The sequence below is a fragment of the Rhinoraja longicauda genome, chromosome 3 (assembly GCF_053455715.1).
Source record: "Rhinoraja longicauda isolate Sanriku21f chromosome 3, sRhiLon1.1, whole genome shotgun sequence".
NCBI classification, from domain to species: domain Eukaryota; kingdom Metazoa; phylum Chordata; class Chondrichthyes; order Rajiformes; family Arhynchobatidae; genus Rhinoraja; species Rhinoraja longicauda.
This window is the reverse complement of record NC_135955.1, coordinates 722666-794754: the sequence shown is the minus strand read 5'-3', so window position 1 is coordinate 794754 and position 72089 is coordinate 722666. Positions and strand designations below refer to the sequence as shown.

Genomic DNA, 72089 nt, shown 5'->3' with positions numbered 1-72089 from the left:
GCAGCATTTGAGGAGATAGTCAAGAGAGTCAAGAGTATTTTATCGTCATATATGTCCCAGATAGAACTATTAAATTCTTACTTGCTGCAGATTATGTAAACATAGTACACTGTAAACAATATAATAAACAAGGAAAAAGTTCAGTGCGTACACATTAAAAACAAAAAATAATAGTGCAATAACAATAATAGTATATGTAGTTCAGAGCTTATTTGAGGGTGTAGTATTTAATAGTCTAATGGCTGTTGGGAAGAAGCTATTCCTGAATCCTGACCTTACAGTTTGCAGACTCCTTTCTGTACCTTCTTCCCGATGGCAGGGATGAAATTAGTGTGTGGCCAGGGTGGTGTGGGTCAGTGAGTATGTGGCCAGGATGGTGTGGGTCAGTGAAAGTGTGGCCAGGGTGGTGTGGGTGAGATGAGTGTGTGGCCAGGGTGGTTTGGGTGAGATGAGAGTGTGGCCAGGGGGGTGTGGGTCAGTGAGTGTGTGGCCAGGGGGGTGTGGGTCAGTGAATGTGTGGTCAGGGTGGTGTGGGTCAGTGAGTGTGTGGCCAGGGTGGTGTGGGTCTCTAATGATGCTGGCTGCCTTTTTTGGGCAGCGACTCCGGTAAATCCCTTCGATGGTGGGGAGGTCAGAACCCGTGATGTACTGGGCAGTGTTCACTTTTTGCAGTAATTTTCGCTCCTGGGCATTCAAGTTGCCGAACCAGGCCGAGATGCAACCAGTTAATATGCTGTACACCTGTAGAAGTTCAAGAGAATTCTCTCTGACATACCGAATCTACGTAATCTTCTCAGGAAGTAGAGGCGTTGATGTACTTTCTTTATAATTACATCAGTGTGCTAGGTCCAGGAAAGATCTTCGGAAATATGCATGCTCAGGAATTTTAAGCTTTTGACTCTCCACCATCGTCCCGTCGATATAGACAGGTTTATGGGTCCTCATCCTTCCTCTTCCAAAGTCCACAATCAGTAAATGGACAGTGAACCTTACAGGTCATGTTCCTTCATCTGAACTAAAAATGAACCGTAATCCCTTCATTGCTACCCCTAAACCCTAGAACCTACCACACAACACAGTGAAGCAGCAACACCAAAAGGACTGCAGTGATACAAAACAGCAGCTGATCACCAACATTAAGGCCAATTGGGAACATATAAAAATTGCTGGCCATGCCAGCAATACTAAAGTTGCAAAGAATATGTGACAACCAGCGTGAGATTGTTAAAGGCAAAAATTTCAATCCCCCATAGACAGAGCTACTGCCAAATGACAATAAAATGGCAAACATGATATCACTGTGCAAGAAGAGGCAATGACATGCTGAAGATTACAGGCAATGAATTTAACATTTGCAATGGAGATGCTTAATCAAGGGAAATAAATTATCCAAAGTTTGAGCTAACAAAGGAACTAGTTCCAATTTGATAACGGCAAACAGTGCCTTTCATAACCACGCTGATTTTTTTTTGTTGCAATTAAGTATTGGCGAAAGATAAAGGAGTCACATTGGACAAGAAAAAAGAATTAGGCTGCCTGGCCCAACATGCAATATGATCATGGTTGATCTACTCCATGCCTCATCATCTCTCTGTGCCAGTTCACATAGCCAGAAATTATCAGATACTTCTAATACTTATCTACCTCAATATTCTTCTGATGATCGGGGCTCCACAACCTTCTGATATGGAGAATTTCAGAGGTTCACCGCAGAAGAATCCAAATGGATTTTCAAAAGATATTGGTCCCACATAAAAGCCTGGTTGGCAAAATGAGCTCCATAGAATAAAGAGGTCAGCAATCGCATGGGTGAAGATTGGCTCAAGGACAAAGCTGAGAATCATATTAATCTGTTGCTCACATCGAAGACAGTAAAATAGCGTTGCCGCTCAGATGTCAGTGCTAAGACCATGTTATTTATAAATTATAATATATACATAAATAAAAATATTACGCTCTGACATCTGAGTGACTATATAACTGCAAAAGACCGAGAATGTGCAAACAACTGGCAGATGAAATTTAATACAGAGCAATACAGTGATGCAATAAAGAACAAAGTAATATAATAGACTAGATCTACAAAGGGTCCGAGTATGGAGCTACAGAGGGACCTGGCGTAAAAGTTCATAAATCTTCAAAGGTGGCAGGATATGTTGGAAACCGATAAAGCATATGGCTTCTTAGATATAACGCATTAAGTGCTTGTGATCCACTGACTTACTATCCACAGATCCCCATACTCACACGGTCAGCATTACTGGATGGTAATCATTGTGCGTTCCCCCAGAGCTGTCCCCTGCAGTGTCTAGGAATTCAGTTTGCCATTAGACAGATTGCATTTAATATCATTTCCCAGGAACGAAGCATGGGTCAGCTATGCAGCTGAAGCCAAGAAGCACAGATGTGTTTCTGCATATTTTGACTGTTATTAGTTATTGTAGCCTTTGTCATTGCCAACTGCCTTAGTGGTATTTGCAAGATATCTGTGTACCTAACACTCACAGTTAACAAGGGCTTGGTGTAATTAGAGGATAAAGTACAAATGTAGTGGATTATTATGACACATTGATTAGGCCACAATTGGAATCACATCCAATTCTTTCTGTACACTTTAAGAAGAATGTAAAAGTGCAGGAGTAGGTGCAGAACAAATCTGCTAGAATGAGTTTGGAGATAAAGTATTCCATCTCCAAGGTTAGGCCAAAGTTAGCAGGTAGATTTAGATGATTAAGGACAGGAGGTGGCCTTGAATGGAGCATAATGCACAGACTGGCTGGGCTCAATCACCTTTTTCCATTCATCTTCTCTAAGCATACAAAATTATGTATGGTTAACAACGGCAAATATTTTGCCAACCGACATGCACACCATAAGTTCCAGCAAGTGACTAGTGGCATCAAGGGAGCAGCTATAAATGTCTCCCTTTGACATTCCCAGGACCCCCATCATCAACAAGCACACACCATTAGCCAAAATTTAAACCGGACTAATCACACAAATGTTATGACTACACGAGCACGTTAGAGACTGGGAATCCAACAGAACGTTGGCAGATGAAATTCAATCCCTATAAATACATGGTGATGCATTCTGGGAAAGCAAATAATGGTTGGATATATATCCAGCAAGGGAACTGCTAAGGAATACTGATTACCCGAGACTTAGGGATCCAAGAGCATAGTTCGCTGAAGTTGGAATAAAGGTATATATAGACGTAAAGGAGGCACGTGACATTCATAGGTCAGGGCATAGAATAGCAATGTTGAGACATCACATTGCAACTTGGTTAGGCCGCACTTGCAGTATTGTGTGCACTTCTGGTTGCTGCATGATGGGAAGGATGGGATTGCACTGAAGAGTGCAGAGGATATTCACCAAGATGTTGCCATGATTAGAAGACTTTGGTTGTGGAGAACGATTGGACAGGCCGTGTTTGTTTTTCCTGGAGTTGATGCTGAAGAATGTCCTGGTAGAAGCACATAATTTAAAAAGAGGCATAGATAGGACAAATAGTTGAAATCTTGTTCCAGTGGTGAATATCAAAAACAAGTGGCCATGGGGTTAAGGTGAGTGGAAGAAGTTTGAAAAATGAGGGTGGAGTACTTTTTGCACAGGAATGCACAACCAAATGGTGAGATCAGACACAATTACCACATTAAAGATCACTTAAAAATGCAAGATGTAGAAGATTATGGCCCTAATGTTCTCTGTTCTAATGCTGACAAATGAGATGTATGTAGATAGGCAAAAAAGTTGTATTGAGGTGCTAGGCTGAAGGCCTCATGTCTATGCTCTATGACGATAATCACTCAGAACTAAATCAATACTCCTCCTTCGTCGCAAGATAAAATTCTGGAAAGCCCAATAGCTCGAAGGGTTACAGCCGTTCAAATCAGCAGCAAAATAAATGCGTTACAAATGCTGGGACTGCCAGCAAGTGTAGTAATTTTTAAAAATCAGATAGCTCAGGGACCAGGGGTCACAAATTCAATGTGATGGCAGAAGATGCAAAAAAGATGAGAGGAAAACAAACAGCTTTTTATTTTTAATAAGAGCAATTCCCATCTGGAGCTTACCAAGTCTTCCAAGATGGCAGACGCAGTCTTACATCATGCAACATCAAAGTGTATTTTCAGTCTATACCCTGCCATCTAGAAACATAGAAAATAGGTGCAGGAGGAGGCCTTTCGGCCCTTCGAGCCAGCACCGCCATTCATTGTGATATGGCTGTATAAGAAAATAACTGCAGATGCTGGTACAAATCGAAGGTATTTATTCACAAAATGCTGGAGTAACTCACCAGGTCAGGCAGCATCTCGGGAGAGTAGGAATGGGTGACGTCTCTGATATGGCTGATCAGCCACAATCAATAACCCGTGCCTGACTTCTCCCCATATCCCTTGATTCCACTAGCCCCTAGAGCTCTATCTAACCCTCTCTTAAATCCATCCAGTGATTTGGCCTCCACTGCCCTCTGTGGCAAAGAACTCCACAAATTCACAACTCTCTGGGTGAAAAAGTTCCTTCGCACCTCAGTTAAATGGCCTCCCCTTTATTCCAAGACTGTGACCCCTGGTTCTGGACTCGCCCAACATTGGGAACAGTTTTCCTGCATCTAGCTTGTCCAGTCCTTTTATAATATTATGTGTCTCTATAAGATCCCCTCTAATGCTTCTAAACTCCAGTGAATACTCGAAGGATTACAGTATTGTATGGGGGAATAACCCAATTTGCCCCTTTTCCCCTCTATTTCCCTGAACCACTGCAACTTAGAACAGTACTGCACACGAACAAGCCCTTCGGCCCAACATGTCTGCACTATGTTGTCAATTTAATGAATCCTTTATTACAGACATGGTCTGTATCCCTCGATCCCTTACCTATTTGGTTCTATCTAATTCCTCTGAAAATGGTACTGGTATAGGTTTATTAGTGTCACGTGAACGAAGATGCAGTGAAAAACATTCCAGGCAAATAATTTCATACACGAGTATCACAAGTACTGAAAAAGAGAAAATAGGGTGCAAAATATATTGTTACATCTACAGAGAAAGTGCAGATAAAAGAAAATGCACAAGCCATAACAAAGTTGATCGAGAATTTATCCCTAGCATAAGATAGGTCAATTCAAGAGTCTGACAATAGCGGGGAAGATACTGTCCAGAATCTGGTGGAACACGCTTTCAAGCTTTTGTTATCTTCTGCCAAACGAGAGGGAGAAGGTTGCCTAACCAAGCTGTGATACAAATCAATAGGACACTTTCAAAAGTGCTACTGTAAAAACTGACAACATGCTAAATTTCCTTAGCCTATTGATGAAGTAGAGGTATTGCTGTACTTTCTTGGTCGTAGCACCAATGTGGTTGAACCAGAATAAATTTTAGGTGCTATTCACACCTAAGAATTTCTAAGCTCTCAACCATCTCTACTGCAGCATCACTGATACAAACTGGGTCTTCCATCCTGACTCACTCCTTCGGTTTGCAGACATTGAGAAATAGATTGAGGTCATGACATGCTACTAAGCTCTCCATCTCCTTTCCATACTCGGCCTCACACACTGTTTGAGATTCGCACCCAATGGTATAATCTGCAAACTTGTAAATGGCATTAGAGCTGAAATTAGCCAGTCATGAGTGTACAGGGAGCATAGTGAGGGGCTAAGAATGAAGCCTTGTAGTACACCGTTGTCGAGTGTTATTCTGGAGGATGTTTTGCCGCCTGTCCTTACAGATTGTGGGCTATAGGCCAGGATCTAGTTGGGGGGGGACGAGGACGAGGACGGGGGGGGGGGGGGACGGACGCATGTTGTGGAGTTTGATCAGAATTATGGTGCTGAAGATGTATCGATACTTAACAAATAAGGAATTTGACATTAGTGGCTTCGTTATCCAAATGTTCTTGAATTAAGTATAGTACCAGGGAGATGGCAGCTGCTCGGTTGCAACATACGTATGTCGTCTTTATATCTGCTTCTATCGCTTCCTCTGGCAGCATGTTCTAGGTACCTACTACCCTGTATCTGAAAGAAACCTGCCATGCAAACCTTCTGAAGCTGGAGCCGAGGCAGCAGCACTACCTCCTGATTCACCATGCCACTCAAACTTAATACACCTCAACTGACACTTTTGTGAGTATAACTAAAGAAGGAGCAAGGGGAGGAAAACAGGAAGTAGCCTCTGCACCATAATAATTCAAAGCATTTGCTGGAAATCTCAGGTCATTTTGTAATAGACTGATAACCATAAGATGTGTAATACAATGAAGGTTCTGATTGATTCAGGCTGTTCCCTCTCACATATGCTAATCCAAGTTTCCACCTTCTTGTTTTTACTTTAGCATGCTGGGAAAAACACTTGCACTCCTTAACAGCACAGAAACTGAGATTTAATGTTTTTACATAAGAATGTAGACGTGTGTAAACTGGCGAATCCTCAAATCATGCCTGTGTACTCCAATTACAAATAATACATGTTCTTCTCTTTAAGGCTGAAATGTAATAAAACTTTTAAAATCATTTGAAGGCTTTCATGTCAGAGACCAACACACGATTGGACACTACAAGTGTAAGAGGACAGATTTTTTTAAATGAAACACTAGTTTAAAAAATACATTTCTCAGAGTTAACCCTAGAATATGTCTTTTGACAATATTTCTCAGCCAGTATAAATTTTGTAAATATTTATAGAATGCATGATTACAGTCAGGAAATGCTGCAGCACAAGTATTGTAGAGAGATCAAATACAATTTCTGGACAAGTCAAGTTTCAATCAATTCCTTCAAAAGTTACAAGTACGAGAAATAAGATTCGTCCAGTTGATTTCTGGGTATTTATAGTGACGATATCCCGTCCAGATTGCAACGTGCGACAGGAGATATATTCCTGTTCAAATTTATTAACTGGTCCACGCATTTGAAGTTGCTAACATCATGCCGAATAGATACCATACAACAAGATGAAGCTTTAGTGTTTACAAACAATGAACCTCGGCACCCGTTTACACTGCAGTGTACCGAGTCAAATATTGATACAATAGTTTCGCCCACACAAGTACAGCAATGACGCACTAGCGTCCGGCCACTGAGATGTACACCAACAAGGTATACACCCATCAACAGATGTAAATACTTCCACACTAAAATTTCAGGAATGCATATTTACGTTGTATGTCTGAATCTCTCTCTCTGCCGGAGTGTACACTTTAGTGAACGTAGACAACACACTATCTTTCAACTACTAACCTTTCTATTCTCAGACAAGTGAAACAACTATAAGCAACATTTTACTTTCACTTCACCAGCCGAGTTGTCCTTTCAAAAATTAATCACATTAGCAGCTGCAACAGCTGTTCTGCATTTACCGGCTGATCTTTTCAGACACCGACAGACAATGCCAACGGCTTTCGTCGGCGGTGTCGAGCCGGGGAACGTAGCTGAATCAGTCCTAATCGCCCGGAGTCGGTTGCGTGCAATTAATTATGGCCACCCAGGTGTCCACAGCCTGGCCAACAGCTAGATCTTGTCCTACTCTCTCAGAGATGAATGGACCACGGACAACCCACCCGCCAGTCCGGACCAAGGTTGTACCCGACTTACAGGCCTCGCCAGCCGCAGGCCGACCTCCTCGGAGCAGAGCCGCCGCCATCGCGACACTCCCGCTCCCTCCAGCTCGGCCCAGAGTACGCGAGCTCGGGGCTTGATGCTGGCCTGCGGTTAAACACCCCCCCCCGCGGGCCGAGCGAGGGAGGCCCGCCCACGGCGGCGTCCAGCAGCGGCCAGCAGCGGCCCCGGGCCTGCGCTCCCCGCCCACTCCCCCCGCCGCCGGGCCGGGCCGCGCCGCACTTCCTCCTGCGGCCTAAAACCAGCGCCCGGCCGCAGGTCTCAGACTCTGCCCGGACAGCCGCCATCATCGCCGGCTCGGCGAGAGCGGAAGGGCCCGAAGGCGGACGAGAGGAGCGACTAGGCCCGAGGTCCGGGGCCTGGCCCGCTCGTTGCCGCCCGCTGCCGCCTAGCAGGAAGCGGCGGGGCCCCCCGCGCTCGGCGCTTTACTTTACCTGAGCTAGAAGCCGCTGTGGCCCGGCGGCCGGGGCGAGCCGTTTCCTCCGCTCTCCGCGGCGATCAACAGGGCGGCGGGCAGAACAACAACACTCGGCGGACATGAAGGAGTGAACCCGCGGCGCGCTCCCCGCCCCCGGTGCGGCCCCGGCCCCGCGGCCTGCGCCCCCGGCCCTCGCGGCTGCTCACGCTGTGTGGCGGCGGCGCTGTGCGGGGCTGTGCGGCGGCGGCGGCGGCGATGGTCGCGGCTCCCCTCTCTCGCAGACAAAATGCCGACCGGAAGTGAACGAACAAGCACGAGCGGAGCGGGGGGGAGGAGGAAGAAGGCGCCAAACGCAACACTTCCGGCTGCAGCGCCCCCGCGTGCCCGCGTCGCCACTACTCGGCTCTGGCGGCGGCGGACAAGGCAGCGCGCACGCGCAGTCAGTCCGCCCGCCCGCCCATCGACGCGCACGCGCACTGACTCCCGCCCGCCAGCCCGCCCGTCGACGCGCACGCGCAGTGAAGCCTCCCGTCCGCCCCGCGACAGCAGGCCGGCCGGAGACGGCGGCGCGCGTGCACGGTCAGGCCGGCCGGAGACGGCGGCGCGCAGGCGCAGGTTTTGGCGGGAGGGTGATTGTCCGCGCCGCTGTCGATGGAGATCAGCGCCTCGCCTCATCGTCGAAACATCAGGCTCCAATCCCTGCACTCAACCCCAACTCTCCTCACAATTCGAAGTATCGTGTTTCTACGAGTGAGGTGTTCACTCCTTTCTACGAGGGAGGTCGAATGTGAGGGGGAAAATTGCAATTAATGGGCTTGACCCTCAACAACATTATTGATGTACAGTCAGAGGGATCTTGGGGTCCATGTCATAACTCCCTGAAAGTGGTAACACAAGTACATAGAGTGGTGAAAAAGGGACATGGGATGCTTTCTTTCATAGTTGAGGGCATTGATCAATTCAGTTTAGTTTATTGTCAAGTGTACAGAGGTACAGTGAAAAGATCGATACAAAATGTTGGAGTAACTCAGTGGGACAGGCAACACATCTGGATAGAAGGAATGGGTGACTTTTCTGGTGAAAAGCTTAGTACTTAGTGCTAATCAGTCAACAGACAAAACATGTAGGGAAAAAAACAGATGCTGGTTTAAATTGAAGGTGAAACTCAAAATTCAGTAAACACACAAAATGGTGGAGTAATTCAACGGGACAGGCAGCATCTCGGGAAAAGGAATGGGTGAAGTTTCGGGTCGAGACCCTTCTTCAAACTGATGGGAGACAAAGCTGGAGTAACTCAGTGGGTCAGGCAGCATCTCGGGAGAGAAGGAATGGGTGATGTTTCAGGTCGAGACCCTTCTTCAGACTGAAGAAGGGTTGTGACCCGAAACATCACCCATTTCGTCTCTCTGTATTGAGTGCAGTTCTGGTCACCCATTACAGGAAGGATGTGCAGGCTTTGGAGAGGGAGTAGAGGAGGTTTACCAGAATGCCTCCTGGATTAGAGGGTAATAGTTACAGAAAGTAGCTGGACAGACTTGGAATATTTTCTGTGCATGTCAGAGGCTAAGAGGAGACCTGATAGCGGTTTATCAAATTATGAGAAGCATGGATAAGGGAGATCACAGGATAAAGGTGGGGGAAAAGTGTAATGGAGATGTGGGTGCAAGTGGTGGGTGCCTGAAATGTGCTGCAGGGTGTGGTGGTCAGGACTTTAATGGTTCTGGATTGGGTGATTTTCTGTATTATTGAATTTTGCTATTCACATTTTTCACTGCAAATTGTTAACTTCAGAGACTGAGAAAAAGAGAGTGGTGATTGTGGATGGTGATGGTTGGAACAAAGGGATGTTTCTTGATATGTTCTGACAGTATGACCTAATGTGGCAATTGAGGGGCAGTTAAAATCAAATTGAGCTATTTGTGTGATATTTTGTTAATAAATCATAGCACAAATTTGTGTTTGGTAGATTATTTCTTTGTTGTAACAATGCTTCTTGGCAATAAATCTTGTACCGTTGAAAAGCCTGTTTATTTCCCTTTTAAATGGTGCCACATTTGTAAGGAACATGCATTTGTGGGATGAGCAGCACAGCTGAGTATATGGGTTGCGCCCATGAAAAATTTGCCAAATCTTCTCTGCCAATGCCAAACAGCTTATTCTGCTGTTGCTATTGACTCTTGTTTTGAGCTTCTGGTACCCCCAGGTGCTGACAATCAGGTGCCTGATTGGCACCTGATTGGCAGCATCTGTGAGCATGGGCCCAGCTACAGTGGTCAGTAGGTGTCTGCTCCAAGAATCGGCATGCCACATTTGACTGATCTGGATAGGGCCCGTGCGATAGGGCAACTTCAAGCTGGTGTTCCGCAAAACCAAGTTGCGGCATTATTTGGAGTGAGCCCTAGTACCATCTCCAAAGTGAAGGCCAAGTTCCATATAACGGGGGATGTCAGAGACAGGCCGCGAAGTGGGTGTCCCAAGAAGACGACACCCGAAGAAGACCGTTTCCTCACCCGTCAGCACTTAGGAACCATAGGCTGTCTTCTACAGATTTGCAGTCAAGGTTTGCAGAACGATATGGCCGACAGCTCTCTGCCCAGACAATTCGGAACAGACTGCACGCAGTCGATCTCCGGTCTCATAGGGCTGCCAGGAGGCCTGCCATGACTGCCCTTCACCGTCAGGCCTGTTTGCGCTGGTGTCGGCAACACGTGCACTGGAACCTGAACATGTGGAGGAACGTTATGTTCAGCGATGAGTCCAGATTCTGCCTACGGCAGTTGGATCATAGGGTCAAAGTGTGGAGAAGACGCGGAGAACGCTATGCTGATTGCTGCACCGATAGAGTAACATCTTTTGGTGGAGGCAGTGTGATGGTGTGGGGCGGTATCTCCCTCACTGGAAAAACGAGGCTTGTCATCATTGGAGGCAATCTCAATGCAGAGAGATATCGAGATGAGATTCTGCAACCAGTGGCAATCCCATATCTCCACAGTCTGGGACCGAACTCTATCCTCCAAGATGACAATGCTCGCCCCCACAGAGCAGGGTTTCTCAGAGACTACCTCCAGAATTTGGGTGTGGAGAGGATGGAATGGCCTGCCAGCAGTCCTGACCTCAACCCCATTGAACACTTATGGGATCAGCTTGGGCGTGCTGTTCGTGCCAGAGTGACCAACACAACCACGTTGGCTGACTTGCGACAAATGCTGGTTGAAGAATGGGATGCCATCCCACAACAGTGTGTGACCAGGCTGGTGACCAGCATGAGGAGGAGGTGCCAGGCTGTTGTGGCTGTGTATGGTTCTTCCACACGCTACTGAGGCTCCTGTTTATTAAATGAATAAATTGTTAAATTGCCAATATGTCTTGTTTCTTCAGACTTCAATCAACCAATCCACCAAACAACACCGAACAAGAGTCAATGGCAGAATAAGCTGTTTGGCATTGGCAGAGAAGATTTGGCAGATTTTTCATGGGTGCAACCCACATACTCAGCTCTGCTGCTCATCCCACAAATGCATGTTCCTTACAAATGTGGCACCATTTAAAAGGGAAATAAACAGGCTTTCCAACGGTATAAGATTTATTGCCAAGAAGCATTGTTACAACAAAGAAATAATCTACCAAACACAAATTTCCTTACTTTTTGTGCTGTGTTTAGTAAGGTTGTGGGACGTGCCCCAAAACAAAAACCTGAGCCAAAACAATGTCAGGCAAAATGCTGGTTCTCGTACAGAGAGGAAGGGTGAGTGAGTTGCCTGAAGTTGGAGAAATGTATGAAGCTGCAGTGTTCTCAGAGGGAAGATGAGTCCCTTGCCAAGCTTGCACTGGTCCTTACTATCAGTGCTGAGGCCACAGACACTTAAAGTGGAAGTGACAGCCAATTAAAGATCGGAGTCACTGCTGAGGACTGAGCACAGGGTTCCACAAAGCAATCACCCAAACTATTTGGTTTCTCTACCGTAGAGGAACCATCAGTGAGCACTCGCGTGAAGAAATGCAAGTGGATCTGTGCCTCAGTGGATGTACTGTTCAGATCCTAGGCTGGTGAAAGGGTAGAGGTGAAATGACTACTAATGTATCCCTTGCAGTTGCATGGAAAAGTGTCACAATATGGGGTGTGGTAGGTGGGGATGAGAGAGACAACTGCAGTGGGAGTAATTGAAAGCAATGGATAGGATCATGTGCCTGCCAGTGGAATCTTTAAGGACCTGGCGGAAAATGCAAACATTATATTAGTTAGATAGAGCTCTCGGGGCTAGCGGAATCAAGGGATATGGGGAGAAGGCAGGCACGGGTTACTGATTGTGGATGATCAGCCATGATCACAATGAATGGTGGTGCTGGCTCGAAGGGCCAAATGGCCTCCTCCTGCACCTATTTTCTATGTTTATATGCAGAGATGGGTGGGTGAAGGTAAAAATAGTACCCGCCACTACCACTTCCTCTGGCAGCACGTTCTATGTATCCACCATCCTCTGTGTGGAAAAAGTAGCCCCTGGTCATCCTTCGACTAATGCAGCAGGGGAAAAGGCTCCAGTGTATCTACCTACCCCTTGTATCCAGTCTGAAGAAGGGTCTCGACCTGAAACGTCACCCATTCCTTCTCTCCCGAGATGCTGCCTGTCCTGCTAAGTTACTTCAGCATTTTGTGTCTATCTTCGGTGTAAACCAGCATCTGCAGTTCCTGCCTATATCCAACCCTCCAATCCTAGTAATATCCTCTTAAATCTTTTTTGCAGTTTTCCAATTTAATGACATCCTGCAGAAGGAAGACAAAATTGTACACAGTAATCCAAACAGCCTTACCAATTCCTTGTTCAGCTGTAACATTCAACCCAACTCCTGTACTCAGCACCCTCACTGATGAAAGCTAGCATGCCAGAGGTCAATTACCTCTCTGTCAATGAATGATCAAACATCCAAAGCTATTGGAACTATTAATGAAAAATGGTATTTTCATAATCATTGATTGCAATAATTTAATGATTCGTTAATAGCCTGGCTTGAGCTTTGAATTGTGTTTCTGTGGGAATGTCTGCTAAAACTCCTTTTCCTCACCAACAGCTAAGTGTTGCCCCAGTAACAGTGTAGTTTGGGAGCAGAATGTTTGCCACTGAATGTTCCTGCAGTTCCTTTCTTCACCCTGCTCCCACCATTCCCACTCCCTCTACCGTCCAACTCGAGCCTCAGCATGTCCCTTTTTGTCAGCCCATTACAACTTGTTTTAACTGTGCTTTGTTTTATTCTTTGTTTTATTACGGAGAGCGAGACCAGGGCATGTACTGTTCATCGGCATGCAACCATTTTTGTTTCACTTCTGTATAGGAATAAACTGCAGATGCTGGTTTACACCGAAGATCGACACAAAATGCTGGAGTAACTCAGCGGAACAGGCAGCATCTCTGAGTAGAAGGAATGGGTGACGTTTCTGATCGAGACCCTTCTTATCTCAGTCGGGGGAGAGAGAGAGACACAGAGATAAGGAAGGGTAAAAGAGATGTGGATCAAAGAACATGTAGAACAGATCATTGTGAGCTATGAGAAGGTGGCAACAAAGTAAACAGATAAAATGTAATCGGGGACAGTCAGAATGATCGGAGAACTGGGAAGGGAGAGGGATGGAGAGAGAGAGAGAGAGGCAAAGCAAGAGTTACTTGAATTTAGAGTTTCTCTTCTTCCAGACTCGCCCTGCCGGTAAACTCCAGTGTGTTAGCCCTACGCCAACCCAAGGCAGACAAATACTACGAACTCCGTACACCTCGCAAATCCCCCTTTAATTGTTAGAATAACATCTCACTGACGATCAGCACGTACACCCCAAGACTGTGTGCTTACATCCTACTCTACTCTCTTTGTAACCATGACTGTGGCTAAGTACAGTTCCAATGCCATCTAGAGATTTGCTGCTGACACCACTAGTTGGCCAAATCACGGGTGGTGATGTGTGAGCATAGAGGGGAGAGATAGAATACTTATCTGAGTGGTGGTGCACAACAACCTCCCACTCTTTGTCAACAAGACCAAGAAACTAATTGTTGACTTCAGAAAGGTGAGGTCTGGAGACAAGATGCCAGTGTTCATTGATGGGTCAGTGGTGGAGAGAGTGAGCAGCTTGACATTCCTGGGTATTGACATCTCACATGACCTGTCCTCAGCCCAGCACCGCTACAATCTCAGAAGTTTAAAGAGATTCGGTACCTCTCCAAAATTCTAACAAACTTATGCAGATGTAATGTGGAAAGTTTAGTTTATTATTGCCATAAATACCAAGGTACAGTGAAAAGCTTTTGATTGTGTGCTATCCAATCAAAGAAAAGATCATACGTGATTACAATCAAGCTGTCCACATTGCACAGATACATAGAAATATAGAAAATAGGTGCAGGAGTAGGCCATCCTGCTCTTGGAGCCAGCACCGCCATTCAATCTGATCATCCATGATCAGTATCCCGTTCCTGCCTTCTCCCCATATCCCTTGATTCTGCTCATCCTAAGAGCTATACATTCAGAAAGTATTCAGACCCCTTCACTTTTTCCACATTTTGTTACAGCCTTATTTTTAAATGGATTATATTCTTTTTTTTTAATCATCAATCTACACATAATACCCCAGAATGAAGAAGCGATAATAGGTGTTTACAAAGTAATTAAAAAGAAATAACTGAAATATCACATTTACATAAGTATTCAGACCCTTTGCTATGACACTCAAAATTGAGCTTGGGTTCATCCTGTTTCCATTGATTATCCTTGAGATGTTTCTTCAACTTGATTGGAGTCGACCAGTGGTAAATTAAATTGATTGAACATGATTTGGAAAGGCACACACTTGTCTATATAAGGTCCCACAGTTGACAGAGCATGTCAGAGCAAAATCCAAGCCATGAAGACGAAGGAATTGTGGACCTCCGAAACAGGATTGTGTCGAGACACAGATCTGGGGAAGGGTATAAAACAATTTCTGCAGCATTGCAGGTCCTGAAGAGCACAGTGACCTCCGTCATTCTTAAATGGAAGTACTTTAGAACCACCAAAACTCTTCATAGAGCTGCTCGCCTGGCCAAACTGAGCAATCGGGGCAGAAGGGCCTTGGTCAGAGAGGTGACCAAGAACCTGATGGTCAATAGACAATAAACAATAGGTGCAGGAGTAGGCCATTCAGCCCTTCGAGCCAGCACCGCCATTCAATGCGATCATGGCTGATCACTCTCAATCAGTACCCCGTTCCTGCCTTCTCCCCATACCCCCTCACTCCGCTATCCTTAAGAGCTCTATCCAGCTCTCTCTTGAAAGCATCCAACGAACTGGCCTCCACTGCCTTCTGAGGCAGAGAATTCCACACCTTCACCACTCTCTGACTGAAAAAGTTCTTCCTCATCTCCGTTCTAAATGGCCTACCCCTTATTCTTAAACTGTGGCCCCTTGTTCTGGACTCCCCCAACATTGGGAACATATTTCCTGCCTCTAATGTGTCCAATCCCCCAATTATCTTATATGTTTCAATAAGATCCCCCCTCATCCTTCTAAATTCCAGTGTATACAAGCCCAATCGCTCCAGCCTTTCAACATATGACAGTCCCGCCATTCCGGGAATCAACCTAGTGAACCTACGCTGCACGCCCTCCATAGCAAGAATATCCTTCCTCAAATTTGGAGACCAAAACTGCACACAGTACTCCAGGTGCGGTCTCACCAGGGCCCGGTACAACTGTAGAAGGACCTCTTTGCTCCTATACTCAACTCCTCTTGTTACGAAGGCCAACATTCCATTGGCTTTCTTCACTGCCTGCTGTACCTGCATGCTTCCTTTCATTGACTGATGCACTAGGACACCCAGATCTCGTTGAACTCCCCCTCCTCCTAACTTGACAGAGCTCCAGAGTTCCTCTGTGAAGATGGGAGAACCTTCCAGGAGGACTACTATATCTGCAGCATTCCACCAATCAGGCCTTTATGGTAGAGTGGCCAGACACAAGCCACTCCTCAGTAAAAGGCACATGACAGCCCACTTGGAGTCTGCCAAAAGACTCACAGACTATGAGAAACAAGATTCTATGGTATGATGAAAGCAAGATTGAACTCTTTGGCCTGAATGCCAAGTGTCACGTCTGGAGGACACCAGGCACTGCTCATCACCTGGCCAATACCATACCTACAGTGAAGCATGGTGGTGGCAGCATCATGCTGTGGTGATGTTTTTTAGCGGCAGGAACTGGGAGACTAGTCAGGATCGAGGGAAAGGTGAACAGAGCAAACAAAGTACAGAGAGGTCCTTGATGAAAACCTGCTCCAGAGCGTTTTGGACCTCAGACGGTGGCGAGGTTCACTTTCCAACAGGACAATGACCCTAAGCACGCAGCCAACACAACGCAGGAGTGGCTTCGTGACAAGTCTGAATGTCCTGAGTGGCCCAGCGGACTTGAACCCAATCGAACATCTCTGGAGGGGCCTGAAAATAGCTGTGCGTCGATGCTCCCCATCCACCCTGACACAGCTTGAGAGGATCTGCAGAGAAGAATGGGAGAACTTACCCAAATACTGGTGTGCCAAGCTTGTAGCATCATACCCAAGAAGACCTGAGGCTGTAATCGCTGCCAAAGGTGCCTCAATAAAGCACTGAGTAAAGGGTCTGAATACTTATGTCAAGTCAAGTCAATTTTATTTGTATAGCACATTTAAAAACAACCCACGTTGACCAAAGTGCTGCACATCTGATTAGGGGAAAAAAAAGAAACATACGGGGACTTATGTAAATGTCATATTTCAGTTCTTTCTAATTACTTTGCAAAATTTTCTAAACACCCGGTTTCGCTTTTTTATTATGGGGTATTGTGTGTAGATTGATGATTTTTTTTTTTAATGTAATCCATTTTAAAATAAGGCTGTAACATAACAAAATGTGGAAAAAGTAAAGGGGTCTGAATACTTTCTGAATGCACTGTATCTAACTCTCTCTTTGAATGCATCCAGTGAATTTGCATTCACTGCCTTGTGAGTCAGAGAATTCCACAAATTCACAACTCTGGGTGAAAACATTTTTTCTCATCTCAGATACAGGATAAATAAAGGGTATAACATTTAGTGCAAGTCCAATTAAAGATAGTTCAAAGGTCTCCAATAAGGTAGATGGGAGGTCAGGACTGCACTCTAGCTGATGAGAGGACCATTCAGTTGCCTGATAACAGCTGGGAAGGAACTCCCTGAACCTGGAGGTGTGCGTTTTAAAACTTTTGTACCTCTGGCTCGATGGGAGAGGGGAGAAGACTGAGGTACGACTGGTCCTTGATTATGCTGGTGGCCAGTGTAGGGGGAGTCAATGGAAGGGTTACTTTGCATGATGGTCTGGGCTATGTCCACAACTCTGCACCCTGTAGTATCCTGACTGGTTGCATCATGGCCTGGTCCGACAATTCCAATGCACAGGACTGCAAGAGGTCGCAGAGAGTGGTGGACTCAGTCTGATCCATCGCACGCACAACCCTCCCCTTGATCAATAGCATCTACACCTTGTGATGCCTTGAGAAGATAAAACATAGACAATTCGGCCTTTTGAGCCAGTACCGCCATTCAATCTGATCATGGCTGATCATCCACAATCAGTAACCTGTGCCTAACCTCTCCCCATATCCCTTCGTTCCACTAGCCCCGAGAGCTCTATCTAACTCTCTTAAATTCATCCAGTGATTTGGCCTCCACTGCCCTCTGTGGCAGAGAATTCCACAAATTCACAACTCTTTGAGTGAAAAAGTTCCTTCTCACCTCAGTTTTAAATAGCCTCCCCTTTATTCTAAGACTGTGTCCCCTGGTTCTGGACTCGCCCAACATTGGGAACATTTTTCCTGCATCTAGCTTGTCCAGTCCTTTTATAATTTTATATGTCTCTAAGATCCCCTCTCATCCTTCTAAACTCCAGTGAATACAAGCCTAGTCTTTTAAATCTTTCCTCGTATGACTGTCCCGCCATCCCAGGGATCAATCGCGTGAACCTACGCTGCACTGCCTCAATTACAAGGATGTCCTTCCTCAAATTAGGAGACCAAAACTGTACACACTACTCCAGATGTGGTCTTACCAGGGCCCCGTACAACTGCAGAAAAACCTCTTTACTTCTATACTGAAATCCTCTCGTTATGAAGGCCAACATGCCATTAGCTTTCTTCACTGCCTGCTGTACCTGCACGCCAACTTTCAGTGACTGGTGTAGAAGGACACCCAGGTCTCGCTGCACTTCACCCTTACCTAACCTGACACCATTGAGATAATAATCTGCCTCCTTGTTTTTGCTGCCAAAGTGGATAACCTCACATTTATCTATATTATACTGCATCTGCCACGCATTAGACCACTCACTCAACCTGTCCAGGTAACCCTGCAACCTCCTAACATCCTCTTCCCAGTTCACACTGCCACCCATCTTTGTGTCGTCTGCAGACTTGCTAGTGTTACTTCTAATTCCTTCATCCAAATCATTAATATATATGGTAAACAGTTGCGGCCCCAACACTGAGCCTTGCGGCACTCTACTCGCCACTGCCTGCCATTCTGAAAAGGACCCGTTTACTCCTACTCTTTGCTTCCTGTCTGCCAACCAATTCTCTATCCATGTCAACACCCTACCCCCAATAACTGGTCTGTAATTCCCCGTTTTCTCTCTCGCTCCTTTCTTGAAAAGTGGGATAACATTAGCTATCCTCCAATCCACAGGAACTGATCCTGAATCTATTGAACATTGGAAAATGATCACCAATGCGTCCACTATTTCTAGAGCCACCTCCCTGAGGACCTTGGGATACAGATCATCAGGCCCAGGGGATCTATCAACCTTCAGTCCCATTAGTCTACCCAATACTATTTCTCGTCTAATGCAAATTTCTCTCAGTTCCTCTATCCCCTAGATTCTCTGTCCACTAGTACATCGGGGAGATTGTTTGTGTCTTCCTTAGTGAAGACAGATCCGAAGTACCTGTTCAACTCTTCTGCCATTTCCTTGTTACCCATAATAATTTCACAAGATGGCATCTATCATCAAAGATCCCCACCATGGCCTCTTCTGGCTACTACTGTAGAGCAGGAGGAACAATCGCGCATTACAATTGTTCCACACCATCAGATTTAGGAAGTTACTTTCCTGCAACCATCGGGTTCTTGAACTGACCTACAAAATCCTACTCCAAATGGAACACTCGACTCCAATTACAGGGAAGGGGGAATCACAGAGGAGGAGTTGAGTGAAGGGGGAATCATAGGAGGGGAGGAGGGAAGGAGGAATCACAGAGGGGAGAAAGGAAGGAGGAATCACAGAGGGGAAGGGGGAATCACAGGGGGAGAGAAGGGATGGGGAAATCACGGAGGGGGAGGAGGGAAGGGGGAATCACGGGGGGAGAAGGGAAAGGAATCACAGGGGGGAAGGAGGGAAAGGAATCACAGAGGGGGAGGATGGAAGGAGGAATCAGAGGGGGAGGAGGGAAGGGGGAATCACAGAGGGGGAGAAGGAGGAATCACAGAGGCCCTGAAATCAGTCTGAAGAAGGGTCTCGACCCAAAACGTCACCCTTCCTTCCCTCCCAAGATGCTGCCTGACCCACTGTTAAACCAGCATTTTGTGTCTACCTGAGCCTAATGCTGTCTATGCTTATCTCGAAATTGAGTCAACGTTGTATCTTCTTTAGCCCCACAGTCCCCGATGTCACACCGATCTCAATCACCAAGGCTGACGACAGGAGATCCTTTATCTGGGCAGTACTGGCCACCTTATGCTGAGCAGTCATTGGCTGGGGGTATGATTCTTAAGTTTGCAGACAACGTGAACATTGATGGAGCTGTAAACTGTTGGAGATGGTTGTCTAAGTCTAGAGCAGATGTAGATGAGCTGGAGAATTGGGCACAGTCAGAGTTGGCAGATAGAATTTAATCCAATTAATCATGAAACATTGAACTTTGGACGGCCAACTTCAGGTTCTCATTCCAGTCATATCGCAAACGATGCAGGTCCCAGCGCCGATCCCTGCGGCATATACTATTACAGATTTCCAGTCAGAGAAACATCCATCCAACGCCTACTATCACCCCGCCACTTTTTGATTTGCCAACACATCTTGGATTCCTTGTACCTTCCACGGTATGCATGTTCCTGTTCAAGTGATGGCCAAGGCAGGTCGGGTCAAGGAACTTTGGGTGACAAGAGATATTGAGGCTCTGGTCATGAAAAAAGGAGGCATGGGTCAGGTACAAGCAGGTGGGCTCAAATGTATTACTGGAGGAGTTCGTGGACTAAGGAACATGAAGGAAATCAGGTGGGCAAAAAGGGAGCATGAGATAGCTTTGACATCCTATGATTAATCCTAAAATTAAGGAGAATCCAGAAAAATAGTATAATTATAACAAGGGAAAAAAGGTTATGAATGGGAATAGGGCCCCTCAGAAACCAATGTGGAAACTGTGGAGCTGCAGGAGACGCGCAAAATCCTCAATGAGTATTTCTTCTCTTTTTATTGTGAGTGAAGACTCGGGAACCTGGGACAGTCAACACTGCTTTCTTGGGGTAGTCCAACCCCATTACGGTTGAGGAGGTATGGATGTCCTAAAGAGTACAAAGGTAGATAAATCTCGTGGGTCCGATCAGATATATTCAAGGACACTTGTGGACTCTAGAGAAGAAATTGCAGGAGCCCTGGCTAAGATATATGAAGTATCATTAGACACGGGTGAGGGGTCGGAAGACTCGAGGGTAGCTAATATTGTTCCTCTATTTAAGTAGGGCTGAAAAGAAAATCGTGGAATTATAGACCAGATAGCCTAATATCTGTGGTTACCGGAGAGGATATGATTTCCATGGATTTGGAAAGACCAGTTGAATTAAGGATTGTCAGCATTGTTTAATGCATGGGACATTGTTCTCACAAACGTGAGTGGGTGTTTTTTGAGAAGTAACCAAGAAGGTTGAGCAGGGCACGACATTAGACACAGTCAACATCGACTTCAGCAAGGCTTTTCGAACGGTTCTGCATGGTAGGTTACTCTGCAAGGACAAATCACATGGATTGATCATAACCGGATACAGAATTAGTGGTAGGAAGCAGAGGGTCATAGTGGAAGGTTGTTTTGAGGACTGGAGTCCAGTACCTAGTGGAGTACCTCAGGAGTTGGTGCTTGGTCCATTGCTGTTTGGATTTGGATGAGAAGTACAAGGCATGATTTGTAAGTTTGCAGATGACACCAAAATAGGTTCTATCGTAGTCATTGAAGAAGATTGTCAAGAATATATAAGCAAGGGTGTAATGCTGAAGCTTTATAAGGTGCTGGTGAGACAACAGTTGGGATATTGTGAGCAGTTTTGTGTCCCATATTTGAGGAAGGATGTACTGGAATTGGAGAGGGTCCAGAGGAGATTTACGAGAAAGATCCCAGGGATGTATGAGGAGTATTTGCTGGCTCTATGCCTGTACCCGCTGGAGTCAAAATTTCATTGCAACCTACTGGATAATGAAAGGCCTAGATAGAGTGGACGTGAAAAGGATATTTCCAGTAATGGGAGATTCTAGACCAAAAGGGCACAGCTTCAGAATAATGGGGCGTACCTTTAAAATGGAGATGAGGAGGAATTTCTTTAGCCAGAGGGTGGTAAATTTGTAGAATCCATTGCCACAGATAGCTATGGAGGCAAAGACATTGGGTATTTTTTAAAAGGAGAGTGATAGGTTCTTGATTAGTGAGGGCTTCAAAGGTTACGGGGGGAAGGCAGGATAATGGGGTTGAGAGAAAAATAAATTAGCCTTGAGTGAATGGTAGACTCAATGGGCCGAATAGCCAAATTCTGCTCCTATATCTTATGGTCTAATTACAACAGGACCTTGATCAGCAAGTGGGCTGAGGAATGGCAAATGGAGTTTAATTCAGATAAGTGTAAGTGAATCTGTGGAAATCATTGCCACACAAGGCTGTGGAGGCCAAGTCATTGATAATTTCAAGGTGACGATTCATTGGTTCTTGATTAGTAAAGGGCCTGTCCCACTTGGGCAATTTTTTAGGCGACTGCCGGCGACTGTCAAAGTCGTAGCAGATCGACAAAATTTTCTTTTACCCTACGACAATGACTACGACAATGCCAAGTCAGGTCGAGATTACATCGTCTTCAGAAACATTGCGAAAATTCCCACGCTGTCAATGCTTCTCTGGCGTTGATATCACTGACAAGTCGGTAAGTACTTGAGAGTTTTGAAATATAACATCTTGTCCGGCTTTCTTGAAAACCAAGCTTCACAATAACAAGGCATAAACTGGATTGACTTCCAGTTTACTAATAGCAGTATTAAGAAATTTAATCTTAAAAGTGGTTGAATGGATTTTTGTGCGGAGCGTGGGCATTCTTTGAAAATGTACGGGAGATGCATATCTGCTTTCTGGGTTGCATATCTGGGTTGGGAGCTTACTTTAAATGTAATCGCTGATGGCCATAAACATCGCAAAAATTCCCACGCTTACCTGACCGTCAAACTGTCGCCTCCAATCTACCTGTCAAATGTCCTGACGGTAAATAAATCGGTTAAACACAAGTATTTTATGGTATCTTCAAATGACTTTCCTTATTTTAATATTATGTGGTCCTAAATGCATCTAAGAGAACCTAGCAAACCTGGCAAGCATGCGACTGCGCCCGCAATAAGCAACGATACCTGGCGACAAGCCAGCTGTCGCCGAAAAATTTCACTCCGGTTGATTTCTCAGCGACGCGCTGAGATCCACTATGATTCTTGGAAGACTCCTCACGATCATGCCCAGTAACCCGTTCCTGCCTTCTCCCCATATCCCTTGATTCCACTAGCCCCAAGAGCTCTATCTAACTCTCTCTTAAATTCATCCAGTGATTTCGCCTCCACTGCCCTCTGTGGCAGAGAATTCCACAAATTCACAACTCTCTGGGTGAAAAAGTTCATTCTCACCTCAGTTTTAAATGGCCTCCCCTTTTTACTAAGACTGTGGCCCCTGGTTCTGGACTCGCCCAACATTGGGAACATTTTTCCTGCATCTAGCTTGTCCAGTCCTTTTATAATTTTATATGTCTCTATAAGATCCCCTCTCATCCTTCTAAACTCCAGTAAATATGTGCCTAGTCTTTTCAATCTTTCCTTATATGACAGTCCCGCCATCCCAGGGATCAAACTTGAAATCCTCTTGTTATGAAGGCCAGCTTCTTAAGGGGTTGGAGAGGCTAGATGCGGGAAGATTGTTCCCGATGTTGGGGGAGTCCAGAACCAGGGGTCACAGCTTAAGGATAAGGGGGAAGTCTTTTAGGACCGAGATGAGAAAACATTTCTTCACACAGAGAGTGGTGAGTCTGTGGAATTCTCTGCCACAGAAGGTAGTTGAGGCCAGTTCATTGGCTATATTTAAGAGGGAGTTAGATGTGGCCCTTTTTGCTAAAGGGATCAGGGGGTATGGAGAAAAGGCAGGTACAGGCTACTGAGCTGAATGATCAGCCATGATCATATTGAATGGTGGTGCAGGCTCGAAGGGCCGAATGGCCTACTCCTGCACCTATTTTCTATGTTTCTATGCCATTAGCTTTCTTCACTGCCTGCTGTACTTGCAGTACTTGCGGGCCTGAGCTATAGGGCGCGATTGGGCAGGCTACGGCTTTATTCATTGGAGCACGGAGGCTGAGGAGTGCATAAGATCATGAGGGGAATGGATAGGGTGAATCTTTTACCCATAGTAGGGTAATCAAGAACTAGAGGACATAGGTTTAAGATGTGAGGAAAGTGTGGGGATAAATGGGTCCCTTTCAGAATGGCAGGCAGGGACTAGTGGGGTACCGCAAGGCTCGGTGCTGGGACCACAGCTATTTACAATATACATTAATGGCTTGGATGAAAGGATTAGCAAATTTGCAGATGATACAAAGCTGGGTGATAGTGTGAACTGTGAGGAAGATGCTATGAGGTTGCAGGGTGACTTGGACAGGTTGTGTGAGTGGGCGAATGCATGGCAGATGCCGTTTAATGTGGATAAGTGTGAGGTTATCCTTCAGACTGAAGAAGGGTCTTGACCCGAAACGTTACCCATTCCTTCTCTCCTGAGATGCTGCCTGACCTGCTGAGTTACTCAAGCATTTTGGGAAGAAAGAGTATTATCTGAATGGTGTCAAGTTAGGAAAAGGGGACGTACAACGAGATGTGGGTGTCCTAGTGCATCAGTCATTGAAAAGAAGCATGCAGGTACAGCAGGCAGTGAAGAAAGCCAATGGAATGTTGGCCTTCTTGACAAGAGGAGTTGAGTATAGGAGCAAAGAGGTGCTTCTGCAGTTGTACAGGGCCCTAGTGAGACCACACCTGGAGTAATGTGTGCAGTTTTGGTCTCCAAATTTGAGAAAGGATATTCTTGGTATTGAGGGCGTGCAGCGTAGGTTTACTAGGTTAATTCCCGGAATGGCAGGACAGTCATATGTTGAAAGACTGGAGCGACTAGGCTTGTATACACTGGAATTTAGAAGGATGAGAGGGGATCTTATTGAAACATATAAGATTATTAAGGGGTTGGACACGTTAGAGGCAGGAAACATGTTCCCAATGTTGGGGAGTCCAGAACAAGGGGCCACAGTTTAAGAATAAGGGGTAGGCCATTTAGAACGGAGATGAGGAAAAACTTTTTCAGTCAGAGAGTTGTGAATCTGTGGAATTCTCTGCCTCAGAAGACAGTGGAGGTCAATTCTCTGAATACATTCAAGAGAGAGCTAGATAGAGCTCTTAAGGATAGCGGAGTCAGGGGGTATGGGGAGAAAGCAGGAACGGGGTACTGATTGAGAATGATCAGCCATGATCAATATTGTCTATTGTCTATTTAGTAGGAACCTGAGCGGAAACGTTTTCACACTGTGCTGGTGGGTGTATGGAACAAGTTGCCAGAGGAGGTAGTTGAGGCAAGTACTGTAACAACATAAAAAAAAATATTTGGACAGGTCCATGGATAGGAAAGGTTTAGAGGGATATGGACCAAATGTGGACAAATGGGACTAGTGTAGATGGGGCATCTTGATCAATATAAGTGAGTTATCAAAGGGCCTGTTTCCATGCTGTGTGACTCCATGACTCCATACTGGTGATGAAATAGAAGAGGTAACTGGTACTTCGTAACGTCACACTTTCCTTCTCCCCAGAGACGCTGCCTGACCGGCTGAGTTACTCCAGCATTTTGTGATACCTGCATTAATGTCCGTCAGTTTACCCGTCCAGGCATCTGCAGGTTCCTGTCCTCCACACTCCCTCTGCTGGTAAACGCTGGTAACCCAGGCAGACATCTGTCTGCACACCCACACTTTTCATATGACATTCTACAAACAGCTTGCTCCCTCAGTATCTCATCACATTTTGAATCATGTTCAAGACACTAATTTTCAACGATAAACACAAAATGCGGGTCAGGCAGCATCTCTGGAGAAAGGGATAGGTGAGATTCTCCAGATCTTTTCTCCGGAGATGCTGTCTCACCTGCATGGTTACTCCAGCATCTCCAGTGTAAACTAGCATCTGTAGTTCCTTCCGACACTACCTTTCTGTGATCAGATTTCCCAATTATTATAACAAATACCACTGCTGTCTGTAGAATTTTGGGCGGTCACATTGGTGCAGCGGTAAAGTTGCTGCCTTACTGTGAAGGCAGCGCCGGAGACCCGGGTTCCATCCCGACTACGGTTGCTGTCCATGCGGAGTTTGTACGTTCTTCCCGTGCGTTTTCTCCGAGATCTTCGGTTTCCTCCCACACTCCAAAGACGTACAGGTTTGTAGGTTAATTGGCTTGCAAAATGTAAAAATTGTCCCTAGTGTGTGTAGGATAGTGTTAGTGTGCGGGGATTGCTGGTTGGCGCGGACTCGGTGGGCCGAAGGGCCTGTTTCCGCGCTGTATCTCTAAATTAAACTAAACTAAAGTACAAGGAACGACACCATCTTGAGTTCTGGATTCATTGGTCCGAATACCACTGAAAATAATTGAATGTCTGCTCTCTTCCAAACACCTGACACCACTCCTGGAGCAATGAAGATTAAAATCTGTCACGGCACCAGCAATCTCCTCCCCGGCCTTCACAGCCGCCTGAGATAGAGACTCTTCTGGCTTAGGGATTAAACACCTTTAGGCCACCAAGGCATCTAATAGCTCCTCCCTTTTAATAGATTCATACAGTATGGAAACAGGCTCTTCGGCCCAACTCACCGGTCCAACCAGGATGCACCATTTAAGCTAGACCTTTTTCCCGCGTTTAGCGTATGTCCCTCTAAACCAGTGCTTCTTAAACTATTTCAGTCATTCATCCTTGAGTCTTTATCAAAATGTTATGTTTTTGGTAATTTTCGTCTTATTCTCCCTTGTGTATAATTTTATATCTATTATTAAGTCATTCACCCTTCATTCACCCTTCTAGTTTCATTCACCCCAAAGTAATTTCGTTCACCCTTGGGTGAACCATTCACCAGTTTATGAAGCACTGCTCTAAATCTTGTGTAGGAAGAAACTGCAGGTGCTGGTTTAAACCTAAGTACATCCAAAGACATAGAGGTTTGTAAGTTAATTGGCTTGGTAAATGTAAAAATTGTCTCTAGTGGGTGCAGGATGGTGTTAATGTGTGGGGATCGCTGGTTGGCGTGGAACCGGAGAGCCAAACGGCCTGTTTTCGAAACTAAACTAAAATAGACACAAAAAGCTGGAGTAACTGGGTGGCTACGATGGCGCAGCGGTAGAGTTGCTGCCTTACAGGGAATGCAGCGCCGGAGACCCAGGTTCCATCCCGACTACGGGTGCTGTCTGTACGGAGTTTGTACGTTCTCCCCGTGACCTGCGTGAGTTTTCTTCAAGATCTTCGGTTTCCTCCCACACTCCAAAGACGCACAGGTATGTAGGTTAATTGGCTTGGTGTATGTGTAAATTGTCCCTAGTGGGTGTAGGATAGTGTTAATGTGCGTGCATCGCTGGTCGCCGTGGACTCGGTGGGTCGAAGGGCCTGTTTCCGCGCTGTGTTTCTAAACTAAACTCAGCGGGACAGACAACATCTCTGGAGAAAAGGAATAGGCGACGTTTTGGGTTGAGACCCTTCTTCAGACCATGCTACTATGTAGTTTTAGCACCACACTATAGTAAGCATGTGATGGTGGAGGCGGATACCATATGGGCATTTATGCAGGGAATAGACAGATATGGATCACATGCAGGCAGATCAGATTGTGAACTAAAGGGCCAGTTCCTGTGCTGCACTGTTTTATGTCCTGTATTAGTTGAGGCATTGGGTACAAAAGCAAGGAGGTATACTCCAACTTTTTAACATTCTGGTCAGATCTCAGCTGGAGTACTGAGTGCGGTTCTGGTCCCCACACTGTAGGCACTGAAGACGGTGTAGAAGAGATCCACCAGGATGTTTCCTGGGACGGTGCTTTTCACTGATGGGGAGAGGCATGGTCTGTTCCCCTTGTGATGTTGAGAGAGGACATGTTTGAGGTAGAGAAAATCATGAAGGGTAAAGGTGGACTGCAGCAAACTTCCCATCTCAGACAGGGGGTAAAGATTTAGGATTGGGAGGGCAAGAGCTGTAGAGGGGGTCATAGGGGGCCCTTCTTTACCTGTGGAGTGGTGAGTACCTGGAACACACTGCGGAGAGAGTGGGGGAGCAGAGGCACTGACAGCGTTCAAGTGTCGAGATTCACTCTGGCACAGAGAGCTACAGGACAAGTAGGTTTACGGTGAAGGGGAAAAAATTTAATAGGAATCCGAGGGGTAACTTTCTCACTCAAAGGGTGGTGGGTGTATGGAACAAGCTGCCAGAGGAGAGAGTTGAGGCAGGGCCTATCCCAACATTTAAGAAGCAATTAGACAGGTACATGGATAGGACAGGTCTGGAGGGATATGGGCCAAATGTGGGCAGGTGGGACTAGTGTAGCTGGGACATGTTGGCCGATGTGGGAAAGTTGGGCCGAAGGCCCTGTTTCCACACTGTATCACTCTATGACTAAGTGCTGGGAGAAGAGATTGATACAGTTGCGTGCCCATGATTGGCATGGTCCAAATGGATTGTTGCTGTGCCTTTTGTCTGTGTATCAGAGACATTCTCTTACTCCTACCCATCTCTCCCTCCGTTCGCTGCAGTGGCACATGGCCTTCTCGCTGTCCGAACTCTGATCGAGTTTGTAGACCTGCAATATTAAGTGTTCCTCCTGTTGTGCCGGATCCCCAGCGCCTGTACCTTTAGTTTAGTTTAGTTTCCACCACCGGATGCATGCCGACACATTAACACTATCCTACACCCACTAGGGACAACTTACACATACACCAAGTCAATTAACCTACATACCTGTATGTCTTTGGAGTGTGGGAGGAAACCGAAGATCTCGGTGAAGAACCACGCAGGTCATGGGGAGAACGTACAAACTCTGTATAGACAGCACCCATAGTCGGGATGGAACCCGGGTCTCCGGCGCTGCATTCGCTGTAAGGCAGCAGCTCTACCGCTGCACCACCGTGACGCCCATTCTTTGGACCAATGAGTTGGCCGGGGCACAAAATTATGCCTTTGCTGCCATTTCATAGTTGCTGGACTTTCTACGTTTGGACATCCCGTTTCTGCGTGCCATCCTGTGAGTGATGCAAGGATGAGCTGCAGCCACTCGCGCATGCACACCTGCTGCAGATGTTCATGCACACATGTCGTGCATGGCTGCATCGTGTGTCGATTGTTGACCTGCATTGGACAGTGCCTCTGCACGTGTGACTCTCACTAGCTGCAGCAATACCTACAGAGGCTTGGTCCCCTGCCAATGGTCTCATCCACAGATTCTGTACGCAAACATCAAATGTCACATGATGAGCTGATATAATTTTATTTCAATCTACTGACTTGTGCAAGCACTACTAGAGGGAATGTTGAATCAACGGGGTAAGGTGAGTCCTGGACCGACCCGGATCACGTCAGAAACTATCACGCCAGGATATCTGCCTGCCGGTGTCGCCTGCACTCCCTGCAGCCCTCTGTTATTGGGAAGGTCGCATTCCCCTTCTCACCAGCAGGCATCGGAGGTGGAGCAGTGGGAGAGGACTACTGTTTGCAGCAGAAGATCTCAAGAGCGAAGAGGAGATTGTAATGGGGAACACAAAAGGCATCTACAAAACAATGTTTAAAATACATTTGAACACGTACATCGATAAGAAAGGTTTACAGGGAATTGGTCACACTGTCCATGTATCTACTGTGGTCACACTGTCCATGTATCTACTGTGGTCGGTGTCCATGTATCTACTGTGGTCGGTGTCCATGTATCTACTGTGGTCGGTGTCCATGTATCTACTGTGGTCAGTGTCCATGTATCTACTGTGGTCAGTGTCCATGTATCTACTGTGGTCAGTGTCCATGTATCTACTGTGGTGATACTGTCCATGTATCTACTGTGGTCAGTGTCCATGTATCTACTGTGGTCAGTGTCCATGTATCTACTGTGGTGATACTGTCCATGTATCTACTGTGAACACACTGTCCATGTATCTACTGTGGTGATACTGTCCATGTATCTACTGTGAACACACTGGCCATGTATCTACTGTGGTCACACAGTCCATGTATCTACTGTGGTCACACTGTCCATGTATACTGTGGTCAGTGTCCATGTATCTACTGTGGTCACACTGTCCATGTATCTACTGTGAACACACTGGCCATGTATCTACTGTGGTCATACTGTCCATGTATCTACTGTAGTCATACTGTCCATGTCACTAGTAGTGATCAAACTGCCCTTGTCTCTAGTCTTGCTCCTCAAGCCTTTACATGGTGGTCTCACTGCCAACGACCCTCTCGTTTTCGTGATCCTGACTCATCAGTTGGTAAGGTTTCTTCATCTGCTTGTTCGCGCGGAGGTCCATCTCCTGGAGCTCACGGCGTGAGAGGTGCTCAACGATGGCCGCACCGAGAGAATCCCCCAGCACATTGGTGGTGGTACGCAATCTATCCCTGTACAACACAGCATCAGAGCCTGTCAGTGCGGGAGAGACCGTCACACACCCACCACTGGGAGAGACCCCCGTCATTGGGGGAGAGACATCCATCACTCGGAGAGAGACCCCCGTCACTGGGGGAGAGACCGTCACACACCCGTCAATGGGGGAGAGACCCCCGTCACTGGGGGAGAGACCGTCACACACCCACCACTGGGGGAGAGACCCCCGTCACTGGGAGAGAGAGATCCCCGTCACTGGGAGAGAGACACCCCCGTCACTGGGAGAGACCCCCGTCACTGGGAGAGAGAGACCCCCGTCACTGGGAGAGAGACACCCCGGTCACTGGGAGAGACCCCGGTCACTGGGGGTAGACCGTCAGACCCCCATCACTGGGAGAGAGAGACCCCGGTCACTGGGAGAGAGAGACCCCCGTCACTTGGAGAGAGACACCCCCGTCACTGGGAGAGACCCCCGTCACTGGGCGAGAGAGACCCCCGTCACTTGGAGAGAGAGACCCCCGTCACTGGGAGAGAGACACCCCCGTCACTGGGAGAGATCCCCGTCACTGGGAGAGAGAGACCCCCGTCACTGGGAGAGAGAGACCCCGGTCACTGGGAGAGAGAGACCCCGGTCACTGGGAGAGAGAGACCCCGGTCACTGGGAGAGAGAGACCCCGGTCACTGGGAGAGACCCCCATCACTGGGAGAGACCCCCGTCACTGGGAGAGAGAGACCCCGGTCACTGGGAGAGACCCCTGTCACTGGGAGAGAGACCTCCTTCACTGGGGGAGAGACACCCCTGTCACTGGGAGAGAGAGACCCCCGTCAATGGGCGAGAGAGACCCCCGTCACTGGGAGAGACCCCGGTCACTGGGAGAGAGAGACCCCCGTCACTGGGGGAGAGACCCCCGTCACTGGGAGAGAGAGACCCCCGTCACTGGGAGAGAGACACCCCCGTCACTGGGAGAGACCCCCGTCACTGGGAGAGAGAGACCCCCGTCACTGGGAGAGACCCCGGTCACTGGGGGTAGACCGTCAGACACCCATCACTGGGAGAGACCCCCGTCACTGGGAGAGAGAGACCCCCGTCACTGGGAGAGAGAGACCCCCGTCACTGGGAGAGACCCCCGTCACTGGGAGAGAGAGACCCCCGTCACTGGGAGAGAGAGACCCCCGTCACTGGGAGAGAGTGACCCCCGTCACTGGGAGAGAGAGACCCCCGTCACTGGAAGAGAGAGACCCCCGTCACTGGGAGAGACCCCGGTCACTGGGAGAGAGAAACCCCCGTCACTGGGAGAGAGACACCCCCGTCACTGGGAGAGAGAGACACCCCCGTCACTGGGAGAGACCCCCGTCACTGGGAGAGAGAGACCCCCGTCACTGGGAGAGAGAGACCCCCGTCACTGGGAGAGACCCCCGTCACTGGGAGAGAGAGACCCCCGTCACTGGGAGAGAGACACCCCCGTCACTGGGAGAGACCCTGGTCACTGGGGGTAGACCGTCAGACACCCATCACTGGAGCTGCTGAGCCGTATGGCCTGTTGTACCGTGTGACGTGAGACTTACAGGAACCAATCCACTGCAATGATGAGACTGATGTCGTCGGTAGGAAGTCCCACTGATGTCAGGACAATCACCATGGTCACCAGGCCTGCCTGGGGTATGCCAGCGGCACCGATACTGGCAGCGGTCGCTGTGATGCTGCATCAAGAGAAAAGCAACAGGGTTACACAGTGGAGCAGCACCACCATCCTGGCACTGCGCACAGATAGCAGGTCAGGCAGTACACTGGGTACCCCCCACAGGCGCAGGTCCACCAGCTCGATGGGCCAAAAGGCCTCCTCCTGCACCTATTTTTCTAGTGGGGCAACTTTTCACACAGGGTGGAGGGTGGTTGAGGCATGTTCATTAACAACATTTAAAGGACCCTGGGACAGGTTCAAGGATAGGAAAGGTTTGGAGATGTTGAGCTGAAGAGCCTGGTTTTGTGATGTTTGGCAAGTCCAGACTGGCTATTCTGCTGCGATAATGCCTGGTAGTTTAGTTGAGTTTAGAGATACAGCGCGGAAACAGGCCCTTCGACTGACTGGAGGACCAGCCTGGGACAGTTTAGCACAGGAGCGGCAGCCTGGGACAGTTTAGCACAGGCTACAGTCTGGGACAGTTTAGCACAGGCTACAGTCTGGGACAGTTTAGCACAGGCTACAGTCTGGGACAGTTAAGCACAGGCTAAAGCCTGGGACAGTTTAGCACAGGCTACAGTCTGGGACAGTTTAGCACAGGAGGGGCAGTCTGGGACAGTTTAGCACGGGCTACAGTCTGGGACAGTTAAGCACAGGCTAAAGCCTGGGACAGTTTAGCACAGGAGGGGCAGCCTGGGACAGTTTAGCACAGGCTACAGTCTGGGACAGTTTAGCACAGGCTACAGTCTGGGACAGTTTAGCACAGGCTATAGCCTGGGACAGTTTAGCACAGGCTACAGTCTGGGACAGTTAAGCACAGGCTACAGTCTGGGACAGTTAAGCACAGGCTAAAGCCCTGTGGTCGGGAACCATGACTCAAGCCGCCCCCCAGCAGCGGGCAGCCAGGGCATCGCATCGTTACACCACATAACGCTGGTGGGTGCTGCAACAAACACCCCCCTCACCCCGCCCGCCTGCTCAACGCAGAGGTTGTGTCCCCGCAGCGGCCTCGCCTCATTTCATCTTCACTGGGCGGGGTGGGGGTTGGGGGAGTCATTCTGAATCTCAACTGTGCCAACGTCCTTGAATGAATGAATAAGTTTATTGGCCAAATATGTGCACATACAAAGAATGTGCCTTGGTGCTCCGCTGACAAACGACAACACAAACATACAGTTAACAATTAAGAATAAAGCATAACCACATCAAAACAATAAGGATACATCATCACGGTCTCAACATGTGGGTGAAAGTAAAGCAGGGCAAAAAAGAGGCTACAGACTTTTGGTTGTTGAGTGGAACTATCACTCGTGGAAAAAAAGCTGTTTTTATGTCTGGCTGTGGCTGCTTTGACAGTCCGGAGTCGTCTTCCAGAGGGAAGTGCTTTGAAGAGTTTGTGGTCAGGGTGAGAGGGGTCAGAGATGATCTTGCCCGCTCGCTTCCTGGCCCTTGCAGTGTACAGTTCGTCAATGGGGGGAAGGTTGCAACCAACAACCTTCTCAGCTGTGCGAACGATCCGTTGCAGCCTCCGATGTCGTGCTTGGTGGCTGAGCCAAACCAGACCATGATGGAGAAGGTGAGGACGGACTCAATGATAGCAGTATAGAATTGGACTATCATTGCCTGTGGCAGATTGTGTTTCTTCAGTTGCCGCAGGAAGTACATCCTCTGTTGGGCCTTTTTGACTGTGGAGTCGATGGCGTTTCCCCATTTAAGGTCCCTGGAGATAATGGTTCCAAGGAACTCCAAAGACGTACAGGTATGTAGGTTAATTGGCTGGGTAAATGTAAAAAAAATTAAAATTGTCCCTAGTGGGTGTAGGATAGTGTTAATGTACGGGGATCACTGGGCGGCACGGACTTGGAGGGCCGAAAAGGCCTGTTTCCGGCTGTATGTATATGATATGATGATATGATATGATATAACTTAAATAACTCCACAGATGTGACTGTGGTGTTGTTGATGGTGAGTGGGGGGAGGGGAGGGGGAGCTCTTCGAAAGTCTACAATTAATTCCACTGTCTTGAGAGCATTGAGCTCCAGGTTGTTGCGATGGCACCAGGACGCCAGCTGTGTCACTTCCCGTCTGTAGGCAGATTCCTCCCCATCCTGGATCAGTGGATATTTTTAAGTCATATTTTTAAGATAGATAGTTGCTTGATTAGTTTAGGGGTTATGGGGAGAAGGCAGGAGAATGGGGTTAGGAGGGAAGGATAGATCAGCCATGGTTGAATGGCGGAGTGGACTTGATGGGCCGAATGGCCTAATTCTGCTCCTTTATTTGGAGGAGGTCCAGGTTCTCCATGGAGTGCTGGAAACAAGGGGGGCACATCTCAACTGAGGCGTCTTTCAGTTGAGATGCAGTCCCAGTGTAAATAGGTCATTGTACGAAAATGTTTGTCCCCCAGAGTATTGAACCAAACTGTGCAATTGTAACTTTAGAACTGGCTTCAATCAGCTGATGTTACCGTTATTCTGAAAGGGTTGAGAGAGATTCTCCCATTCTCACCAGCTCTGATCCCAGGGCACATATGAAGTTACATCCACTGCTCTGCTTCTGTGAGGCTCATTCAAAGTCACACTCATCACCCTTCTTATCACTGCTGTACTTTTAAAATAATGTTACTATAGCTGTTGTCCTCGCCTGAACCCAGCCAAGGTTTAGTTTAGTTTAGAGATAAAACGCGGAAACAGGCCCTTCGGCCCACCGGGTCCACGCCGACCAGCGACCTCCGCACATTAACATCATCCTACACCCACTAGGGACAATGTTTACACTTACCAAGCCAATTAACCTACAAACCCGCGCATCTTTGGAGTGTGGGAGGAAACCGAAGATCTCGGAGAAAACCCACGCAGGTCACGGGGAGAACGTACAAACTCCATACAGACGACGCCCGTAGTCAGGATGGAACCCTGGTCTCCGGCACTGCATTCGCTGTAAGGCAGCAACTCTACCGCTGTGCCACCGTGCCACCAAAAACTCTCTGCTGCAGCCTCAGCCATCTCTTATGTAGGAGGAAACTGCTGGTTGACGCCGAATGTAGGCATAAAATGCTGGAGTAACTCAGTGGGACAGGCAGCACTTTGGAGAGAAGGAATGGGCGACATTTCAGGTTGAGGGCTCTTCTTCAGACTAGGAGTCAGAGGAGAGGGAGACGCAAAGATATGGAAGGGTCAGGTGTGAAAATGAGAGAACAACGGAGACGCAGATCAAGGTAGATGTAGAATAGATCATTGTTATTCCTTGTTCTCCGACCAGTCTGACTGACCCTCCGAATAAATTTTTTCTTTGTCTGTCTTGTTGTCATCTTCCACTAGCTAAGAATGATCTATTCTACATTCTCCTTGATCTCCGTCCCCTTTGTTCTCTCGTTTCTCACACCTTATCCTTCCATATCTGTGTCTCCCTCTCTCCTGACTCCTAGTCTGAAGAAAGGTCTCGACTTGAAACGTCACCTATCCATGTTCTCCAGAGATGCTGCCTGACCCGCTGAGTTACTCCAGCACTCTGAAACGTCACCTATCCATGTTCTCCAGAGATGCTGCCTGACCCGCTGAGTTACTCCAGCACTCTGTGAAACGTCACCTATCCATGTTCTCCACAGATGCTGCCTGACCCGCTGAGTTACTCCAGCACTCTGTGAAACGTCACCTATCCATGTTCTCCACAGATGCTGCCTGACCCACTGAGTTACTCCAGCACTCTGTGTCTGTCCTCAGTAATCTCTCGTCTTGCCTCGTGCAGTAGCCTGGGATAATTGATCAGACTGGGCTGCACATCCACCTTTCATCCCACTCACATTTACTACTGCCTCTTTTCCCAATGATTCCCCGTTCTAAAATCCCACTCTGAATTCTTCTTCTGAGAATAAAGGGGAGACTATTTAAAACTGAGGTGAGAAAAAAAACGTTTTCACCCAGAGAGTTGTGAATTTGTGGAATTCTCTGTCACAGAGGGCAGTGGAGGCCAATTCACTGGATGGATTTGAGAGAGAGTTAGATAGAGCTCGAGGGGATAGCGGAATCAAGGGATATGGGGAGAAAGCAGGCACGGGTTACTGATTGTGGATGATCAATGAATGGCGGTGCTGGCTCGAAGGGCCCAATGGCCTCCTCCTGCACCTATTTTCTACCTTTCTATGTTTAATTCTGCAATCAACAGGAAATGTACAATCTCAACGATGCCAAAGATATCTCCCAAATGCATGACCACAAGGAACGTAAATGACAGGGCAGTAACACGTTGTCTTCCTGCAGCCCTGCCCACATCACCAATGCTTTCTACATCCACCTGGACATTCCCACTGGGCACTATTGCACACCCCAGGAGGCCATGTACTCTCTGCGTCTCCCATCTGATCAGTGGTTTGAGATACGAGGGGTGTGGCTGAGTAATTGTGTTACCTGATGGTGAGGATTTGGCCAAAGTTGAGGTCGAAGTTGTTCACCTGTGCGATGAATATGGCGGCGAGAGCCTCGTAGAGCGCGGTGCCGTCCATGTTAATCGTGGCCCCCACCGGCAGCACAAACCTGGTGACTCGTTTATCCAGACCGATCTTGTCCTCCAGGCACCGAAACGTGATGGGCAGCGTGGCCGAACTGTGGGGAGACGAGAATATTGAATTTGTCAACTTTAATCAACTTTCCATTCCCCCCCTCTCATTCCTGAGCCCTGCACAATCCAGTGCACAAACATTTCTCCAACCAGGAAGATCATCTCTGACCCCTCTCACCCTGAACACAAACTCTTCGAAGCACTTCCCTCTGCAAGGCCACTCCGGACTGTCAAAGCAGCCACAGCCAGACATAAAAACTGCTTTTTTCCACGAGTAGCAGCTCTACTCAATAACCAAAAGTCTGTAGCCTCCTTGTGCTCTGGTATTTTATTTCATTCACATTTTTAAACCGTAATGTTGTATTCTTAATGTTTAAATGTTTTAGGCTTTATTCTTAATTGGCTACTGTGTGTTCGTGCTGTTACTTGCGAGCGGAGCACCAAGGCACATTCCTTGTATATGTACATACTTGGCCAATAAACCTATTCAATTCAATTCAATTCAACCATCCCACCTGACCTTTTCCCCCGTTTCCCCCCTACATTCCCCTTCCACTGCATCCCATATCCCTCCCTCTGACTTTATATTTACTGCCTCTTTCGTTACTCTCCTCATCTGACATCTCTGGCCTTTGCTAATTAAAACCCACCTCATCTGTATCCAGCTATCACTTGCCAAGCTTTGTCCGACCCAGTCTACTCCCCCCCACATCACAGTCTGTCAGAAGAAGGGTCCTGACCTGAAACGTTTGCTATCCATGTTCGCAAGAGATGCTGTCTGACCCGGTTATTCCCGCACTTTGTGTCTACAACTTTGTATCTTCTCTAGCCCCAGGCAAGGTCCTGGTGGACTGGAAAGTAGCCAATGTGGACGTTGTTTAAAAAGCGAATTGGAGATAATCAAGAAAATTATAGGTTGTGGGAAGGTAGGGAGATCAGAGAGGATATCCGTACACTGCGGTGCTGGCTCGAAGGGCCACATGGCCTCCTCCTGCACCTATTGTCTGGGTGTTTTCTATGACCGTTGTGAAATATAAAACAAGCAGGAAAGAACTCAAGCGACAAACCAGAATGGCCAAAAGGGGTCATGAAATATTATTCATAAGTAATGCAAGCAGAATTAGGCCATTCGGCCCATCAAGTCTACTTCAACCATGGCTGATCTATCTCTCCCTCCTAACCACATTCTCCTGCCTTCTCCCCATAACCCCTGACACCCGTACTCATCCAGAATCTATCAATCTCTGCCTTAAAAATATCCATTGACGGCCTCCACAGCCATCTGTGGCAATGAATTCCACAGATTCACCAGCCTCTGACTAAAGACATTCCTCCTCGTCTCCTTCCTAAAGGAACGCCCTTTGATTCTGAGGCTGTGCCCTCTGATCCTAGACTCTCCCACTAGTGGAAACATCTTCTCCACACCCACTCTCTCTGGGCCAAGTCAGATTTAAGAAAACCCCAAATCTTTTAATGCTTACATTAGAACGTGAGGATTCGGAGAGCTGATGGGTTTTGTCGCTCGGCTCTGTGTTCGACACTCTCCAATCGTGAGAACACGGACACTGGGTGGGTGTGTGGATCTACAGGGTTGGTGTACACACCTTCGCTCAGTCCGTCTTAACCTACCTGATCTCCCGGTGGCTCAGCACTTCAACACCCCCTCCCACTCCCAGTCTGTCCTTTCTGTCCAGGGCCTCCTCCATTGTCAGAGTGAGGCCCAGCGCCAATTGGAGGAACAGCACCTCATAATTCGCTTGGGTAGTTTACATCCCAGCGGTATGAACATTGACATCTCTAACTTCAGACAGTCCCTGCTTTCCCTCTCTATCCCCTCCCCCTTCCCAGTTCTCCCACTAGTCTTCCTGTCTCCGTCTACATTCTATCTTTGTCCCGTCCCCTCCCCTGACATCAGTCTGAAGAAGGGTCTCAATCTGAAATGTCACCCATTCCTTCTCTCCCGAGATGCTGCCTGACCCGCTGAGTTACTCCAACATTTTGGGTGTGTAGAAAATATGTGCAGGAGGAGGTCATTCGGCCCTTCGAGCCAGCACCGCCATTCATTGTGATCATGGCTGATCATCCACAATCAGTAACCCGTGCCTGCCTTCTCCCCATATCCCTTGATTCCACTAGCCCCTAGAGCTCTATCTAACTCTCTCTTAAATCCATCCAGTGATTTGGCCTCCACTGCGCTCTGTGGCAGAGAACTCCACAAATTCACAACTCTCTAGGTGAAAAAGTTCCTTCTCACCTCACCTTTATTCTAAGTCTGTGTCCCCTGGTTCTGGACTCCCCCAACATTGGGAACATTTTTCCTGCATCTAGCTTATCTAGTCCCTTTATAATTTTATACATCTCTATAAGATCCCCTCTCATCCGTCTAAACTCCAGTGAATACAAGCCCAGTCTTTCCAGTCTTTCCTCATATGGATCTCCAGGTTTAGTGGGTGGACCGTGATGTCAGGGCTGCCCTCTCCCGTCAGGAGGCGAGGGGCAGACACAGCGTGACAGAGTGAGGGAGGGTCTCACCTGGAGGAGGTGCCGAGAGCCGTCACCAGGGCCTGCACCATGCCGCCGATGAACACGAAGGGGTTCTTGCGAGTGATGATGAAGTAGAGTGTGGGCAGCACCACAAGCGAGTGGATCATCAGCCCCACGATCACAGTGATGGTGTACATGCCCAGCTGCCCGCCAACCACACTCATGTCCTCCATCTCCACGATCTTTCCCGCAATCAGGAACAGGATGCCCACTGGAGCATACCTGGGCACAGAGTGAGGGCGGTGTGAGGGACGGGCAGCAACAGAGAGGGGCGGGCACAGAGAGAGGGCGGTGTGAGGGGCGGGCACCAACAGAGAGGGACGGGCACCAACAGAGAGGGCGGTGTGAGGGACGGGCAGGAACAGATGGGGCGGAGTGAGGGGCGTGCACCAACAGAGAGGGACGGGCACCAACATAGAGGGCGGTGTGAGGGACGGGCACCAACATAGAGGGCGGTGTGAGGGGCGGGCAGCAACAGAGAGGGACGGGCAGCAACAGAGAGGGCGGGTGAGGGGTGGGCACCAACATAGAGGGTGGGGTGAGGGACGGGCACCAACAGAGAGGGCGGGTGAGGGGCGGGCACCAACAGAGAGGGCGAGTGAGGGGCGGGCACCAACAGAGAGGGCGGGTGAGGGGCGGGCACAAACAGAGAGGGCGGTGTGAGGGACGGGCAGCAACAGAGAGGGACGGGCAGCAACAGAGAGGGCGGTGTGAGGGGCGGGCACCAACATAGAGGGTGGGGTGAGGGACGGGCACCAACAGAGAGGGCGGTGTGAGGGGCGGGCAGCAACAGAGAGGGCGGTGTGAGGGACATGCAGCAACAGAGAGGGTGGTGTGAGGGATGGGCAGCAACAGAGAGGGCGGTGTGAGGGGCGGGCACCAACAGAGAGGGCGGTGTGAGGGGCGGGCACCAACAGAGAGGGCGGTGTGAGGGGCGGGCACCAACAGAGAGGGCGGTGTGAGGGGCGGGCAGCAACAGAGAGGGCGGGTGAGGGGCGGGCAGCAACAGAGAGGGTGGGGTGAGGGATGGGCACCAACATAGAGGGACGGGCACCAACATAGAGGGCGGTGTGAGGGACAGGCAGTAGTTTAGAGTTTAGAGATACAGCGCGGAAACAGGCCTTTCCCCACCGGGTCCGCACCGACCAGCGATCCCCGCACACTAACACTATCCGACACCCACTAGGGACAATGTTTACATTTACCAAGACAATTAACCTACAAACCTGCACGTCTTTGGAGTGTAGGAGGAAACAGAAGATCTCGGAGAAAACCCACGCAGTCACGGGGGGAACGTGTGTGACAGGGGGCAATGTGAGGGAGGGAAGGCATTAGACACAAACACACACACACACACACACACACACACACACAGTGGACTCACAGACACACACCGGCCCATCACACACAGAAACACACACAGTGGACTCACACACACACAGTAGACTCACACACACAAACACACAGTAGACTCACATATACTCACAGGCTCTCTTGCACACACACATACACACAGTCTCACACACATGCACACACATACAGTGGACTCACATATACAATCACACAGTCTACACACACAGTAGACAGTCTCACACACATACACATATGAGATTAGTGGGCAAAATTAGAGCACATGGTATTGAGGGTAGGGTACTGACATGGATAGAAAATTGGTTGGCAGACAGGAAACAAAGAATAGGGATTAACGGGTCCCTTTGAGAATGGCAGGCAATGACTAGTGGGGTACCGCAAGGCTCGGTGCTAGGACCGCAGCTATTTACAATATAAACATAGCACAAAAAGTAAGGAAATTTGTGTTTGGTAGATTATTTCTTTGTTGTAACAATGCTTCTTGGCAATAAATCTTATACCGTTGGAAAGCCTGTTTATTTCCCTTTTAAATGGTGCCACATTTGTAAGGAACATGCATTTGTGGGATGAGCAGCAGAGCTGAGTATATGGGATGCGCCCATGAAAAATTTGCCAAATCTTCTCTGCCAATGCCAAACAGCTTATTCTGCTGTTGCTTTGACTCTTGTTTTGAGCTTCTGGTACCCCCAGGTGCTGACAAGAATGGGATGCCATCCCACAACAGTGTGTGACCAGGCTGGTGACCAGCATGAGGAGGAGGTGCCAGGCTGTTATGGCTGTGTATGGTTCTTCCACACGCTACTGTGGCTCCTGTTTATTAAATGAATAAATTGTTAAATTGCCAATATGTCTTGTTTCTTCAGACCAATCATCCAATCCACCAAACAACACCGAACAAGAGTCAATGGCAGAATAAGCTGTTTGGCATTGGCAGAGAAGATTTGGCAACAAAGAAATAATCTACCAAACACAAATTTCCTTACTTTTTGTGCTATGTTTACATTAATGACTTGGATTAAGTGATTAAAAGTAACATTAGCAAATTTGCAGATGACACAAAGCTGGGTGGCATTTTGAAATGTGAGGAGGATGCTATGAGGTTGTAGGGTGACTTGGACAGGTTGTGTGAGTGGGCAGATGCATGGCAGATGCAGTTTAATGTGGATAAATGTGAGGTTATCCACTTTGGTGGCAAGAGCAATTAGGCAGATTATTATCTGAATGGTGTCAAGTTAGGAAAAGGGGAAGTATAATGAGATCTGGGTGTCCTTGTTCTTCAGTCACTGAAAGTAAGCATGCAGATACAGCAGGCAGTGAAGAAAGCCAATGGCATGTTGGCCTTCATAACAAGAGGAATTGAGTATAGGAGCAAAGAGGTCCTTCTGTAGTTGTACAGGGCCCTAGTGAGACCACACCTGGGGAATTGTGTGCAGTTTTGGTCTCCAAATTTGAGGAAGGACATTATTGCTATTGAGGGAGTACAGCATAGGTTCACGAGATTAATTCCCGGGATGATGGGACTGTCATATGTTGAAAGAATGGAGCGACTGGGCTTGTATACACTGGAATTTAGAATGAGAGGGGATCTTATTGAAACATATAAGATTATTAAGGGATTGGACACACTAGAGGCAGGAAACATGTTCCCGATGTTGGGGGAGTCCAGAACCAGGGGCCACAGTTTACGAATAAGGGGTAGGCCATTTAGAATGGAGATGAGATAAAACTTTTTCACCCAGAGTGTTGTGAATCTGTGGAAATCTCTGCCACAGAAGGCAGTGGAGGCCGATTCTCTGGATGCTTTCAAGAGAGAGCTAGATAGAGCTCTTAAGGATAGTGGAGTCAGGGGGTATGGGGAGGAGGCAGGAACGGGGTACTGATTGAGAATGATCAGCCATGATCGCATTGAATGGCGGTGCTGGCTCGAAGGGCCGAATGGCCTCCCCCTGCACCTATTGTCTATTGTCATATTGTCTATTGACTCACATATACACACACACAGTCTCACACACACATACACAGAGTCTCATACACACACAGTCTCACACACACACTCACACACATACACAGAGTCTCATACATACACACACACATAGTTGACACACACATACACAGAGTCCCATACACACACACACACACACACACACAGGTGCTTGGGGACATGTAAACACATGGATGAAGTGAGCAAGCTTTGACTGAGGTCCACATTGACGTTAACTGCAAGCAGTACCATGTGACAACAGACACCAGGCGCATGATGGCTTCGTTGAGACAGTTGAAGAATTCTCCGACAGGTCTCCCCTCCCCCTTCATGGCTCCGATGACCAGACCGAAGCTGATGGAGAAGACCACCAAGCCCAGAGCGTTGACAGAGTTGACGGAGCCAGGGACAGGGACCAGCTCCTCTCTGGCCTCCAGCAGCAGCTTCATCACCTGGGTGACATTGTTGATGAGCAGCGCTGGCCCATGGCTCGTGTTGCCCAGTGACGCTCGGCTCACCTTCCTCTTGTCGTAACCTGTTTTAAACTAAACACAGAGGACATGCAGCCATCAGTCGTGATTCCACGCAACTCAGAGATGGTGGGTGTGTGTGATGGGCCGGTGTGTGTGATGGGCCGGTGTGTGTGATGGGCCGGTGTGTGTGATGGGCCGGTGTGTGTGATGGGCCGGTGTGTGTGATGGGCCGGTGTGTAGGTGTGTGATGGGCCGGTGTGTGTGATGGGCCGGTCTGTGTGATGGGCCGGTGTGTGTGATGGGCCGGTGTGTGTGATGGGCCGGTGTGTGTGATGGGCCGGTGTGTGTGATGGGCCGGTCTGTATGATGGGCCGGTCTGTGTGATGGGCCAGTGTGTAGGTGTGTGATGGGCCGGTGTGTGTGATGGGCCGGTGTGTGTGATGGGCCGGTGTGTGTGATGGGCCGGTGTGTGTGATGGGCCGGTCTGTGTGATGGGCCGGTGTGTGTGATGGGCCGGTCTGTGTGATGGGCCAGTGTGTAGGTGTGTGATGGGCCGGTGTGTGTGATGGGCCGGTGTGTGTGATGGGCCGGTCTGTGTGATGGGCCGGTCTGTGTGATGGGCCGGTCTGTATGATGGGCCGGTGTGTAGGTGTGTGATGGGCCGGTGTGTGTGATGGGCCGGTGTGTGTGATGGGCCGGTGTGTGTGATGGGCCGGTGTGTAGGTGTGTGATGGGCCGGTGTGTGTGATGGGCCGGTGTGTGTGATGGGCCGGTCTGTGTGATGGGCCGGTCTGTATGATGGGCCGGTGTGTAGGTGTGTGATGGGCCGGTGTGTGTGATGGGCCGGTGTGTGTGATGGGCCGGTCTGTGTGATGGGCCGGTGTGTGTGATGGGCCGGTGTGTGTGATGGGCCGGTGTGTGTGATGGGCCGGTGTGTGTGATGGGCCGGTGTGTGTGATGGGCCGGTGTGTGTGATGGGCCGGTGTGTGTGATGGGCCAGTGTGTGTGATGGGCCGGTGTGTGTGATGGGCTGGTGTGTGTGATGGGCCGGTGTTGTGATGGGCCAGTGTGTAGGTGTGAGACGGGCCAGTGTGTGTGGCGGTCACGGTGGTACAACGTTAGATTTGCCGCCTTACAGTGAATTCAGCGCCGGAGACCCGGGTTCGATCACGACTACGGGCGCTGTCTGTACGGAGTTTGTACGTTCTCCCCGTGACCTGCGTGGGTTTTCTCCGAGATCTTCGGTTTCCTCCCACACTCCAAAGATGTGCAGGTTTGTAGGTTAATTGGTTTGGTAAATGTAAAAATTGTCCCTAGTGTGTGTAGGATAGTGTTAGTGTGCGGGGATCGCTGGGCGGCGCGGACCTGGTGGGCCGAAGGGCCTGTTTCCGCGCTGTCTCAAGACTAAACTAAACTAAACTAACTGCACGGCGGACAGTTGCAGCAGGTAGTGCTGCTGCCTGACAGCACCAGAGACCCGGGTTCGATCCAGACCTCACCTGCAGTCAGTGTGGACGTGGCCCATTCTCCCTGTCACCAGGTAGGTTTTCTCCAGGTGCTCTGGTTCCCTCCCACATCTGCAAGACGTGCAGGTGAGTGGGTTCAGTGCTCTCTGTACGTGGTCCCCATTTTGGGCAGGTGGTGACAATGCTGGGGTGGCAGTTGCTGGACATGTGAGCGGTCAATGGGACCTGAAGGGGTGCTCTGAGAGCCAGCATGGACATGATGGGCTGAATGGCCTCCTCCTGCACCACAAGGAAGTATGAGCATTGGAGATGGAGATGCCTGAAGCCGGGAGATTCGTGAGCCCACCAGTGAAGTGCATAATGCATCAGGAGTTTCTGAAAGTAAGCGTGCAGGTACAGCAGGCAGTGAAGATAGCTAATGGCATGTTGGCCTTCATAACGAGAGGATTTGAGTATCGGAGTAAAGAGGTCCTTCTGCAGTTGTATAGGGCCCTGGTAAGACCGCACCTGGAGTACTGTGTGCAGTTTTGTTCTCCTAATTTGAGAAAGGACATCCTTGCAGAACAGGCGGAGGATGATGGCTGACTTTAGTGGAGCGTCACAACGGGTGGGAAGGCGGATGGATGAAGGCTGCTGCAGAAAAGGGCCCCCGGTCGTCTTGGACTCCACGCCACTGGATCCTGACCCAGATCTGTCAAGGACCGTGTGGTGGCTGTCTGTCTGTGCACCAGTCTCCCCACGTTAAACAAAGTCACACACAGGCGTCCGACCATAAAGGGACCGCTTCGAGTGACCGCCGATGATGACTGATCTGTTCTGTGAGAGTGCCGTTGCACATCTGATGTGCCAGTACCAGTCAGGAGGTGAGTCGGGATTCTCAGCCCCTGGCCTGTTGTATCCACAGTCTTTATGTGGCTGGCACAGGGCTTTGGTGGTGGGAACTTGGTAATGGGGATGCTGTTAAATGCCAGAAGGAGGTGCCAGGTCCTCTTGATGAGTTCATCTTCAAAGGTTATCGGAGCAGAATTAGGCCATTCGGCCCATCAAGTCCACTCCGCCATTCAATCACGGCTGATCTATCTCTCCCTCTCAACCGCATTCTCCTGCCTTCTCCCCATAACCCCTGACACATGTACTGATCAACAATCTATCTATCTTCACCTTAAAAATATCCACTGACGGCCTCCACAGCCTTCTGTGGCAATGAATTCCACAGATTCGCCACCCCCTGACTAAAGATATTCCTCCTCATCTCCTTCTCAAGGGAACATCCTTTTATTCTGAGGCTCGTAAACCTCCTCTGGTCTATCTCCAGCGCCAGCACATCCTTCCTCAGACATGGGCCCCAGAATTGTTCACAATGCTACATATGTGGTCTGACCAGCGCCTTGTAGAGCCTCAGCATTATATCCTTGTTTTTGTGTACCAAAATGCAAGACTCCATATGCTTTGCTCCACTGTATTCCATCTGCCACTTCTCTTCCCACTCTCCCAACCTGTCCAAGTCCTTCTGCAGAGTCCCTGCTTTCTCTACACCACCTTCCCCTCCACTATATTCGTATCATCCGCAAACTTGGCCAATGTGTTTAGAGTTTAGAGATACAGCGCAGAAACAGGCCCTACGGCCCACTGGGTCCGCGCCGACCAGCGATCCCCGCACATTAACACTATCCTACACCCACTAGGGACAGTTTTTACATTTACCAAGCCAATTAACCTACAAACCTGCACGTCTTTGGAGTGTGGGAGCAAACCGAACATCTTGGAGAAAACCCACGCAGGTCACGGGGAGAACGTACAAACTCCGTGCAGACAGCACCCGTAGTCGGGATGGAACCCAGGTCACCTGCGCTGCATTCGCTGTAAGGCAGCAACTCTACCGCTGCACCACCGTGACGCCCTGTGCTGACACTTACCTGTTTAAAGCAAGCTTCAACCAGATTCGGGGGAAACATGTTCCTGTGAAGTAAAGAGATCAGTGTTACAGAGATGCATTTGGTGCCAGAGATTGCACTCAGTCCCTCTCCCTCTGTCAGCTTGGATCACCCGGGCTGGGCTTGAAACACAACAGTGTGGGGACACCTCCTCCAGCCACCAGCTCAGCTGCGCAAAATCAACAGAGTCATAGAGTCACAGAGTGACACAGTGTGGAAACAGGCCCTTCATAGAGTCACAGAGTGATACAGTGTGGAAACAGGCCCTTCATAGAGTCACAGAGTGGAAACAGGCCCTTCATAGAGTCACAGAGTGATACAGTGTGGAAACAGGCCCTTCATAGAGTCACAGAGTGATACAGTGTGGAAACAGGCCCTTCATAGAGTCACAGAGTGATACAGTGTGGAAACAGGCCCTTCATAGAGTCACAGAGTGATACAGTGTGGAAACAGGCCCTTCATAGAGTCACAGAGTGATACAGTGTGGAAACAGGCCCTTCATAGAGTCACAGAGTGATACAGTGTGGAAACAGGCCCTTTGGCTCAACTTGCCAACATGTCCCAGCTACAGTAGTCCCACTTGCCTGCGCTTGGTCCACATCCCTCCAAACCTGTCCTATCCATGTACCTGTCCAACTGTTACTTAAACGATAGGATAGTCCCAGCTTCAACTACCTCCTCTGGCAGCTTGTTCCATTCACCCACCACCCTCTGTGTGGAAAAGTTACCCCTCGGATTCCTATTAAATCTTTTCCCCTTCACCTTGAACCTATGTCCTCTGGTCCTCGATACTCCTACTCTGGGTAAATGTGCATCTACCCGATCTATTCCTCTCATGATTTTATATGCTAAACTTGGGATAATAAAACATATCAGGTCAGCAATCAGTGACTAATAACAGGGAAAACCTGATTCATGTTAATAACAGTGGAAGGGACAGAGAGGTGTGTGACAAGACTGCTAATGGTACAGAGGTTGGGGATGAGCAAGTTAAGAGGAGATGCAACATCAGCCAATGGAATGTTGGCCTTCATAACAAGAGGAGTTGAGTACAGGAGCAAAGAGGTCCTTCTGCAGTTGTACAGGGCCCTAGTGAGACCGCACCTGGAGTACTGTGTGCAGTTTTGGTCTCCAAATTTGAGGAAGGATATTCTTGCTATTGAGGGCGTGCAGCGTAGGTTTACTAGGTTAATTCCCGGAATGGCGGGACTGTCATATGTTGAAAGACTGGAGCAACTAGGCTTGTATACACTGGCATTTAGAAGGATGAGAGGGGATCTTATTGAAACGTATAAGATTATTAAGGGGTTGGACATGTTAGAGGCAGGAAACGTGTTCCCAATATTGGGGGAGTCCAGAACAAGGAGCCACAGTTTAAGAATAAGGGGTAGGCCATTTAGAACTGAGATGAGGAAAACCTTTTTTGGTCAGAAAGTTGTGAATCTGTGGAATTCTCTGCCTCAGAATGCAGTGGAGGCCAATCCTCTGAATGCATTCAAGAGAGAGCTAGATAGAGCTCTTAAAGATAGCGGAGTCAGGGGGTATGGGGAGAAGGCAGGAATGGGGTACTGATTGAGAATGATCAGCCATGATCACATTAAATGGCGATGCTGGCTCGAAGGGCCGAATGGCCTCCTCCTGCCCCTATTGTCTATTGTCTATTATAGGGACATAGTTCCCAGAGTGTGGCATGACTGGTGGAGAGGAAGGGCAAAAAGACCATTGACACACTGGCCTTCATCCGGTAGGGTATTGAGTAGAGAAGTTGGCCGTTTTGTTGCAGTTAACCAAGATGTTGCTGAAGTCACATTTGGAGTATTGTGTTCAGTATTGGTCACCGTGCTACAGGGATGATGTCATTAAGCTGGAAGGAGTGTGGAGAAGGTAGACACAGAGTGCTGGAGTAACTCAGTGGGTCAGGCAGCATCTGTGGAGAACATGGATAGGTGACGTTTCACACAGTGCTGGAGTAACTCAGTGGGTCGGGCAGCATCTGTGGAGAACATGGACAGGTGACGTTTCACAGAGTGCTGGAGTAACTCAGCGGGTCAGGCAGCATCTGTGGAGAGAAGGATTGGGTGACGTTTCACAGAGTGCTGGAGTAACTCAGCGGGTCAGGCAGCATCTGTGGAGAGAAGGATTGGGTGACGTTTCGGGTCGAGGCCCTTCTTCAGTCTTACTCCAGCATGTTGTGTCTACCTTCGATTTAAATCAGCATCTGGCGCAGCGGTAGAGTTGCCGCCTTACAGCGAATGCAGCGCCGGAGACCCGGGTTCCATCCCGACTACGGGTGCTGTCTGTATGGAGTTTGTACGTTCTCCCCGTGACCTGCGTGGGTTTTCTCCGAGATCTTTGGTTTCCTCCCACACTCCAAAGACGTGCAGGTTTGTAGGTTAATTGGATTGGTAAATGTAAAAACTGTCCCTAGTGGGTGTGGGATGGTGTTAATGTGCGGGGATTGCTGGTCGGTGCGGACCCGGTGGGCCGAAGGGCCTGTTTCCGCGCTGTATCTCTAAACTAAACAAAGAAGGTTGCAGACCTGACCAAATCCATGAAGGCATCGGTGGAGTGGACCTTCTCGATCTTGCCCTCGCGGTGCATTTTCTCCTTGCCCCCTCCCCCAGGGTGTATGACCAGCACCATGGTGATGCCGGTTATGACGGCCAGCACAGTGGTGGTGGTGTAGTACACCACTGCACGCAGACCCATCCTCCCAGACGCCTTGCTGTCCAGAGCAGCCATTCCTGCATGAACAAAAGGTGGAGCACGCATTCAAACGTCACAACGAAGCCAGCATCGTCCGGGCAGCACAGAGGGCGTGTTGGTGAACTGAGTGCAAAGCTGGCTGGTGACGGGAGGCAGAGAGTGGCGGTGAACAGGTGCAGTCACCGGTGTTGTGCTGGCACTGGGGCTGGTGACAGGAGGCAGAGAGTGGCGGGGTGAACAGGTGCAGTCACCAGTGTTGTGCTGGCACTGGGGCTGGTGACAGGAGGCAGAGAGTGGCGGGGTGAACAGGTGCAGTCACCAGTGTTGTGCTGGCACTGGGGCTGGTAACGGGAGACAGAGGGTGGCGGGGTGAACAGGTGCAGTCACCAGTGTTGTGCTGGCACTGGGGCTGGTGACGGGAGGCAGAGAGTGGCGGGGTGAACAGGTGCAGTCACCAGTGTTGTGCTGGCACTGGGGCTGGTGACGGGAGGCAGAGAGTGGCGGGGAACAGGTGCAGTCAGCAGTGTTGTGCTGGCACTGGGGCTGGTGACGGGAGGCAGAGAGTGGCGGTGAACAGGTGCAGTCACCAGTGTTGTGCTGGCACTGGGGCTGGTAACGGGAGACAGAGGGTGGCGGGGTGAACAGGTGCAGTCACCAGTGTTGTGCTGGCACTGGGGCTGGTAACGGGAGACAGAGGGTGGCGGGGTGAACAGGTGCAGTCACCAGTGTTGTGCTGGCACTGGGGCTGGTGACAGGAGGCAGAGAGTGGCGGTGAACAGGTGCAGTCACCAGTGTTGTGCTGGCACTGGGGCTGGTGACGGGAGGCAGAGAGTGGCGCGGTGAACAGGTGCAGTCACCAGTGTTGTGCTGGCACTGGGGCTGGTAACGGGAGGCAGAGAGTGGCGGGGTGAACAGGTGCAGTCACCAGTGTTGTGCTGGCACTGGGGCTGGTGACGGGAGGCAGAGAGTGGCGGGGTGAACAGGTGCAGTCACCAGTGTTGTGCTGGCACTGGGGCTGGTGACGGGAGACAGAGGGTGGCGGGGTGAACAGGTGCAGTCACCAGTGTTGTGCTGGCACTGGGGCTGGTAACGGGAGACAGAGGGTGGCGGGGTGAACAGGTGCAGTCACCAGTGTTGTGCTGGCACTGGGGCTGGTGACAGGAGGCAGAGAGTGGCGGGGTGAACAGGTGCAGTCACCAGTGTTGTGCTGGCACTGGGGCTGGTAACAGGAGGCAGAGAGTGGCGGGGTGAACAGGTGCAGTCACCAGTGTTGTGCTGGCACTGGGGCTGGTGACGGGAGGCAGAGAGTGGCGGTGAACAGGTGCAGTCACCAGTGTTGTGCTGGCACTGGGGCTGGTAACAGGAGGCAGAGAGTGGCGGGGTGAACAGGTGCAGTCACCAGTGTTGTGCTGGCACTGGGGCTGGTAACGGGAGGCAGAGAGTGGCGGGGTGAACAGGTGCAGTCACCAGTGTTGTGCTGGCACTGGGGCTGGTAACGGGAGACAGAGGGTGGCGGGGTGAACAGGTGCAGTCACCAGTGTTGTGCTGGCACTGGGGCTGGTGACAGGAGGCAGAGGATGGTAGTTATTGCAAATGGAATGTTGGCCTTCATAACAGGAGGATCTGAGTATAGGAGTAAAGAGGTCCTTCTGCAGTTGTACAGGGCCCTGGTGAGACCGCACCTGGAGTACTGTGTGCAGTTTTGGTCTCATAATTTGAGGAAGGACATTCTTGCTATTGAGGGAGTGCAGCGTAGGTTCACTAGACACCTCACATGCCCTCCGTCTCCTCAATAACTTCCGGTTCCCAGGCCCCCACTCCCTCATCTTTACCAAGGATGTCCAGTCACTCTACACTTCCATCCCCCACAAGGATGGTCTCGAAGCCCTCCGTTTCTTCCTCGACTGTAGAACCAGTCAATCTCCATCTACTAACACTCTCCTCCGCCTTTGACTCCTCCCACTTCCTCCAAACCAGAGGCGTAGCTATGGGCACTCTTTGTCGGGTAGCCTGCCTCTTTGTCGGGTACGTCGAACAATCCCTGTTCCAGACTATCCCCGAACTCTACCTCCGCTACATTGACGACTGCATTGGTGCTACCTCTTGCACCCATGCAGAACTCACTGACTTCATACATTTCACCACTAATTTCCATCCTGCTCCTAAATATACTTGGACTATCTCCGACATCTCCCTACCGTTTCTGGACCTCACCATCTCCATCACAGGAGACAGACTAGTGATGGACATCTACTATAAACCCACTGACTCCCACAGCTATCTGGACTACACTTCTTCCCACCCGGTCCCCTGCAAAAAGTCTATCTCCTACTCCCAATTCCTCCATCTACGCCGCATCTGCGCCCGGGATGAGGTGTTTCACACTAGGGCTTCAGAGATGTCCTCATTCTTTAGGACACACGGCTTCCCCTCTTCCATTATAGATGAGGCTCTCACTAGGGTCTCTTCTATATCCCGCAGCTCCGCTCTTGCTCCCCCTCCCCCCATTCGTAAAAAGGACAAAATCCCCCTCGTTCTCACCTTCCACCCCACCAGCCAGCGTATCCAACAAATCATCCGCCAACATTTCCGTCACCTACAACAGGACCCCACCACTGGCCATATCTTCCCATCCCCTCCTCTTTCTGCGTTCCGCAGAGACCGTTCCCTCTATAACTCCCTGGTCCACTCGTCCCTTCCTACCCAAACCACACCCTCCCCGGGCACTTTCCTCTGCAACCGCAGGAAATGCAACACCTGTCCCATTACCTCCCCCCTCAACTCCATCCAAGGACCCAAACAGTCTTTCCAGGTGAGACAAAGGTTCACCGGCACCTCCTCCAACCTCATCTATTGTATCCGCTGTTCCAGATGTCAATTTCTCTACATCGGCGAGACCAAACGCAGGCTCGGCGATCGCTTCGCTCAACACCTTCGCTCAGTCCGCCTTAACCAACCTGATCTCCCAGTGGCTCAGCACTTCAACTCCCCCTCCCACTCCCAGTCTGACCTTTCTGTCATGGGCCTCCTCCAGTGCCATAGTGAGGCCCACCGGAAATTGGAGGAACAGCATCTCATATTTTGCTTGGGCAGCTTGCAGCCCAGCGGTATGAACATTGACTTCTCTAACTTCAGATAGTTCCTCTGTCCATCTCTTCCCCTCCCCTTCCCAGTTCTCCCACTGTTTTCCTGTCTCCTACTACATCCAATCTTTGTCCCGCCCCCTCCCCTGACATCAGTCTGAAGAAGGGTCTCGACCCAAAATGTCACCCATTCCTTCTCTCCTGAGATGTTGCCTGACCCGCTGAGTTACTCCAGCTTTTTGTGATACCTTTGATGGCAAGAGCAAAGTCTGGAGGAGAGATGGAACTGCCCAAGATCCAAAGCATACCACCTCATCTGTGAAACACGGTGGTGGGGGTGTTATGGCCTGGGCATGTATGGCTGTTGAAGGTACTGGCTCACTTATCTTCATTGATGATACAACTGCTGATGGTAGTAACATAATGAATTCTGAAGTGTATAGACACATCCTATCTGCTCAAGTTCAAACAAATGCCTCAAAACTCATTGGCCGGCGGTTCATTCTACAGCAAGACAATGACCCCAAACATACTGCTAAAGCAACAAAGGAGTTTTTCAAAGCTAAAAAATGGTAAATTCTTGAGTGGCCAAGTCAATCGCCTGATCTGAACCCAATTGAGCATGCCTTTTATATGATGAAGAGAAAACTGAGGGGGATGAGCCCCCAAAACAAGCATAAGCTAAAGATGGCTGCAATACAGGCCTGGCAGAGCTTCACCAGAGAAGACACCCAGCAACTGGTGATGTCCATGAATCGCAGACTTCAAGCAGTCATTGCATGCAAAGGGTATGCAACAAAATACTAAACATGACTACTTTCATTTACATGACATTGCTGTGTCCCAAACATTATGGTGCCCTGAAATGGGGGGACTATGTATAAACACTGCTGTGATTTCTACATGGTGAAACCAAAATGTATAAAAATGGCTTTTATTAAAATCTGACAATGTGCACTTTAACCACATGTGATTTTTTTTCTATTACAAATCTCAAATTGTGGAGAACAGAGACAAATAAATAAATGATGGGACTTTGTCCCAAACATTATGGAGGGCACTAGAAACATGCCCTTCGGCCCACCAAGTCCACACTGACCATGCACACTAACACTACCCTACATACACTGGGGACAGTTTACATTTATACCTAGACAATTAACCTAAAAACCTGTACATCTTTGGAGTGTGGGAGGAAACTGAAGATCCTGGAGAAAACCCACGCAGGTCACGGGGAGAACGCACAAACTCCATACAGACAGCGCCCGTAGTCGGGATGGAACCCGGGTCTATCGTGCTGTAAGCGCAGTAAGGCAGCAACTCTACCGCTGGTTAGTAGTTGGATTGGAAAGACTGGGCATCTTTAGAAGGATGAGAGGGGACCTTATAGAAACGTATAAAATTATGAAAGGACTGGACAAGCGAGATGCAGGAAAAATGTTCCCAATGTTGGGGGAGTCCAGAACCAGGGGCCACAGTCTAAGAATAAAGGGGAGGCCGTTTAAAACTGAGGTGAGAAAAAACTTTTTCACCCAGGCAGTTGTGAATTTGTGGAATTCTCTGCCACAGAGGGCAGTGGAGGCCAAATCACTGGATGAATTTAAAAGAGAGTTAGATAGAGTTCTGGGGGCTAGTGGAATCAAGGGGTATGGAGAGAAGGCAGGTACGGGATACTGAGTTGGATGATCAGCCATGATCATATTGAATGGCGATGCAGGCTCGAAGGGCCGAATGGCCTACTCCTGCACCTATTTTCTATGTTTCTATGTTTCTATGTTTCTATGATATGGGGAGAAGGCAGGCACGGGTTCCTGCACCTATTTTCTATGTTTTTTTGTTTCTATGTTTATCAGGTTTCTCTCAACCTTCAAAGTTCCAGAGAAAACATTCCAAGTTTGTCCAAACTCTCCAATGTAACCATAGAAACATAGAAAACAGGTGCTGGAGTCCTCCTGCGTTCTCCCCATATCCCTTGATTCCACTAGCCCCGAGAGCTCTATCTAACTCTCATTTAAATTAATCCAGTGATTTGGCCTCCACTGCCCTCTGTGGCAGAGAATTCCACAAATTCACAACTCTCTGGGTGAAAAAGTTTCTTCTCACCTCAGTTTTAAATGGCCTCCTCTTTATTCTTAGACTGTGGCCCCTGGTTCTGGACTTCCCCAACATTGAGAACATTTTTCCTGCATCTAGCTTGTCCAGTCCTTTTATAATTTTATACATAGAATCAGGTAATGGACCCCAAGAAAGGGAGTTTGTGGAGTGCCTCTGAGATGGATTCTTAGAGCAGCTTGTGCTGGAGCCTACCAGGGAGAAGGCAATTCTGGATTTAGTGTTGTGTAATGAACCGGATTTGAAAAGGGAACTCAAGGCAAAAGAGCCATTAGGAGGCAGTGTTCATAATATGATCAGTTTTAATCTACAATTTGAGAGGGAGAAGTTAAAATCGGAAGTTTCAGTGTTACAGTCAACTATGGAGGCATGAGGCAGGAGCTGGCCAGAGTTGACTGGAAAGCGATCCTAGCAGGGAAGACGGTGGAACAGCAATGGCAGGTATTTCTGGGAATAATACAGAAGGTGCAGGATCAGTTCATTCCAAAGAGGAAGAAAGATTCAAAGGGGAGTAAGAGGCGACCGTGGCTGACAAGGGAAGTCAAGGACAGTATAAAAATAAAAGAGAAGAAGTAGAACATAGCAAAGATGAGCGGGAAGCCAGAGGATTGGGACTCTTTTAAAGAACATCAGAAGATAACTAAAAAGGCAATACGGGGAGAAAAGATGAGGTACAAAGATAAGCTAGCCAATAATATAAAGCTTCTTTAGGTACGTGAAGAGGAAGAAAATAGTTAAGACAAATGTGGGTCCCTTGAAGACAGAAGCAGGTGAATTTATTAAGAGGAACATGGAAATGGCAGATGAGTTGAACAGGTACTTTGGGTCTGTCTTCACTAAGGAAGACCCAAACAATCTCCCAGATGTTCTAGTGGCCAGAGATCCTAGGGTGACGGAGGAACTGAAGGAAATTCAAATCAGGCAGGAAATGGTTTTGGGTAGACTGATGGGACTGAAGGCTGATAAATCCCCAGGGCCTGGTGGTCTGCATCCTAGGGTACTTAAGGAGGTGGCTCTAGAAATCGTGAACGCATTGGTGATCATTTTCCAAATTTCTATAGATTCAGGATCAGTTCCTGTGGATTGGAAGGTAGCTAATGTTATCCCACTTTTTAAGAAAGGAGGGAGAGAGAAAACAGGAAATTATAGACCAGTTAACCAGACTATAGTGGTGGGGAAGATGCTGGACTCAATTATAAAAGAAGAAATTGCGGAACATTTGGATAGCAGTAACAGGATCGGTCCGAGTCAGCATGGATTTACGAAGGGGAAATCATGCTTGACTAATCTTCTCGAATCTTTTGAGATTGTAACTAGGAAAATGGACAAGGGAGCTGGACTTTCTGGAGATCTTTGATAAGGTCCCACATAGGAGATTAGTGGGCAAAATTAGAGCACATGTATTCAGGGTAGAGTACTGACATATATAAAGGATTGGTTGGCAGACAGGAAACAAAGAGTAGGGAATAAATGGATCCCTTTCAGAATGGCAGGCAGCAACTAGTGGGGTACCGCAAGGCTCGGTGCTGGGACCGCAGCTATTTACAATATACATTAATGACTTGGATGAAGGGATTAAAAGTACCATTAGCAAATTTGCAGATGATACAAAGCTGGGTGGTAGTGTGAACTGTGAGGAAGATGCTATGAGGTTGCAGGGTGACTTGGACAGGTTGTGTGAGTGGGCGGATGCATGGCAAATGCAGTTTAATGTGGATAAGTGTGAGGTTATCCACATTGGTGGTAAGAATAAGAAGGCAGAGTATTATCTGAATGGTGTCCAGTTAGGAACAGGGGACGTACAACGAGATCTGGGTGTCCTAGTGCATCAGTCACTGAAATGAAGCATGCAGGTACAGCAGGCAGTGAAGAAGGCCAATGGAATGTTGGCCTTCATAACAAGAGGAGTTGAGTATAGGAGCAAAGAGGTCCTTCTGCAGTTGTACAGGGCCCTAGTGAGACCGCACCTGGAGTAATGTGTGCAGTTTTGGTCTCCAAATTTGAGGAAGGTTATTCTTCCTATTGAGGGCGTGCAGTGTAGGTTTACTAGGTTAATTCCCTGAATGGCGGGACTGTCGTATGTTGAAAGACTGGAGCGACTAGGCTTGTATACACTGGAATTTAGAAGGATGAGAGGAGATCTTATCGAAACGTATAAGATTATTAAGGGGTTGGACACGGTAGAGGCAGGAAACATGTTCCCAATGTTGGGGGAGTCCAGAACAAGGGGCCACAGTTTAAGAATAAGGGGTAGGCCATTTAGAACTGAGATGAGGAAAAACTTTTTCAGTCAGAGAGTTGTGAATCTGTGGAATTCTCTGCCTCAGAAGGCAATGGAGGCCAATTCTCTGAATGCATTCAAGAGAGAGCTGGATAGAGCTCTTAAGGATAGCGGAGTCAGGGGGTATGGGGAGAAGGCAGGAACGGGGTACTGATTGAGAATGATCAGCCATGATCACATTGAATGGTGGTGCTAGCTCGAAGGGCCGAATGGCCTCCTCCTGCACCTATTGTCTATTGTCTATTGTCTATTGTCTCTGTCAGATCCCCTCTCATCTGTCTAAACTCCAGTGAATACAAGCCCAGTCTTTCTAATCTTTCCCCATTTGACAGTCCCGCCATCCCGGGGGTTAACCTGGTGAACCTACGCTGCACTGCCTCAATAGCAAGGACGACATCCCTCAGCATGGAGGGCAAGGCACCACTTGTGGCCGTCTCGCTGAATGAACATGGGGAGGGTATCGAGGGGGAGATCACCATCTTGCTCCGTGGGACATGAGTGGAGTCCATACCTGTCACCAAGCTGGAGATGATGAGCGGCATCACCAACATCTGTAACATGCGCATCAGTAGCTCTCCGGGGAACGAGAAGTACTTCACCTGACGATAGGTCATGTGGTATTTCCTGAGACAGAAGCCCAGCACAACGCCTGGAGAGAGAGAGGCAGAGTTAGACCACAGGTGGCGGCACGGTGGCGCAGTGGTAGAGTTGCTGCCTTACAGCGAATGCAGCGCCGGAGACCCGGGTTCCATCCCCACTAAGGGCGCTGTCTGTACGGAGTTTGTACGTTCTGCTCGTGACCTGCGTGGGTTTTCTCCGAGATCTCCGGTTTCCTCCCACTCCAAAGGCGTGCAGGTTTGTAGGTTAATTGGATTGGTAAATGTAAAAAAACAATTCTTCCTGGTGTGTGTAGGATAGTGTTAGTGTGCGGGGATCGCTGGTCGGCGCGGACCCGGTGGGACAAAAGGGCCTGTTTCCACGCTGTATCTCTAAACTAAATGAAACTAAACTAAACAAACATAAATAGGTGATCGATGTTCTGCGTGGAGGAAGGGCAGGTGCTGGTTTAAACCAAAGGTAGACACAAAAAGCTGGAGTAACTCAGCAGGACAGGTAGCATCTCTGGAGAGAAGGGATGGGTGACGTTTCGGGTCCAGACGTTTCTTCAGACTGAAAGTCATGGGACAGGGCAATGAGAGTTATAGGTGTTGATGTGGAGAGATATAGAACAATGGATGAAAGATATGGAAAAAAGTAACAATGAGAAAGGAAACAAGCCATTCATTATAAGCTGTTTGTTGGGTTAACTAAACTAAACTAAACTAAACTAAACTAAACTAAACTAAACTAAACTAAACTAAACCAGCCGGGCAGGACTCCCGCCCACACCTGCGGCACAGAAACCAGACGAGCAGATGTGCTGTGGTCCTTTGGGCCCAGTAGGGAGGGGTGGAGGGACATTAGAGTCCACCAACAAGAAGGACATGGATGGTGGCGAGGCAGGGAAGGCCATGTTCACATCCTACAGAACCTTGACATGAAGGAGACCCCTGTGTGACCAGGAGCGGGGGGGGGGGGGGGGGGGCAAGGCCATGCTTCAGTTTCACATTGATGCACACCCTCAGAAGGCAAATGGATGAGGACTGGATTGGGATTAATACAGGGCTGTGGTGAGAGGGATTAGTGTGGGATTAATACAGGCCTCTGGGGAGAGAGTGGGGCAGTGGGATTCGTGTGGGATTGATACAGGGCAGTGGGATTAGTGTGGGATTGATACAGGGCAGTGGGGCAGTGGGATTAGTGTGGGATTAGTGTGGGATTGATACAGGCCTGTGGGGCAGTGGGATCAGTGTGGGATTAGTGTGGGATTGATACAGGGCAGTGGGGCAGTGGGATTAGTGTGGGATTAGTGTGGGATTAGTGTGGGATCAGTGTGGGATTGATACAGGGCAGTGGGATTAGTGTGGGATTAGTGTGGGACTAGTGTGGGATTAGTGTGGGATTGTTACAGGGCAGTGGGGCAGTGGGATTAGTGTGGGATTAGTGTGGGATTAGTGTGGGATTGATACAGGGCAGTGGGATTAGTGTGGGATTGATACAGGGCAGTGGGGCAGTGGGATTAGTGTGGGATTAGTGTGGGATTAGTGTGGGATTGTTACAGGGCAGTGGGGCAGTGGGATTAGTGTGGGATTAGTGTGGGATTAGTGTGGGATTGATACAGGGCAGTGGGATTAGTGTGGGATTGATACAGGGCAGTGGGGCAGTGGGATTAGTGTGGGATTAGTGTGGGATTAGTGTGGGATTGATACAGGCCTGTGGGATTAGTGTGGGATTAGTGTGGGATTGATACAGGGCAGTGGGGCAGTGGGATTAGTGTGGGATTGATCCAGGCCTGTGGGGCAGTGGGATTAGTGTGGGATTGATACAGGGCAGTGGGGCAGTGGGATTAGTGTGGGATTGATACAGGGCATTGGGGCAGTGGGATTAGTGTGGGATTGATACAGGGCAGTGGGGCAGTGGGATTAGTGTGGGATTGATACAGGGCATTGGGATTAGTGTGGGATTGATACAGGGCAGTGGGGCAGTGGGATTAGTGTGGGATTGATACAAGGCATTGGGGCAGTGGGATTAGTTTCATGGGGTTGACACACTGAGTTTCTGCACAGACGCTGCCTGACCCGCTGAGTTCCTCTCTGTGTCTCTGAGACTGGTGCTGGCAGCACAGTGGAGGAGTTGAGGATGATTGGCCATCTGGTACTTACCGGCCACAACAGCCGCCACAGTGAACAGCACAAACGAGTTGTTCTTGCCAAATCTCTTGACATCTTCACAGGTAACCCTCCGAGCCCGTGACTTGGCCACTGTGCGTTTCTGGAAACCTTGCTGGATGCGTTCCATTGCATTTATCACCACTGCCTTTCCTGTGATGCCAGCAGTTATTTTCTCAGTAAACGTTGGGATGGAATGCCTCACAGCAAGCGTGGGCTGAACGCAATGCAGGCGATCACTAGAACCACAAGACAACACACTAATGTACAGTGCACGGCACACGCTTACAGCTAAAGATCAACACGGACCACACACTACCGTGATGTGGACATACAATCATCATTATCATACTTTATTAGCCAACGACTTAGATGAAGGGATTAAAAGTACCATTAGCAAATTTGCAGATGACACAAAGCTGGGTGGCAGTGTGAACTGTGAGGAGGATACTATGAGGTTGCAGGGTGACTTGGACAGGTTGTGTGAGTGGGCGGATGATCCATGGCAGATGCAGTTTAATGTGGATAAGTGTGAGGTTATCCACTTGGGTGGTAAGAATAGGAAGGCAGATTATTATCTGAATGGTGTCAAGTTAGGAAAAGGGGACGTACAACGAGATCTGGGTGTCCTTGTTCTTCAGTCACTGAAAGTAAGCATGCAGGTACAGCAGGCAGTGAAGAAAGCCAATGGAATGTTGGCCAGAGGAATTGAGTATAGGAGCCAAGTATGTTTTGCAACACACGAGGAACTGCATAACAATAAAAAGCAACAGACACAAAATACATGTTAACATGAACATCCCCCACAGTGACACCTCCACATTCCTCACTGTGATGGAAGGCAAAAAAAACGTTCCATCTCTTCCCTTCTTTGTCCTCCAGCGGTCGGGGGCCTCGAGCCTTCTGTTGACGGGACGATCTTGACTCCTCGTCGGGGCAATCAAGCTCCTGCATCGGGGGGAATTCTCAGCTCCCCCGTGCCGGGTGACCTACCCCGGGTCGGGGCTAGTGGAATGTCGTGCGGCTTTTGGAGCTTCCCGACGTCGGTCTCAACCCGAGACTGCGAGCTCCTCGATGTTAAAGTCCACAGGCCACTGTTGGAGCGTCGATCCCAGGCAAGGGATCGCAGGCGCCGATGGTAAGTCCACGGCCCAGGGTGGGGCTCAAAGTCAGTCCCAGGCAAGGCCGTCAGCTCCACGATGTTAGGCCGCAGAACTACAGGAGATACGATCCACAAAACAATCGCATCTCCGGCAAGGTAAGAGATTGAAAAAAAGTTTCCCCCGATCCCCCCTGCCCACCCCCCAACCAATCCTCCCTGCCCATCCCCCAACCAATCCCCCCAGCCCATCCCCCAACCAATCCCCCCTGCCCATCCCCCAACCAATCCTCCCAGCCCATTCCCCAACCAATCCCCCCTGCCCTCCCCCCAACCAATCCTCCCTGCCCATCCCCCAACCAATCCCCCCTGCCCACCCCCCAACCAATCCTCCCTGCCCACCCCCCAACCAATTCTCCCTGCCCTCCCCCCAACCAATTCTCCCTGCCCTCCCCCCAACCAATCCTCCCTGCCCACCCCCCAACCAATCCCCCCTGCCCACCCCCCAACCAATCCCCCCTGCCCACCCCCCAACCAATCCTCCCTGCCCACCCCCCAACCAATTCTCCCTGCCCTCCCCCCAACCAATCCTCCCTGCCCACCCCCCAACCAATCCTCCCTGCCCACCCCCCAACCAATCCCCACTGCCCACCCCCAACCAATCCCCCCAGCCCATCCCCCAACCAATCCTCCCAGCCCATTCCCCAACCAATCCCCCCTGCCCATCCCCCAACCAATCCTCCCAGCCCACCCCCCAACCAATTCTCCCTGCCCTCCCCCCAACCAATCCTCCCTGCCCATCCCCCAAACAATCCTCCCAGCCCATCCCCCAACCAATCCCCACTGCCCACCCCCAACCAATCCCCCCAGCCCACCCCCCAACCAATCCCCACTGCCCACCCCCAACCAATCCCCCCTGCCCACCCCCCAACCAATCCCCACTGCCCACCCCCACATAAAACAAACCAGAGAACATTAACACATACTTTTAAAACACATTAAAAAAGACCAAATAAGACGAAAAGGACAGACAGACCTTAGGCGAGGCTGCCATCGAAGCGCCACCTGGTGGAATACGAGTGACTCAGTGATAGCAGTGCGTGTGTTGTGGTCAATGTGAGCTGCCTGCTGGAAGAGCAAGGCTGACCCAGGAGGGTGTGATCGGTGCGGTCAGGATTACATTCCCTGGAGTCAGAGTCACACAGCACGGAAACAGGCCCTTCGGCCCAACTTGTTCACGCCGACTACTTTGGCGGCAAAAACAAGGAGGCAAGACCTGGGTGTCCTTGTACACCAGTCACTGAAAGTAAGCGTGCAGGTACAGCAGGGAGTGAAGAAAGTTGATGGCATGTTGGCCTTCTTAACAAGAGGATTTCAGTATAGGAGTAAAGAGGTCCTTCTGCAGTTGTATCGGGCCCTGGTGAGACCACATCTGTAGTATTGTGTACAGTTTTGGTCTCCTAATTTGTGGATGGACATCCTTGTAATTGAGGCAGTGCAGCTTAGGTTCACGAGGTTAATCCCTGGGATGGCAGGATTGTCATATGAGGAAAGATTGGAAAGACTAGGCTTGTATTCACTGGAGTTTAGAAGGATGAGAGGGGATCTTATAGAGACATATAAAATTATAAAAGGACTGGACAAGCTAGATGCAGGAAAAATGTTCCCAATGTTGGGCGAGTCCAGAACCAGGGGCCACAGTCTAAGAATAAAGGGGAGGCCATTTAAAACTGAGGTGAGAAGATACTTTTTCACCCAGAGAGTTGTGAATTTGTGGAATTCTCTGCCACAGAGGGCAGTGGAGGCCAATTCACTGGATGAATTTAAGAGAGTTAGATAGAGCTCTAGGGGCTAGTGGAATCAAGGGATATGGGGAGAAGGCAGGCACGGGTTACTGATTGTGGACGATCAGCCATGATCACAATGAATGGCGGTGCTGGCTTGAAGGGCCGAATGGCCTCCTCCTGCACCTATTTTCTATGTTTCTATGACTAGGTTTTATAACTGAGCCCACATTCATGTGGAGCCAGGTCCACATTCCGCTAAATGTCGGATGCCCAGATGGTCTATAGATTTTTGTAAACTGAGATAGCCCTCCTCATTGCCCATTAAATCTCCACAGTTGCTGTCATCTACAAATTTACTAACTATGTTTAATCTATTAAACACAGTTATTAAATTTGTCAGTTTAATCTGTTAAACACAGTTGGTAAATTAGTCAATCTATTAAACATAGGTCAGTCTGAAGAAGGGTCTCGACCCGAAACGTCACCCATTCCTTCTCTCCCGAGATGCTGCCTGACCTGCTGAGTTACTCCAGCATTTTGTGAATAAATATCTTCAATTTGTACCAGCATCTGCAGTTATTTTCTTATATTAAACACAGTTGGTAAATTAGTCAGTTTAATCTGTTAAACATCGCTGGTAAATTAGTCAGTTTAATCTGTTAAACATCGTTGGTAAATTAGTCCGTTTGCTAATGACTACTCAATCGTGACCTCTGGTGCTGTCTGTGTGGAGTTTGCACGTATTCTCTATGACCGTGTGGGTTTACTCCAGGTGCTCCAGTTTATTCCCACATCACAAAGACGTGCAGGTTTGTAGATTAATTGGCCCTCTGTAAATTCATAAATTCATAAATTCTGGGAGTACAATTAGGTCATTCAGCCCATCAAGTCCACTCCGACATTCAATCATGGCTGATCTATTTTTTCCTCTAAACCCCATTCTCCTGCCTTCTCCCCACAACCCCTGACACCCGTACTAATCAAGAATCTATCTATCTCTGCGTTATAAATATGCACTCAGCCTCCACAGCCGTCTGTGGCAAAGAATTCCACAGATTCACCACCCTCTGACTAAAGAAATTCCTCCTCCTCTCCTTTTATTCTAATCCTATGCCCTCTGATCCCAGACTCTCCCACTAGTGGAAACATCCTCTCCACATCCACTCTATCCAGGCCGCTCACTATTTGGTAAGTTTCATGGAGGTCCCTCCTTCATCCTTCTGAACTCCAACAAGTACAGGCCCAGTGCCATCAAACGCCCATCATATGTTAACCTAGTATAAGAAAATAACTGCAGATGCTGGTACAAATCGAAGGTATTTATTCACAAAATGCTGGAGTAACTCAGCGGGTCAGGCAGCATCTCAGGAGAGAAGGAATGGGTGACGTTTCGGGTCGAGACCCTTCTTCAGACTTGGATAACCTCACATTTATCTATATTATAATGCATCTGCAACGCATCTGCCCACTCACTCAACCTGTTCAGCTTATCCTGCAAGTTCACACTGCCACCCAGCTTTGTGTCATCTGCAAACTTGTTAGTGTTACTTCTAATTCCCTCTTCCAAATCATTAATATATATGGTAAACAGTTGCGGCCCCAACACCGAGCCTTGCGGCACTCCACTCACCACTGCCTGCCATTCTGAAAAGGACCTGTTTACTCCTACTCTTTGCTTCCTGTCTGCCAACCAATTCTCTATCCATATCAACACCCTACCCCCAATACCATGTGCTCTAATTTTGCTCACCAATCTCCCATGTGGGACCTTATCAAAGGCTTTCTGAAAGTCTAGATACACTGCATCCACTGGCTCCCCTTCATCCATTTTACTTGTCACATCCTCAAAAAATTCCAGAAGTCAAACATGATTTCCCTTTCATAAATCCATGCTGACTTGGACTTATCCTTTTACTGCTATCCAAATGCACCGTTATTACCTCTTTAATAATTGACTCCAGCATCTTCCCCACCACCGATGTCAGGCTAACTGGTCTGCAATTCCCCGTTTTCTCTCTCACTCCTTTCTTGAAAAGTGGGATAACATTAGCTACCCTCCAATCCACAGGAACTGATCCTGAATCTATTCAACTTTGGAAAATGATCACCAATGCATCCACGATTTCTTGAGCCACCTCCCCGAGTACCCTGGGATGCAGACCATCAGGCCCTGGGTATTTATCAGCCTTCAGTCCCATCAGTCTACCCAATACTATTTCTCGCCTAGTGCAAATTTCTTTCAGTTCCTCTACCCCCTAGACCCTCTGTCCTCTAGTACATCTGGGAGATTGTTTGTGTCTTCCCTAGTAAAGACAGATCCAAAGTACCTGTTCAACTCTTCTGCCATTTCCTTGTTACCTGTAATAATTTCACCCGTGTCTGCCTTCAAGGGACCCACATTTGACTTTACTAATCTTTTTCTCTTAATATATCTAAAGAAACTTTTACTGTCTTTCTTTATATTTTTGGCCAGCTTCCCCTCGTACTTTCCAGCCCGTATTGCTCTTTTTGCTGTCTTCTGTTGTCCTTTGAAAGTTTCCCAATCCTCTGGCTTCCCGCTACTCTTTGCTGTGTTATACATCTTTTCTTTTAGTTTTATTCCATCCCTAACTTCCCTTGTCAGCCACAGTTGCCTCCTACTCCCCTTAGAATCTTTCTTCCTCTTTGGAATGAAATGATCCTGCATCTTCCGGATTATGCCCAGAAATTCCTGCCATTGCTGTTCCACCGTCATTCCTGCTAGGATCCCTTTCCAGTCGACCTTGGCCAGCTCCTCTCTCATGCCTTCAGAGTCCGCTTTGTTCAACTGCAACACTAACACTTCCGATTTAACCTTCTCCCTCTCAAATTGCAGATTAAAACTAATCATATTATGGTCACTACCTCCAAGCGGTTCCTTTACTTTGAGTTCCCTTATCAAATCTGGTTCATTGGACAACACTAAATCCAGAATTGCCTTTTCTCTGGTAGGCTCCAGTACAAGCTGCTCTAAGAATCCATCTCGGAGGCACTCTACAAACTCTCTTTCTTGGGGTCCAGAACCAACCTGATTTTCCCAGTCTATCTGCATATTGAAATCCCCCATCACCACAGTGGCATTACCTTTGTTACATGCCAGTTATAACTCCTGCAGCAACTTACACCCGACATCGGGGCTACTATTTGGGGGTCTGTAGATAACTCCAATTAGTGTCTTCTTACCTTTACAATTCCTCAACTCACGCCACAGTGACTCGACCTCGTCAGTCCCCTATGTCACCCCTCGCAAGGGACTGAATTAAGTCCCTCACCAGCAGAGCAACCCCACCGCCTCTGCCCACCTGCCTGTCCTTTCTATAGGATGTATAACCCTGAATATTAAGTTCCCAGGCCCGATCCTCCTGCAGCCACGTCTCTGTAATCCCCACAATGTCATATCTACCAACCTCTAACTGAGCCTCAAGCTCATCTACTTTACTTCTTATACTTCGCGCATTCATGTACAATACTTTTAATTCCTTACCCATCTCACCCTTCACATCGATCCCTATTACACTTGGCCATACTCTCCTATCCCTTTGTGAGCTTTCTTTCCCGTTAATTCTGGGGGGTTTCTTAATTATTCCTATACTCTCTTTCCCTTTAACTCCGTCTTTGTCTATCCCATTTGACACCCCCCCCCCCCCCCCCCCACTGTTTCGTTTAAAACCACCCTTAATAATCTTGTACGTTTCGATAAGATCCCCTCTCATCTTTCTAAATTCCAGTGAAAACAAGCCCAGTCTCTCTATTCTTTCAACATACGACAGTCCCGCTATCCCGGGAATTAACCTCGTGCCTCAAATAGCAAGAATGTCCTTCCTCAAATTTGGAGACCAAAACTGCACACAGTACTCCAGGTGCGGTCTCACTAGGGTCCTGTACAACTGCAGAAAGACCTCTTTGCTCCTATACTCAACTCCTCATGTTATGAAGGCCAACGATCGCCCAGTCTGCGTTTGGTCTCACCGATGTATGAGAGTCCACATCTTGAACAACGGATACAGTAGATGAGGTTGGAGGAGGTGCAAGTGAACCTCTGCCTAACCTGAAAGGACTGTCGGGGTCCCTGGACAGAGTCGAGGGAGGAGGTATAGGGACAGGTGTCGCATCTTCAGCGGTTGCAGGGGAAGGTACCTGGGGAGGGGGTGGTTTTGGTGGGAAGGGATGAGTTAACCAGGGAGTTACGGAGGGAACGGTCTCTGCGGAAGGCGGAAAGGAGTTGGGAAAATGTGACTAGTGGTGGGATCCCGTTGGAGGTGGAGGAAATTTCAGAGGATTATGTGTTGTATGCGACGGTTGATGGGGTGGAAGGTAAGGATTAGCGGGACTCTGTTCCTGTTGCGACTAGGGGGAGGGGGAGCTAGGATGGAGCGGCGGGGTACCGAGGACACACGAGTGAGGGCCTCATCTATGACAGGAGAGGGGAACCCCCATGCCTTAAAGAATGAGGACATCTCGGACATCCTGGTGTGGAACACCTCATCCTGGGCGCAGATGCGGCGTAGACGGAGGAATTGGGAATCGGGGATAGAGTCTTTGCAGGAAGCAGGGTGGGAAGATGTGTAGTCCAGATAGCTGTGGGAGTCAGTGGGTTTATAATACAACTGCAGATGCTGGTTTACATGGAAGACAGACAAAATGCTGGAGTAACTCAGCGGGACAGACAGCAACTCTAGGTAGAAGCAATGGGTGACGTTTTGTGTTGAGACCCTTCAGACTGAGAGTCAGGGGAGAGGGAGACATGGAGACCCTTCCAGATCTATAAATGAAGGTCATTTATACTTCACAGTGCCTCGGCAAGGCCAGCAGCATAATGAGTCAAACACTGGCCATTTCTCCCCTCTCCCATCGGTCAAGAGGTACAGAAATGTGAAAACGCACACCTCCAGATTCAGGGACCGTTTCTTCCCGGCTGTTATCAGGCAACTGAACCGGCCTACCACAACCAGAGAGCAGTGCTGAACTACTATCTACCTCACTGGAGACCCTCGGACTATCCTTGATCAGACTTTGCTGGCTTTACATTGCACTAAATAGTATTCCCTCATAGAGTCAGAGAGTGATACAGTGTGGAAACAGGCCCTTCATAGAGTCACAGAGTGATACAGTGTGGAAACAGGCCCTTCAGCCCAACTTGCCCACACCGGCCAACAATGTCCCAGCTACACTAGTCCCACTTGCCTGCGCTTGGTCCATATCCCTCCAGACCTGTCCTATCCATGTGCCTGTCCAACTGTTACATAAACAATGGGATAGTCCCAGCCTCAACGACCTCCTCTGGCAGCTTGTTCCATACACCCACCACCCTCTGTGTGAAAAAGTTACGCCTCAGATTCCTATTAAATCTTTTCCCCTTCACCTTGAACCTATGTCCTCTGGTCCTTGATTCCCCTACTCTGGGCAAAAGACTCTGTGCATCTACCCGATCTATTCCACTCATGATTTTGTATATCTCTATAAGATCACCCCTCATCCTCCTGCGCTCCATGGAATAGAGACCCAGCCTAATCAACCTCTCCCTATAGCTCACACCCTCTAGTCCTGGCATCATGTATCTCTACTATAAATGGCCTGAGGTCCCACACCACCAGGATCAGGATTAGCTACCTAACTGCAACTGTCAGGGTCTTGAACTGACCCGCACAACCCTAATCTTGCCTCACCAACGGAATACTGCGCTCTCCCCGTGACCTGCATGGGTTTTCTCCAAGATATTCCTTTTCCTCCCACATTCCAAAGACTTCAGGTTTTGTGTGTTAATTGGCTTGGTGTAAATGTATAAAATGTGAGATTGTCCCTCGTGTGCGTCGGGTGGTATTGATGTGTAGGGTCAGTGAGGTCACGGTGGGCTGATAGAGACACGTTTCTGCGCTGTGCTTGTAAACTAAACACCTCTTGCAACTTGTTTTTGTTGCTAATTGTTCTTTGCACTAATGACTTTTTAGTTTTAGTTTTAGTTTTTAGAGATGCAGCGCGGAAACAGGCCCTTCGGCCCACCGGGTCCGTGCCGCCCAGCGATCCCCGCACACTAACACTATCCAACACCCACTAGGGACAATGTTTACACTTACCAAGCCAATTAACCTACAAACCTGTACGTCTTTGGAGTGTGGGAGGAAACCGAAGATCTGGGAGAAAACCCACGCAGGTCACGGGGAGAACGTACAAACTCCGTACAGACGGCGCCCGTAGTCAGGATGGAACCCGGGTCTCCGGCGCTGCATTCGCTGTAAGGCAGCAACTCTACCGCTGCGCCATCGCATCCTGTCTGTACTCAAGATAGACACAAAATGCTGGAGGAACTCAGCGAGACAGGCAGCATCTCTGGAGAGAAGGAATGAATCTCTGGAGCTAAGAAGGGTCGAGACCCTTCTTCAGACTCAAACTCTTGACCCGAAACGTCACCCATTCCTTCTCTCTGGAGAAGCTGCCTGTCCCGCTGAGTTACTCCAGCTTCTTGTGTCTGTCTTTGGTGTAAAGCAGTATGTGCAGTGCCTTCCTGCACCCCTTCACACATGCTTGCAACCGCTCCCCTCTCCCACCCCCAGGTTCACACCCAGCTTGGGGGGCGGCTTCTGTCAGCTGTCTACCCCCCCCCACCCTGTAGCCCTCAAACCGTCACCCTGAACCACCCATCCATTACCCCCTGACCAACTTGCTTTTCTTCAAACTTCTTTTGGGCTTCACGTGTAATTTGTGTACAATTTGTTTCTGTGGGCAGTCTGAGTCGGTGTACCAGTCATCCAACTGCAAGATTGCAAACAAGATTTCCATTGTACCTGCAGCTCACCAGACCCGTGGGTCTGACAATAACTTTGAAAGCATATATATACTGGGCTTCTTTACGCTGGAATTTAGACGGATGAGAGGGGATCTTATTGAAACATATAAGATTATTAAGGGGTTGGACATGCCAGAGGCAGGAAGCATGTTCCCAATGTTGGGGGGAGTCCAGAACCAGGGGCCATAGTTTAAGAATAAGGGGTAGGCCATTTAGAACTGAGATGAGGAGAAACGTTTTCAGTCAGAGAGTTGTGAATCTGTGGAATTCCCTGCCTCAGAAGGCAGTGGAGGCCAATTCTCTGAAAGCATTCAAGAGAGAGCTGGATAGAGCTCTTAAGGATAGCGGGGTCAGGGGGTATGGGGAGAAGGCAGGAACGGGGTACTGATTGAGAATGATCAGCCATGATCACATTGAATGGCGGTGCTGGCTCGAAGGGCCGAATGGCCTCCCCCTACACCTATTGTCTATTGTCTATTGAACGACGCTCCTCCTGGTCCAGATGTGGTCTCCGGACCAAAGCAAGGTAACGGCTTTCCTCAGCACTAAACAACATTGTCAGCATCCCCCACACCGTTCCTACCGTGTCCTTGTGTGAGCCGTGCTCGCTGGTCGCTGGGTCTCCGACCACCACAACCCCCCCCCCTTCACCGCTGCCAACGTTTCCCCATCCTCGCCCATCCCAGCCATAACACTTCCCTGCCAGAAAACCACTTATTTCTGTCATCAGTTTGTTTAATTGGGCGGTCATGGTGGCGCAGCGGTAGAGTTGCCGACTCACAGCGAACGCAGCGCCGGAGACCCGGGTTCCATCCCCACTACGGGCACCGTTTGTACGGAGTTTGTACGTTCTCCCTGTGATCTCCGTGATCTTCCGTTTCCTCCCACACTCCGAAGACAATAGACAATAGGTGCAGGAGGAGGCCATTCGGCCCTTCGAGCCAGCACTGCCATTCAATGTGATCATGGCTGATCATTCTCAATCAGTACCCCGTTCCTGCCTTCTCCCCATACCCCCTGACTCCGCTATCCTTAAGAGCTCTATCTAGCTCTCTCTTGAATGCATTCAGAGAATTGGCCTCCACCGCCTTCTGAGGCAGAGAATTCCACAGATTCACAACTCTCTGACTGAAAAAGTTTTTCCTCATCTCCGATCTAAATGGCCTCCCCCTTATTCTTAAACTGTGGCCCCTGGTTCTGGACTCCCCCAACATTGGGAACATGTTTCCTGCCTCTAACGTGTCCAACACCTTAATAATCTTATACGTTTCGATAAGATCTCCTCTCATCCTTCTAAATTCCAGTGTATACAAGACGTGCAGGTTTGTAGGTTAATTGTCTTGGTAAATGTAAACATTGTCCCTAGTGGGTGTGGGATAGTGTTAGTGTGCGGGGATCGCTGGTCGGCACGGACCCGGTGGGCCGAAGGGCCTGTTTCTGTGCTGTATCTCTAAACTAAACTAAACGAAGTTCTGTTCCAGCGCTAATCGCACTGAAGCCCCTGTACGCACCAATCAGCAGTCCGTGGACGTCAAGCGAATGCCCCTCAGATATGGTGCTTAGTCCTGGAAACAGGTGGCCAATCCTCTCCTTGGTGGAAGGGACCCGGAATTAACCAGCACAGTTAAAGGCACAACGGAGCTGTGAGGAGGAGCATTTAATATTAAACACAGTCACAGAGCCCTCTCACAACTCCCACTAGCAATGCTTGCATTATGCTGTTGCTTACCTCCCCATCCCCCCCCCCCCATACACTGACCCCCCCACACACTGACCCCCCAAACACTGACCCCCCCCACACACTGACCCCCCCCCACACACTGACCCCCCCATACACACACACTGACCCCCCCACACACTGACCCCCCCACACACTGACCCCCCCCACACACTGACCCCCCCCCACACACTGACCCCCCCCCCACACACTGACCCCCCCCACACACTGACCCCCCCCACACACACACACTGACTCCCCCACACACTGACCCCCCCCCACACACACACACTGACCCCCCCACACACTGACCCCCCCACACTGACCCCCCCCACACACACTGACCCCCCCCCACACACACTGACCACCCCCCCACACACACTGACCCCCCCCCACACACTGAACCCCCCCACACACTGACCCCCCCACACACTGACCCCCCCCCCACACTGACCCCCCCCCACACACACTGACCCCCCCCCACACACACTGACCCCCCCCCCCACACACACTGACCCCCCCCCACACACACTGACACCCCCACACTGACCCCCCACACACACTGACACCCCCACACACACACTGACCCCCCCACACTGACCCCCCACACACACACTGACCCCCCCCACACACTGACCCCCCCACACACACTGACCCCCCCCCCACACTGACACCCCCACACACACACTGACCCCCCCCCCCCCACACTGACCCCCCACACACACACTGACCCCCCCCCACACACTGACCCCCCCACACACACTGACCCCCCCCACACTGACACCCCCACACACACACTGACCCCCCCCCACACACTGACCCCCCCCACACACTGACACCCCCACACACACACTGAACCCCCCCACACACTGACCCCCCCACACACTGAACCCCCCCACACACTGACCCCTCCACACACTGACCCCCCCCACACACTGAACCCCCCCACACACTGACCCCCCCACACTGAACCCCCCCACACACTGACCCCTCCACACACTGACCCCCCCCACACACTAACCCCCCACACACTGACCCCCCCCCACACACTGACCCCTCCACACACTGACCCCCCCACACACTGACCCCCCCCACACACTAACCCCCCCACACACTGAACCCCCCCACACACTAACCCCCCACACACTGACCCCTCCACACACTAACCCCCCACACACTGACCCCCCACACACACACTGACCCCCCCCACACACACTGACCCCCCCCACACACTGACCCCCCCCCCACACACTGACCCCCCACACACTGACCCCCCACACACTGACCCCCCCCACACACTGACCCCCCACACACACACTGACCCCCCCCCCACACACACTGACCCCCCCCCACACACTGACCCCCCCCACACACTGACCCCCCCCCCCACACACTGACCCCCCACACACTGACCCCTCCACACACTGACCCCCCCCCACACACTGACCCCCCACACACACACTGACCCCCCCCCACACACTGACCCCCCCCCCCCACACACTGACACCCCCACACACACACTGAACCCCCCCACACACTGACCCCTCCACACACTGACCCCCCCCACACACTAACCCCCCACACACTGACCCCCCCCACACACTGACCCCCCCCCACACTGACCCCCCCCCCACACACTGACCCCCCCCACACACTGACCCCCCCCACACACTGACCCCCCCCCACACTGACCCCCCCCCCACACACTGACCCCCCC

At 49.4% G+C, this 72089-nt stretch overlaps 2 protein-coding genes across 14 annotated transcripts in view; both read right to left on the bottom strand.

Annotated features, from left to right (window-relative positions):
• The window catches only part of LOC144611663 (nipped-B-like protein), a 323382-nt gene extending 314982 nt beyond the window's left edge, over positions 1-8400 (bottom strand). For all 11 annotated transcript variants that reach the window (XM_078430871.1, XM_078430886.1, XM_078430895.1 and 8 more), the window contains exon 1: positions 8059-8400. The gene's annotated coding sequence lies outside the window, so the exon portion shown is untranslated. The remainder of the gene's footprint in view (positions 1-8058) is intronic.
• A 21211-nt stretch (positions 8401-29611) lies between these two features.
• Positions 29612-59097, bottom strand: LOC144592291 (excitatory amino acid transporter 1-like). Of its 3 annotated transcripts, XM_078396815.1 has the most exons (9): positions 58962-59097; positions 56711-56848; positions 48557-48761; positions 46000-46042; positions 42394-42689; positions 38781-39014; positions 36098-36292; positions 31576-31710; positions 29612-30023 (listed from the first exon to the last, which is right to left on the bottom strand). In XM_078396815.1, the coding sequence occupies exons 1-9, from the start codon at positions 59095-59097 to the stop codon at positions 29837-29839; spliced, it is 1569 nt and encodes a 522-aa protein (XP_078252941.1). In that variant the 3' UTR covers positions 29612-29836. The 3 variants fall into 3 exon arrangements, with proteins under 3 accessions (XP_078252941.1, XP_078252942.1, XP_078252943.1); XM_078396816.1 differs by lacking the exon at positions 31576-31710; XM_078396817.1 differs by lacking the exon at positions 56711-56848.
• Between the last annotated feature and the right edge of the window lie 12992 nt (positions 59098-72089).

Bases quoted from the DNA above. Each gene is read 5' to 3' on its own strand.
- LOC144592291 (XM_078396815.1), bottom strand. From the start codon at position 59,097: ATGGAACGCATCCAGCAAGGTTTCCAGAAACGCACAGTGGCCAAGTCA. The intron at 39,015-42,393 runs GTACTGCTTGCA...CTCTGTGCCCAG, and splicing joins CTGGTGTCTGTTGTCACATG to GTATGCTCCAGTGGGCATCC. The intron at 31,711-36,097 runs GTAACACAATTA...CTCTTGATGCAG, and splicing joins GGCCAAATCCTCACCATCAG to CATCACAGCGACCGCTGCCA.